We start from the raw sequence: 72089 nt of genomic DNA, 5'->3' as shown, positions 1-72089 counted from the left end.
CTATATTTTCTTCCACTTCTTGTTATGGTTTCACTTTTTTACATTTAACTATTAAGTCCATCACATGCATATTTCAGTTTGGGCTGTGAGGAAGGACAATATCTTGATACTTTTCCAGAGTTAATGAAATAATCTTCCCTCTTTTCTCAGTCATTTGTGGTAGCAGGTTTCCTGTGTAGTCTAGCAATATCCACATATGTATGCGTCGAAAGAGGCTGTTTATATACTATAAATTCAATTTCATTTTTCCGCCTGTTTGTTCCTGTATTAGTACCCTTTATTTAACTAGGGCAACTTTGCTAGATATTTTTATATCTGACATGAGGGCAAATAAAGTCAAATTTATTCTTTTTGCCCTTTCAACATTGTGATTTTTATGATATAAAACCTAAAATTAATTTTGGAAAACAGACATCTGGGTACTACTCCTATCCAGTAACATCTACATTATTTCTCCAGGTCCTCTATGTTTCTTGGTAAAGCTATATTGTGTCTATATTGTTGTACCTAGTTTTTGCTGAAGTTGTGTCAAAGTATCATTTTGTTATTTTTGCTATAAGGAAAGAGATTGTTTTTCCAGTATGCATAATTTTAATTGTTCTCTTAGTTATATCAAGAGGGTTAGTGAGTCATTTGTAACAATTGTAAATTATTATCATGCTTTCCAATATTCATAACATCATATCTGCTCATGGCATATTACATTGGCTGGATTTTTCAGAACAAAATTAATTTATAGTATAGTATTGAGTATGGGCATCCTTGCCATGAGAGAAATGAGTCACAGACATGTTAATGGGGAAAGGGAGGAGGTTAATTGTTAAATTGTATATTAAATAGCTTCTTGGCATATCTAGGAAACAGAAGGAGACTCACAGACATAGAGAACAGACTTTTGGTTGCCAAGGGGGAGAGGGAGTGGGGGAGGGAAGGATTGGGAGTTTGGGGTTAGCAGATGCAAACTAGTATATATAGGATGGATAAACAACAAGGTCAGGTCCTACTGTATAGCACAAGGAACTATATTCAATATCCTGTGATAAATCATAATGGAAAAGAATGTATATATGTATAACTGAATCACTTTGCTGTACAGCAGAAATTAGCACAACATTGTAAACCAACTATACTTCAATACAATTTTTTTAAATGTTTAAATAAAAAAATAGCTTCTTGGAAAGTCACATGCATATTAGCACAAAAAAGCTTCTGAGATCTGCAAATAAGAAATCTGGTTGTAGTTGTTGCTGTTTCCGGCCTGTTATTTAATATGTTTTAAACAGTTTTAATAGTTTTAAACAGTTCCCAAACCTCATTTTTCAAAGCCCTTCCTTTTTTGGTGCTCATTAACATCCCAAATACTGTCTTTCTTATCATGTTCAAATAACGCGGAGCGGCTGGGCCCGTGAGCCATGGCCGCTGAGCCTGCGCGTCTGGAGCCTGTGCTCCGCAACGGGATAGGACACAACAGTGAGAGGCCCGCGTACCGCAAAAAAATAAAAATAAAAATCACTTCAAAAAAAAATAAAAAACAGGGATGGGTATGAATTTGTTCAAATGTCTATTCTCACTTGACTTATTAATTTAATATATTATTAGTGATAAGTGTCTTTAAAAATATATGAACTCATGGAATAAATCGCAGTTACCCATAAGTTATTCTTTAATATTTGATACACTAGACTTTCATTTAATATTTTTTCATTTATATTCACATGTTAAATTAGCCTTCATATCTAATTACTGGGGCTCTGTCAGGTGTTGGTAGCAGAATTTTGCAATGTTTGTTCATGAACTGGGAAACTTTCTTTTATATAATGGAATGGATTACATGCATCAGAATTAACATGTGTGTATATGAATGCATAATGGGAGCACACACAGGAAAGAATCATCTGGGCATAGATCCTCACATAGTTCATCCCTTAAATGTGTTCATAATGTTTTCCCTGGTCTAGTGTGGCACTCTCTCTGTTTAAGCTGGAAGGCATTTTAAGAGACTTTCTCTTTTACGTTTCGACTGACTAGCAGATATTTATCTCCTATTTTTTTAATGATCTACAGAATAAGAATCACCAAGTACTACTGCTCAGCCCTCTTCCTATCATAAGGACATTTATTCCTGAATACATTTTTTAAAAAGCAATGTTATCTTTCTGTGGAAGAGGTATACAAAAAATTGGCAACACCTAAAAGAGACTTTATGCAGCCTGTTCTGCCAGCCCCCAACTTTTTATTACTTTACATACAAGGATTGTCATTTCCAACTTATTCCTGTTCTAACATTTACAGAATGGGACTCATAGATTACCTGGTGTGTCTGACTGACCGGGAATGTGTTTTATATATTTGTCAGTGTTTGGAAGAAGAATTGCTAAGAGGCACATAGCAAGCTAAGCAAACAAAAAATAAAAAACTCCAGGAAAACCAAAATTGTGTACAAGAAAGGAAATATAATCATAGCATACTACAGGATTTTGTTTGTGAACATTAGCTAATATATGTTATCGTAATAATATAAACACGGAACTTATATTGGGAGAATGGAAATGGTGGAGGAGGGGAAGGAAATGTATCTGGTTGGGATGGGGGTATAAGAATGCTGAAATACTCATCTTTAGTGGAAGACAATAGATGATCTCTAAAAATGAAAACATCAAATGTGTTGGTTATATAACAGTGGTAAAAACTATAGAGTTATATGTGGCTGCTCCTGGGAAACATGAATTTGGGGTCTAGATGGGTGAAATAAATACTACAGTTTTTAAACAGAATTATTTGACATTTTGAAAGATGAATGTGTAGCTTTATTTATTTATTTATTTTAAATCAAATTAATCAAGGCAATTTCTAGAGATTGGAAGTTAGATAATAGCTTCCCTGGTTAGACCACCCTGTTACATCAACTTGGCAGATTTTAGAGAAAATCTTTCCATAGAGTGAGATCCTACAGTCAGTATTCTCAGTTTCAGGTGCCATTTCTGCACCTCCTTAGGTGCAATAATGCACATTTGAATAGGGTAATAAGAGAGGGCAAGTCCAAGGCCATTAGTGCATGTCATTCTCAAGGCCTTTCTCCAGAAATCTGCAAGGCCAGCGTGCTCCCTAGCCTCCCCCAGGTCTCGACTCAAATGTCTTCTTATCCAACAGGATTTCCATGACATCACTTTCCAGAAACTATTTCCTGTGCATAGAAGACTTTCCTTCCCTTTTTTATCACTGAATTGACTCCCATAATTCTCCAGATCCTTCCAGAAACTCCTTTGATTTCTTTGACACTCCTGAAGATTAAGGTGTCCCTTCCGTATACCCCTGCGGTACTCTGTGCTCATCCCTCTGATAGTACTTATCCCATCCCTCCTAACTGCCTGCTTACTTGTCGAAATCGCCCATGAAATTGTAAGTGCTTAGAAAGAACAGGTCATTGTTCTATTCTCAGCACTCAACACATAGAAATCTCTCAGAAATACTTGTTAAACAAAGGCGGTAAAATAGGAACATGTGTTTATTCTTAGGCAATGTATGCCCTTGTATTTATGGATCCCCACATTCCCAAGTCATTGGATATAGCCATGTGGTTCCCAAATGTCACCATGCCATTCTTAGCTTGGGATGTAGACTCCGCGAATCGGATGCCATATGAGATATTCTTAGATCTCATCTGATTTTAAAAGAGACAATAAAACAAAACAGCAGTCCTCGTTCCCTTAAGCTCAACCTTCTTACACCCTATACTTTGCCCTTCCTTGTAAACTCAGATATTTTAAAGAAAGCTCCACACAGACTCCCTGAACTTCCCCACAATCCTCCGCTGAGTCCCCCCAGGGCTCTCTGGAAACTTCCTATCTTGAAGCTATTCAGTGGGCATATTACCAAATTCAATGGCCCTTTTTATTAGTCATTCCCCACACCCACTCTTGGTTATTTCATAGGAGATGAAGAAAACTCCTGAGACGCTTACCCAAATCAGGGAGCTGGTGGCTTTAAGACTGCCCCTCTGGTGCTTCTGCAAAAATCACACCCACAACACCCTGTGGGGTGTGCAACTGGCACAGATGTTTTAAAACTAGGCAGACCTTCTACAGTGTTTAGTTTTTGGCAGAATTTATGTTTTTGGCTGGCCGCCACTGTGAAATGTGTTTAGTTTTAACTGACAGGCCTGGTCAACACCACAGGTCATAGGTAGACCTGGCTGATCCAGACTAAGGGAAGCCAAATTAAAAGGTAGTCTCCCTCCCATTCCCAATGTTCTTTTGTTCTCCTTACTGCTTCGGGACAGGTTAACACGGGCAAAACATTTCCGTCCTTCTACCTGATTCTCTTCGCCAAAGACTTCCTGCTTCGTGATGACACTCTTCTTTAGAAACCAGATATCCAGGGATTGGGTGGGCTATTCAGGGAGCAGTAAAAGAAGCGATTAAGTCGAACACTGGGAAATAAGAGTCTGTGACATAGTCTGAGGAAGACGGTTACTGTAAACAAGCCTGGGAGATGTAATATGGCAATTTTCCTCCTTAAACCTGGACCTGGGCAGTGTCCAGGAGCAATTCACAGGATGCTGAAGAGCCAGTGACAAGAGCACTGCCAACTGGGCATGAGACTTTGATGTTTGCACACCAGTGTCACTGGGACACAGGGAGTTTTTGTTTTACTTTTCCCCTAAGAGGGATTTGCAATGATCCATCTTGTGACTGCTTGTTTTATTCAGTTCACTGAAAATGACTGTGCTTTTTCCTACTATCTCAACCAGAATCTGTACATATGCCAGGCTCAGAAAGCATATACTCCCAGCATGAAAAGTGTGATCCAACCTTTATGAGCTCCAAAGAGGCTTTGTGGGTCGTTGGATGGGTCAGTGAATTGTAGGATGGCATAGGTGTAAGGGACAATGCTGTTTGCTGGGTGATAGGAGAATGACACCCAGGAAACTGTCAAAGTCCAAGGTAACCCACAGAGTTTAAATATTGATGGCCTTAAAGCTAAGAGAAGTCATGATGATATGGCCATGATCTAGCAATAATCATTTCAGAATCTTAAGTATTCAGGGTGCCTTTATTTTCAGTATTTTGAAAGAAAATAAGTAGAAGGGTATACTAATGATGAAAAATCTGAAAGTGAAATCAAGAAAACACTCCCATTTACCATTGCAACAAAAAGAATAAAATATCTAGGAATAAACCTACCTAAGGAGACAAAAGACCTGTATGCAGAAAATTATAAGACACTGATGAAACAAATTAAAGATGATACAAATAAATGGAGAGATATACCATGTTCTTGGATTGGAAGAATCAACATTGTGAAAATGACTCTACTACCCAAAGCAATCTATAGATTCAATGCAATCCCTATCAAACTACCACTGGCCTTTTTCACAGATCTAGAACAAAAAATTTCACAATTTGTATGGAAACACAAAAGACCCCGAATAGCCAAAGCAATCTTGAGAACGAAAAATGGAGTGGACGAATCAGGCTCCCTGACTTCAGACTATACTACAAAGCTACAGTAATCAAGACAGTATGGTACTGGCACAAAAACAGAAAGATAGATCAATGGAACAGGATAGAAAGCCCAGAGATAAACCCACGCACATATGGACACCTTATCTTTGATAAAGGTGACAGGAATGTACAGTGGAGAAAGGACAGCCTCTTCAATAAGTGGTGCTGGGAAAACTGGACAGATACATTGAAAAGTATGAGATTAGATCACTCCCTAACACCATACACAAAAATAAGTTCAAAATGGATTAAAGACCTAAATGTAAGGCCAGAAACTATCAAACTCTTAGAGGAAAACATAGGCAGAACACTCTATGACATAAATCACAGCAAGATCCTTTCTGACCCACCTCCTAGAGTAATGGAAATAAAAACAAAAATAAACAAATGGGACCTAATGAAACTTGAAAGCTTTTGCACAGCAAAGGAAACCATAAACAAGACCAAAAGACAACCCTCAGAATGGGAGAAAATATTTGCAAATGAAGCAACTGACAAAGGATTAATCTCCAAAATTTACAAACAGCTCATGCAGCTCAATAACAAAAAAACAAACAACCCAATCCAAAAATGGACAGAAGACCTAAATAGACATTTCTCCAAAGAAGATATACAGACTGCCAACAAACACATGGAAGAATGCTCAACATCATTAATCATTAGAGAAATGCAAATCAAAACTACAATGAGATATCATCTCACACCAGTCAGCATGGCCATCATCAAAAAATCTAGAAACAATAAATGCTGGAGAGGGTGTGGAGAAAAGGGAACACTCTTGCACTGCTGGTGGGAATGTGAATTGGTTCAGCCACTATGGAGAACAGTATGGAGGTTCCTTAAAAAACTAAAAATAGAACTACCATATGACCCAGCAATCCCACTACTGGGCATATACCCTGAGAAAACCATAATTCAAAAAGCGTTATGTACCAAAATGTTCACTGCAGCTCTATTTACAATAGCCCGGAGATGGAAACAACCTATGTGCCCATCATCGGATGAATGGATAAAGAAGATGTGGCACATATATACAATGGAATATTACTCAGCCATAAAAAGAAACGAAATTGAGCTATTTGTAATGAGGTGGATAGACCTAGAGTCTGTCATACAGAGTGAAGTAAGTCAGAAAGAAAAAGACAAATACCGTATGCTAACACATATATATGGAATTTTAGGGAAAAAATGTCATGAAGGACCTAGGGGTAAGACAGGAATAAAGACACAGACCTACTGGAGAACGGACTTGAGGATATGGGGAGGGGGAAGGGTGAGCTGTGACAGGGCGAGAGAGAGTCATGGACATATACACACTAACAAACATAAGGTAGATAGCTAGTGGGAAGCAGCCGCATGGCACAGAGGTATCGGCTCGGTTCTTTGTGACCGCCTGGAGTGGTGGGATAAGGAGGGTGGGAGGGAGGGAGACGCAAGATGGAAGAGATATGGGAACATATGTAAATGTATAACTGATTCACTTTGTTATAAAGCAGAAACTAACACACCATTGTAAAGCAATTATACCCCAATAAAGATGTTAAAAAAAAAAAAGAAAAGAAGTAGAAGATAAATAATATGAAAATAAAGTTCCATGAAGTAAGTTTTGTCTACATATTTTTTATTGTTCACTGCTAAATGGTAGATTTACCCTGACACATAGTAGACACTCAATAAATACACATCGAGAAAAAGAATAAATTAATTAAAGGTATGTTTTTAGAAGGTACTTAAAATGGGAAAAATTAGCATCCATTACATGTCTAATAAAATCTGAATTGAACTCTACCAAATATATTCCCTGCTGATATGAGAAATTTTACCACATGAATAATATTATTCTATTTCTGGGAGTATAATTTAAACATTTGTATTGTGTTACGGTGCAATACAAAGAAACAGACTGGATTTAACTGTATTGATTCAAACTGACATTTTGTATATAAATATATATAGAGAGAGAGAGAGGGAGAGAGAAGCACATACATATGTATATATCACACCTGTATGTTATATGTTTATATATTTTTCCTTTATATATATTAAGTAGAAAGAAATACTATTAAGGGACAATACTAGACACAAAAATCTCTAAAGCTATCAAACACAGAAGAGCAGGTGAAACTGAGCATTGGATGTCATGGGCTTGACTCTGGATTTCAGGGGCAAATGAGGCTGTATTTTGAAAAGGAACCATACCAGCATTAGTTTATTTCGCCTTTCTGCTGGCCTTTGCTTCTGCTAACTTCTGCTAACACTTGCTCAGCCGAGGAAGTTATTGATCATGAGATACATGCCCCCGCTCATGGGGAGTTTGCATCCCATGCTTTAATCATCCTTTGGTTTCTGGAGAGGCAGAGGCAGAATACGGAATTCAGAGGTCCTTTCATAACTGGCCTGTGGTTCAGACATTGCTTGGAAAGGGCCCAGTGCTGGCAGGCACTCCGGGCGAATTTTCCAGCAGCGGTGTGGCTCCATTTGCCTCCTTCAACAGGTCTTCAGTTGGCTCTATTAGTTCATCAGCTTCAGACTTTGAATTGGCACATGTGCATTGTGCAGATGGGGCAGTCACATCGACTGGCCTGGAAGTAATTAAAAACTGGAATATTTGAGATCAGGAGGAGCAAATGTGGCCAGATTTGCAGGGATGGTGCAAATGGGCCGAAAGAGCAAACTGACCCAGCCCTTTGAGAAAAATCTCTGTTGCCTGACCTGAGGTAGCCCCAACTGGGCTTGGGCATGTCCTACTAGGAGATAGCCCCTGCTAACCCAGCAGGTACTGAACCATTTCAATGGGTTAGGAAATATTCTTATTTAAAAAAAGTCTGCTTATGGAACACTGTTTCGTTAGGAAGAACAGGTTTGCCAAGCTTGTTAGCATCAGGGAAAGGCACATCCAAGTGAGTGAAGGCCTGTGAAAAGGATATATAATGAGGGAAGATTACTGCTTGCTTGAGTGTCAGGGGCTGTGTTCAGTGGACTGGACTTTAGACCGGCTGGGGGCACACCCAGGGACCTCCTGCCACAGTGGGAAACCATCCACAAGACTTCCCTCTGACCTTCCTTCCAAGGGCTGTCCTAATTCCGTGTGCTTCCCCTCTTTGTTGCCTCCTGCTGGCTCTACTTGGGATTCCTCCTTGGGATCTAAGAGATCAGCCCTCACCTTTGCACAGGTTGACTGTCTTGTCTTGCTAAGAACCTCATCTTGGCCTGCCTCTAACCGCTGTTTCGCTCCATGTTTGGGGGAACTACTTTGGTCTGTTTCAGCCTTAACAATCTTAGCTCAGAGCTAACTGTTGTGAATTCACACACATTCCTTTGCTGGTTGTTGTTGGTGTTTTGTTTTTGTAATTTTTTTTTAACTACAATGTATTTGACCTGTACTTAGATACCCCACACTAGGGTATATCATAAAAGACATTATTCCATTTAACCCACTCAGTGAAAAAAAGTTAAAAAAATTGATAGTCAGGGTTTTTTAATATTTTAATTTTTTAAATTGCGGTAAAATATACATAACAAAAGTTACCATCTTAACCATTTTTATGTGTAAGTTTCAGCAGCAGTGAATATAATCACATTGTTGTACAACTGTCAACAGCATTCATCTCCAGAACACTTTTCATCTTGCAAAACTGAAACTCTGTACCCATTAAACAACTTCCCATTCTTCCCTCCCACCAGTCTACTTTCTGTGAGCAGAATTTTTTTTTTTTTTTTTGGCCATGCTGCGTGGCATGTGGAATCTTAGTTCCCAGCCTAGGGACCAAACCCATGCCCCCTGCAGTAGAAGCACAGAGTCTTAACCACTGGACCACCAGGGAAGTCCCCAAACATTCTACTTTCTGTCTCTATGAATCTGGCTACTCTGAGTACCTCATATAGGTAAAATCATACAATATTTGTCTTTTTTGTGACTGGCTTACTTCACTTAGCCTAACATCTTCTAAGTTCATCCATGTTGTAACACATGACAAGATTTCCTTCTTTTAAGGCTGGCTAATATTCCATTATATGCATGGACCACATTTTGTTTATCCATTCATCTATTGTTGGGCACTTGGGTTGCTTTTACCTTTTAGATATTGTGAATAATGATGCTATGAACATGGGTGTACAAATATCTCTTTGAGATGTTATTCTGTTTCATAGGTGAGGAATCCAAGCCTCAGCATGGAGAGGTTAAATAACTTGCCTCGGGCGACAGGATGGTTATGTAATGAAACCAGGGTTTAGATTCAAGTTTTCTCACTCCAGAACACACCCTTTCCATCTCCGTCCTCTCCAGCCTGTCCAAAGAACAGATGTCTATCCCACGGTGATGGATTCTATATGGCGGAGCTGAAGCATGATCTGAGAGAGCACCAAGAAGTTTTCCAATAATTAAATTTTCACCATCCTAATAATGAATTTTCCAAGCTGCATCTTTGATAGTAAATTATACTACATCATTCCAAAAATATCAGGATTAGAGAAAAGCAATAATAATGATAATAATAAAAGGAATCAGTTATTTGATGCTTCTTATGTGTAAATCGCTGTGCTAGCCACTTAAATATACTGATTCTGATCAAAAGTAATAAAAAGCTTCAGCTCTGTTATTCCACTGTGGACTAACCCCAGTCACTATGATAATATCCACAAGGCACTAGCACTGTTGGAGGTCTTTTATATATTTTATCCCACAATATACATATTAATGCCCCATTTTACAAGTGAAGCATTCAAAACACAAAATGAAATGTTAGAGTTTAATCTGTCATGTGTCTGGCCCCAATACCCAAGTTCTTTCTGTTACCTCTTATATCCTAGGTATTGCTTGCATTGAGTGATGCAGTTGAACTGCAGTGAATCAGATGCAAACAAAATATTTGTACATAAGCTACTGTGAATTTTAAATGAATGACTTTTGGGAAGATTTAGAATCCCTAGCATGAACATTTGTGAAGGTCTTAGAAGGACAGAGACTTATATAAATTAATTAATGAGTGAGCTATCAAAAAAGACAATCCATATTCAATATCTAGTAAAATTCCATAAATGCCACCACATCCTGTCTCTAACAACTCAGCTTTCATAGAAGGATATGGTCTGGGGAGCTTGTTCAGAGATCCCCTGCTCAGGCCACCTGGCTCCTTTTCAAAATGTTTCCAATGTTTCAGCCTCCAACTCAACTCTTCATCCTGGAAAAGTCTGTGTCTCATTCCAGCTCAGTGCTGTGATTTATTTTTGGCGGGTAAAGGGAAAAATTAGTCATACCTACTCTTCCATTTGAGTTTAATGGGAGCATTGTGGCTGGTGGTAAAGATGGTAGTTTATCAGGCTAGTGACTTGTAGAGTTTACAGTATGGGCCTCCTCACTTCTCTGAATTTCCCTTCCCTTGTGAGTCACTTTACAATAATAATGAAGAGGTGAGGTCCAATGTCTGACAGTGGATCTCCTTGTACTGGGCTTTCGGCATTGCAATAATGTCCATATTGTAAAAGGAAAGATGATGTCACCCCCTTGGCAGTTGAAAACAAAGGGGGGGCAAATAAAAATGATGAGGGCCACCCAAAGAACTGCCAATCAATACTATTGACAATGAAGAGGAAAGCATTCTTTCTCTCGATCATAAAGTATGACTGAGCTAAGCAGTATTGACCTTGGGGTAAAGCATTTCCTAGCATTTAATGAATGGCCAGAAAGCTGATGGACTTTTAGTCAAACTGGTTATTAATTGCCTGAAAGTGCCTGACCCTGGAAGCCATAATTGCTGCTACAAATACAGAGCACACAAGGAAGCCCAAGTCTGGTACAGACAATGTGCCGTTGTAAGCAAGTCCCAATGCTGGACCATTGGACTGACCCTACAGAGCAGCTGGAGTGCCCTCTGCCACACAACAATTCTTAATGGACATTATTCCATAAAGACCCACTGCTAGGTATACGTTCAAAAAATGGATGGCATTTTCCAGTTGTGCAAAACAGAATATTATACACTCTAGATATAACAATGTAGTTAAAGCTGATAGGTTGAACTGATATCACTACAACTACTAAGGCCAGCTCTGTCCATCAGAAATATAATGTGAACCATGGATGTGACTTATAATTTTCCACTAGCCACACTGAAAAAACAGGTGAAATGAATTTTAATAATACATTTTCTTAACCTAATATATCCAAAATATTATCCACATGTACTCAAGAAATTATTAATGAGATATATGGTCATTTTGTATACAAATTTTCACAGTCCAGTGTGATGCACTCAGAGTACATCTCAGTTTGGACCAGCCACATTTCAAGCGTTCAAGAATTCCCATGTGGGGCTTCCCTGCTGGCGCAGTGGTTGAGAGTCCACCTGCCGATGTAAGGGACACGGGTTCGTGCCCCGGTCTGGGAAGATCCCACATGCCGCGGAGCGGCTGGGCCCGTGAGCCGTGGACGCTAAGCCTGCACGTCCGGAGCCTGTGCTCCGCAACGGGAGAGGCCACAACAGTGAGAGGCTCGCGTACCGCAAAAAAAGAGTTCCACGTGGTTAGTGGATGCCATTTTGGATAGTGCAGGTTTTGGAAATTGGTTTGGTTTAAGTAACATATTAGAATGTTTAAATGGGTGAAATGGTCAAAATGATGAGGCGTGTTTTCCCATCATGATCAGAAAAGATCTAACCTAAGGAGAGAGGCTAAATAAGTTTGAATTATATATTTAGGAAGACAGAGAGAAATTCATTATAGTATTTAAGTTTGAAAAGAGTTTTCACAGACAGTGACTCATTTTTGCCATGTTCTCAGGTGCTGTGCTGATTTAGCTTTGCTTACAGGAATGTTTCTAGGTTTTAGGGGCAAGAAGACTCTGGAGTTGAATTGCAAGGGAAGCAATATAGCAAGTAGAGATATTTTTTGGAAATAACTCGGGTTTGGGGAACAGACAGACCTACCTGCCACTTTCCCACTTGGTGATGTAGGGCAGACTATTTTACTTTCGAGGAGTTGGATCTTCTAATCTCTGAAGTGTGGATGATAATGCCCGCCTCCATTTTGTGGTTGTGTGGATTGGATGAGACCCTGACATCCATGACAAGTCTGGATGTTGGTATCACCATCACCATCTGCAGCAGCAGCAGAAAGTAGTAGAAAAGTCATCCACTAATGTGGCTCCCCAACCAGGTTCAGGGAACACTGGGCTTGCAGGTACATTTTAGGGATAAACTGGGAAGACTGTATTAAGTAGTATAATGGTTGAGTTGCCAGATGGCAAGCCAGATTAATTCAGTGGGGTTGGAGCTTCTGGAGGAAAGTGGCTGCAGATTGAGACTGATGAATTGAAGAAAAAGGGAACCTGGTGGAGAAGTGATGGATACAGGATCAAGCAGATTCCTCATCAGGTATAAGCTGGTTTTCAGCAAAGTGTGGGACAGAACATGAAGACTAGGATCACGGGAGAAAAGGGAGTCACTTGAACAGCAAGTCCTGAAGGAAAACCAGAGAGACAAGGGTCTCTAAAATGAAGACTTAGTCCATGATCGGAGATTAAAACTTCAAAAGATAAACTGCATATTCCTGAGGAGGAAGATCAAGTTTTATTTCATTATTTTTTTTCTTTAGCAGTACCTGGTACACAGCAAATATTTGGTAAATATTTATTTGTTTTGTGAATGAATGACTGGCTGTCTGTTTCACAGGTGGAGGAAGTTTGTGTTTAGACACTGAGCAGCTCCAAGCTCTTCTTCAAATCATCCAGGTTATTAAGGTACAGAGCAGCACTGGTGGAGAAACTAGTCCCCATCCTCAGCCCCACAAATCACCTAGCACTTCCTGATTCCTGAAAATTTATCAAATTCATTCCATTCTTTTACTCAGAGTCCTGTTTACATTGTAGCCTTCTGGAATATATGTAATGTGTAAAATGATGTTTCTGTCTAAGAGTACATAAGCTTGAATAATGCGCAGACACCCTTTAAAAGAAAGACAGGACTTCCCTGGTGGCACAGTGGTTAAGAATCTGCCTGCCAATGCAGGGGACATGGGTTCGATCCCTGGTCAAGGAAGATCCCACATGCTGTGGAGCAGCTAAGCCGGTAAGCCACAACTAATAAGCCTGTGCTCTAGAGCCCGTGAACCACAACTGCTGAAGCCCGCATGCCTAGAGCCTGTGCTCTGCAACAAAAGAAGCCCCCACTTGCCCAACTAGAGAAAGCCCACATGCAGAAACAAAGACCCAATGCACCCAAAAATAAATAAATAACTTTTAAAAGACAAGCATTGGAGGTTCCTTAAAAAACTACAAATAGAACTACCATATGACCCAGCAATCCCACTACTGGGCATATACCCTGAGAAAACCATAATTCAAAAAGAGTTATGTACCAAAATGTTCATTGCAGCTCTATTTACAATAACCCAGAGATGGAAACAACTTAAGTGTCCATCATCGAATGAATGGATAAAGAAGATGTGGCACATATATACAATGGAATATTACTCAGCCGTAAAAAGAAACGAAATTGAGCTATTTGTAATGAGGTGGATGGACCTAGAGTCTGTCATACAGAGTGAAGTAAGGCAGAAAGAGAAAGACAAATACCATATGCTAACACATATATATGGAATTTAAGAAAAAAAATGTCATGAAGAACCTATGGGTAAGATGAATAAAGACACAGACCTACTAGAGAATGGACTTGAGGATATGGGGAGGGGGAAGGGTAAGCTGGGACAAAGTGAGAGAGTGGCATGGACATATATACACTACCAAACGTAAAATAGATAGCTAGTGGGAAGCAGCCGCATAGCACAGGGAGATAGCTCGGTGCTTTGTGACCACCTAGAGGGGTGGGATAGGGAGGGTGGGAGGGAGGGAGATGCAAGAGGGAAGAGATATGGAAACATATGTATATGTATAACTGATTCACTTTGTTTAAAGCAGAAACTAACACACCATTGTAAAGCAACTATACTCCAATAAAGATGTAAAAAAATAAATATATAAATAATAAAATAAAAGACAAGCATTGATATGTATTCTCAGGATTGATGTAAATTATTTTTAGGATAATATATTGTAATAAGTAAAACAAAACAACAAAAACTGGAGAGATTTACAATTAATACACAAAAATATTTCAGAAACCAAGAATAATGCCTGAATCTTAAAGATGATGATTTGCTAAAACTAACTTGCTGATATTGAGTTAACAGTAGAAAAATGCAACCACAAATCTAGTTCAATTTTTTTTGTTCACCGATTCATTTAGTCAACACATATTCATGATTGGTCATCTACTATGCATCAGTCACTGTTCCGACTACTGGGGACTTAACTTCAAACAAGATAGGCAGAGCCTTCACTTTCACAGACTTTACATCTTTGTACAAGACATATAATACACAAGCAAAACTGAATAAACAATAAGGTCATATCAGATAGTGAAGCTCCTACAAAGAAATTCACACTGGGCAATGAAAGAGTTCAGGTCATGGGATGGGAATGTGGCTGGTTGTGTCATGGAGGTGACATGATTTTAAAGTGCCTGGTTAGGAAATGCTTCCTGTGCTGATGAAAAGGATATGATGGGTCCACCTTGAGCAGATCTGGAGATGTGCATTCCAAGCAGATGCAACAGCATGTACACCAATATTTTGATTTTAGTAACTCAGAGAGTTCATGCTCTGATAAGATTGCTATACAAAATATAAATAACTTCAAGACTTCATTTCCTACTTTGGGATGATCCCATCTCATATTTAACCATAATTCTGCTAGCAAGCAATTCTTTTTTTTTTCTTCTCTATTCTAATGGCTGATAAAATCATTTTTTAAAATATTTATTTATTTTCCTTATATTTTTTGGCCGCGTCGGGTCTTAGTGGCGGCACACAGGATCTTTGTTGAGGCATGCGGGATCTTTTTCTTAGGGCACATGGTGGGTTCCGGTTTCACTCTAGCTGTGGCGCGAGGGCTCCAGAGTGCGTGGGCTCTGTAGTTTGCAGCTCTTGGGCCCTCTCTTTGAGGCGCGCGAGCTTAATAGTTGTGGCGCGTAGGCTTACTTGCCCCGCGGCATGTGGAATCTTAGTTCCCCGACCAGGGATGGAAACCCCCTCCCCTGCATTGGAAGGCGGATTCTTTACCACTGCACTACCAGGGAAGTCCCTAGCAAGGAATTTTTAAATGCCAGTTTTTAAAACTGTGCTGAGATTTCTGTAATGTAGTCATATACCCATGAAATCAGGTTAACAACCCTCCTCAGAAGAAAACATCTTTAGGGTTTAGCAAGACTCATGCTAATCACACCAGTGGCTTTCTCTCCTGGGCAGTCTCTAGATAAACCCTAACTTCTGGCTCCCTGACCTCCCTTTTCCCATGTTTCAAGCTGACCATCCTTTTTTAATCTCATAGTCTCTCCAAACAGAATCAAAGGCCATTGATTAGGTTCCTGCTCTCCCTCCTATCAGAGTCTAGTCCTGTCTTCCTGATATCACAAGCAAGATACATTAATAAGAGTTTGAGAAGTTCCCAGCTCTTCCTCCCCAGTTTTTTTTTTTTTTAAATATTTATTTATTTATTTATTTGTCTGTGCCGGGTCTTAGTTGCAGCATACGGGATCTTTTAGTTGCAGCATGCAGTATCTAGTTCCCTGACCATGGATCGAACCTGGGCCCCCTGAATTGGGAGCGTGGGGTCTTAACCACTGGACAACCAAGGAAGACCCCTTCCTTCCCACTTTGGTATAAAAGTTTACTCACATATATGGTCTATACGCTCCAGTGAATTTCATAGTTTAGATCTCACAGCACAGCTTCATTTTCTTATTGTTTCTGCTTTCACATCACCCCTATGCACCACCAACTTGAGTAAAATGTTGTACTGTGTGGTATTGACTGCACTTTGGGTGGGATTGAAGAGCACAAAATAGGGCCATTAACAATTTCCTCATTGTTTCCTCGTTGGAAGCTTACATACGTTTTACATTGTTGCAGATACAGCAACAAAACCTATTTCTATTTCTGACTTTGAGAGATTCAATAAAATGCTATTCACATTTGAAGTTCTCATCCAAGGCAGGTCAGCTCTCCATTACCCTTTCCCAATTAAGTCAGAAGTCGAAAGGTTTTGCTTCGAGATTTCTTCTAAGAACCATTTCTTCTGGCCAGATTCGTTAAACAAGATGCGTTCAGTCTTGTTTCCATGTGCATTTCTCCACTCACTTAGTTCATTAGCACTCTGGGTCAAAGAGCATGAGTTTAAAGCTAGTAGAACAGACTGATTCCCAAGTTCTCCCGTTACCAGGAGATCCTGTCCATACACATGTTGTTAAACTCCTAGATAACATCTAAGGATACAGATGAAAAACACAAATTATGGACAGCACTAAATAATGATGACAGTTACCATGTATCAGAAATGTTTCTTGGGCTTCCCTGGTGGCGCAGTGGTTGAGATTCCGCCTGCCGATGCAGGGGACACGGGTTCGTGCCCCGGCCCGGGAAGACTCCACATGCCGCGGAACGGCTAGGCCCGTGAGCCATGGCCGCTGAGCCTGCGCGTCCGAAGCCTGTGCTCCGCAACGGAAGAGGCCACAACAGTGAGAGGCCCGTGTACCACAAAAAAAAAAAAAAAAAATTTCTTATGTGTCAGACACTATGTTAAACCCTTTCCATCTATTACCTCATTTAAATTTCACAATAATTTTATAAGAGAGATAGTATTAGCCCCATTTCACAGGAGGGGACAGATGGTTCAAATAAGTTAAGGGACATTTCAAATTCATACAGTTTATAAGTGGTGGAGTCAGGATTCAAATCCAGGATGGACGAACTCCGGGGTCTATGTTCATACCAACATACAAGAGCCAGGCGATAGACCAGCATTGGCAGCCTAAATAGTTTCTGGAAGAATGCAGAGTAAGATATAGGTAAATAAAAATGAATCTACACCAGCAGAAATAATAGAAAAGTTACAGAATGTTCTTTGTTCCTTTCCTGTTTAACGAAAAATATTGAAAATAAGGATAGAATATTGTGAGGAGCAGTGAGAAACAAAGAGGGAAAGTTGGGGTAGAAAATGGTATGGCGGACGTTGAGACCATCCAGAGAAGAAAAAAAAAAATGACTCATGGTTCTTATTCTAAATAAGCATGAGGGGACAAGTCTTGCACTTTATCAAATGGTTCCAGCATGCCACAGCTTATGTTACTATCAAAATGATTTAAAAGCAACCTATGCTTAGAAGTCCTCTTGGTGGTAACTTCATAATCTGCTTAGTGTCCAACACACTCTCTCCAGTTCCCAAATAAACAATTTCAAGCTGTAGCTCATAGGGAATTTATTTTAACCTGCTTTTATTTCACGGGTACTTTCCAAGTTTTGCACGTGAACTACAAAGGGACAAATGTTTCCCATCAGACCAGGAGGAGAAGAGATGGGGCATAAACATAATCCAGACTAAAAATATAAAAACCATCTCTGGAGAGAAAATATTTATAATTCATGTATTTGAGAAAAACCACACTCCTTTGCCTGGGGAATCATTTCTGATTATTAAGTATGTAAAAAATAAGAAGTCCCTCTTGGGCTTCCTGTGTCATATTTTGCCCACCTTTTTACAGAAGCCATTCATGTAGCAACAGCTCTGTGCAGGTATAAACTCTGGGCAGTTTGGCCCACTGTTACTTGGCCACCACTGCATGAAGTGGGTGCAGAGACCCATCCAGCCATTCTGACCTATGAACATGCCTGGAAGTATGAGGTGTCAATGGACCACTAGGGAATCCTTGACCAGGGAAGGAAAAGGACTGGTGGTTGAATATTTCCCTCTTCTGTCCAACTGGAGAGCAATTTTGTAAATATGTTTATTCTATTTGTCTCATCAAAATGTCCCTGCTGGGATCCAGCCCCTGCTGTCCTTAGTCACAATCAGCTGATAGCACCCTCTTGGGGAGGCTTTTCTGTTCCCAATTCCCACCTCCTCCTCTTTGAGTTCACTTACCCAAACAAACCACCTGCACCCAAGTGCTTGCCTCAAGCTTTGCTTAGGAGAACCTAAGCTAAGAACAGGTTATTACCACATTTTTTCATTGAAGCAAACAATTTGTTTATGTTCTCTTCAAAGTGTTGGATGGTGCATATTTTAAGCAATGTCTAAAAATTTATTTGTATTGGAAATCTATTCAAAATACTTGCTACCCCTTACATAAGTTAATTTTCCTTGGGGTATGATAAAATTAGATTTGGCAATCACTAGTCTAACAAGAAAGTCATAAAATTTTAGTCTGCACATTGTTTTATATTTCATATGTTCCTATTTTGTGGATGGTAAAATTCCTTAGAAGTGTGTGAAACATATTTACCCCTGCCTAAGGCTTAGTTTACTTCTGGAAGATACCTAGAATATGACATTTTAAAAATTAACCAAATTCATCTAAAATTCTTGATTTGACAGATGGCATCTCTTGAAACAGAGTAAATGAAAATCTTTCAGAATCTCTTGATACACACATCATGTCATTTCTCTGCAAAACATTCCCAGGAAGATCAAAGATGGTAGACATTTTGATCTCAAGCTTTATTTTTTTATAAGAATCTCATTGAGAATTGACTGGAATTTCAGATTCTCCATCCACATCAAGATGAGTCCAGGAATGTGCCTCTTTAGCCAACTTCTCAGGAAATTCTGACACAGGTGATCCTTGGATCACCCTTTAAAAAATAAATGTCATTTATGAAACCTTTGAATTTCAAAGATGGAAGTTCATCTTACAGCTAAACCATTTGTTTCGCAGATTAGAAAAATGATCCCAACAGCACTCTTTTCTTTCTTTGATGTTGACCATGCGTGGACCACAACATGCATCCATGTTGACCATTTAGAGCATGACTAAGAAAATAAAAACGACCCTAAGTATTCAAAGCAGAGGGAATTTAATATAGAGCATTGGTTTCAGAGACAATGAAGGAGCTCACAAGCCAAATAGGGAGCAATTAGGCAACTGGGGAATTAGCAACATCAAGTCTCTACCATCCTGAGGCAGGAGGGTTGAAGAGAGAATGTGGTGTTCCTGTATCCCTGGCACTGATGTCATCCTAAAGAAACGGGTACCACAGTCTTGTACAGCAGGAGAGGGAGCAATGGAGGGAACATCACTGCTACTGGAGATGCCACCTAAGACAGTTAAAAAGGGAGAAAAATGTCCTGGCATCTCCCACCCTCCTCTTGTCAGTGCCTTCCATTGGCTGAACCCATCTGGAAGCCAGATGACAGGGGGATCTGGGAGACAAAGCCTGCAGATTCACGTCCCTCCAAACACCCATGGTTCAAGGCAAAGCAGGGAAAAGACAAGGCATGTGTGAATCAGGCAGTCCCAGTAGCATCACAGGTACCTATACATTAATCCATATTAATGGATTAATCCATATTAATCCTATACATTAATCCATGCACACTCATGCTAATATTGTAGGTGTCCACCTCTTTTTTTTTTTTTTCACATTACACTGGGTGCCCTTGGAAACTGTATCTTTACAAAACCCATGCAGACTTACCAGACAGTGTTGCTTACTTGACTTAACCCAAATGGACCACACTGCACTTGCTTTATTTGGGTTGTTATGTCATTGTCTGTGATGGTTTCTTTGTTTTATGAACAATGGGTACCATATAGATATTTTGCAGGATATAAAACAACTGAACGCTGTAACAAAAGATTGAGCAGAAACTTCCCTTAGAGAAGGTCCCCCAGAGTCTTTCTAATTCCAATATACTGATTCTAAGAAAAACACTAACTCTAAGAATAAAAGAGTGTGAGGGTAAATGAAATTTGAGAACATTAGGTTAAAAAAATTAAGCAGCCTTCTTTATTACAATTAATATCCTAACATGGGTCATGAATCACCAAAAGGAAGACCCAGTGTGCAGTGTTTTCAAACTTATGTAACTTTACATGCATACATTCACTCAACAAAGATTTATTTATCAACTATTCTTTGCCTGAAACTCTTTGGGGTGCTAGAAATACGACAGTATACAAGTTGACAAAATCTTCATTCTCATGAAGAATAGATTCCAGTGGAAGAAGATAGTGACAAATCAAAACAACAAATAAGTAAATAGTATTTACTTTTTTTTCACAGTGATTTTCTTCAAATTAACATTCAACAATTATACTTTGAGTTACACTATAATGCTTTCAATTCTATTGTTAAGCTCCTGCCAGATCTATCAGATTCCAGTATCTTCTCCTTCCACCCCAAATTATCTTTTTTTCTTTGTAATGTAGAAATTATGATAGTGGTTAAATGTAATGGCTCTGGGGTCAGGTCACCCCTTTTCTAATTCTGGCTCTGCTTTTTCCTAAGTATAACCTATGTGCCTCATTCATTCATTCATTCAACATATGTTCATCTTGCCAGTCCCAGTGCTAGAACCTCAGGATCCATCTGTAAAGAGATGAATAACCTGTCCTCGAGGAACTTCTGTTTCAAAGTCTGTTCCTTCACTGGAAAATAGGATATTAATAGCATCTGCCTCATCAGCCTGTCATGAGGTTTAAATGACTTAATCCATATGAAGCATTTAGAATATTGCCTGTCACATCCTTACTAAATGTTAGCCTTTATTAATCATGTTATCCTCCTATTTAAAATCCTTCAGTGAGTCACTGCTGCCTTTGGGGTAAATTCCAAACTGCTTAGCACAACGGATAAAGCCTTTCAGGATCTGCCTCTTGATTTTGCATCCTGCTTCATACCCTACACACTCCTTCCCTTCCAGCCATATAGAACTATTCATGGATTTCACCTTGTGTTGTATTTTCCTACCTCATGCCTTGATACATCCTGTCCTCTCGGTCTTGAATCACCTCCCTTGTGACCTAGCACCTTCTTTCTTTTCAAAAGTTAGCCTCAACTTATCCCCTTTGTTAAGACTATTGGGTTGGCTCCACTGTGAATATCCATGGCTCCAGCTGGTCACATTAACCCACTTTCCCAGAAAGCTTTCATACATGATTCTCTCGACACTTCTCATGGGTATTTCAACTAACTCATTGATATCTCATACTGTGCCACAATGGCAGGATAGCCTTGTGAAACCAATGTCTTGGACCCCTGGGACAGAAAGACACACTGAAGGAGATGGAGCTGAAGGAGGAGAGAAACTTCCAATAGATGGTGGCAGAATTGAGCTCATGTATTCATTTCCCTATCTTCCCAAATTCCAATATAAATAATAGTAAAGGTACTTTAAAATATATAATTAAAATATGTGCTAAAATTTAAATGGGTACCATTAGTGGATCAGAAATTCTGAGCTGTGTCTTCATGGTAGAAAGTATAAGAGGTTGAGTGAAAATCCAACCAAGGTAGAGAAATCAGCAGCTTGCATACCCACAGGCAAAAGCTGCTGCAGAAAGAAGAGATACTCTTCCCAACAGGGGTCTGAGGGACACTAAGCTGGACTTAACAAACACAGAGCAGATGTGGGCAGGAGGCAATCATTCAAGTTCAAGGTTAAAAGCCTGTTTCAAGAACAGCTGAGTAAGACAACTCCTTTCCATCACTGACATATATAGAGCTGCTGGCTGCAGTATTTGCTCACTAGGTAGAATGCTATGAACTCTTTTCTAAACAGCTAGAAATATCATGTTAGAGAGGACTCTTAGTATAAGTGCTGAGGTCTGAAAGACAAACAGAGAGGAACTTGAGATAACTCAAGACCTTAAAAGGGGATCCAGATGAAGTTAAAATAAGATCTGGACACCCAGGAGAGATATACATTAAATGTTCCCACCAGAGAGTTGATTCTCTTAGGCAATTTTTTGCTCCTGAGTTACCTGTTTACTCCCTGCCCATGCAAAACATAGGGAAGCTTCCCTTTTTAACAGGTACAGTTGAACTCTGTAAAGCTCACTGTTATTTCTCCTGTTCAGGAGAGAGTCCCATTTTGGAGACAGATCCATATGATTGGGGGAGGGGAGGAGCACTCCTTCTAGTGCACCAATCAAACTAGTTCTTAATATACTCAGATAGCCAAAACTTACAGAGCATTTGAGGAAAACCAAGGGTTTGCAAGAAAAGGTTTTAGGTGAATAAAAAGAATAACAGCCCTAAGAAGAAAAATGGAAAAGAACTAAACATTACATATAATCTAAATATAAACTAAACAAGAATACAATCAGTATTCAGAGAAAAGTTTGAGTCTTTCATAAAACAGGAACAGAGTGTCATGAAAGGCAGAATTAAAAAAATAAGGAAACGCTATTAAGAGAACATGAAAAAATACAATTAAAAACATTAAAAAATAGCAAAAGAATAGAATAGAAATTTCTGAAAACCAAATCAGTGATCCAAAACATAAAGTCCAGGAAATCTATCAAACCAGATTAAAAATTTAAAAACAAACATCAAGCATTAGCATGAAAAAAGGTAAAAGATATGGAAGATGGATATAGGAAGTATATCTGTCTAATAAAATTTCAGAAACACCAGAAATGTGAGAAAAAGGAAATAATCACAGAAAAAATAGAAGATAATTTCCCAGCGTGGGAGAAAGGATTGAGTTCACAGATGAAAAGAATATATTAGAAGTCAAGCAGGACTTCCCTGGTGGTGCAGTGGTTAAGAATCTGCCTGCCAATGCAGGGGACGTGGGTTCAAGCTCTGATCCAGGAAGATTCCACATGTCACGGAGCAACTAAGCCCGCACACCAGAGCTACTAAGCCTGCACTCTAGAGCCTGTGAGCCACAACTACTGAGCCTGCGCACTTAGAGCCCATGCTCTGCAACAAGAGAAGCCACCACAATGAGAAGCCACCACAATGAGAAGCCCATGCACTGCAACAAAGAGTAGCCCCCGCGTGCTGCAACTAGGGAAAAGCCCACGCGCAACAACAAAGACCCAATGCAGCCAAAAATAAATAAATATATAAATTTATTAAAAAAAAAAAGATGTCAAGCAGACATGAATAGTGAGCAGAATAGGGAAGAATTTGGGCATTCTTTAGATGAATGGTGACAGAGTGTGTTTATAAAGAGGTGATATTCAAGTTAACACATAAAAGACGTAATGTGTCAGGGTAAGAATATTTCAAGCATGGGTAGGAGCTTCTGCAAAAGCTCAAGGTTAGGAAAGCATTGGGTTAGCCAGAGGAATTCAAAGAGCAGAGTGGGTCAAAGAAAAAAGGCTGAAGATAAATTATTCATGGCCTTATAGACCATAGTAAAGAATTTAGATGTTATTCCATAAGAATAGGAATCCACTAGAGTATTTAAGGAGTAGAGTAAGATGATTCCATTCACTTCAATGAAGATCACTTCTGTTTCATGGACAATGTGTTAGAAATGGGCAGAGTGGAAGCAGAGAGTCCAGTTGTAGAATTCCAGATGGGAGCTGATGAGGCCAGATCATCCTGGTGACATGGGAGACGAAAATGAGTAAACAGATGTGCTGTATATTCTGGTGGTAGAATCAATAAGATGTACCTGATAGAGAAAGAGTAAGAGGGAGAGAAAGGGAGGGATTAAGAGTAACTATTGCGTTTCCAGTTTGGGTAACAGGGTAAGTGGTGGAGTCATTTGCCAAGACAGGCAAGACAGGATGTTAAAATATTTTTTTCTGTTAAATGGGAAATAAAGAGTTCTGCTAAGTCTGGTTATGTTTGAGATATTTGAGAAATATTTCAAGGTGGATATGTGCAAGACAGATAAGTGTCTACAGTTCAGAGATGATTCTGAATTTGCAGACATAACTTCAGATTTTTTTAAAAACCGCTAACTATAGTATTTAAATCCATGGGAATAGAGGAGATCACTTAGGAAAAAGTATAGCAATGGAAGAGGCCAAGAACCAAATCCTCAGGAATCAGTATTTGAGCTCATGTAGAGATGCAGACACCAGCAGTGGAAACCAACAAGGGAGGGAAAAGAGGAGAGTGCTATCAGGAAGGCCAAGCATGGAGGGGAGAGAGTGTTTCAAGAAGAAGAGAGCAGGTGATTATGTTGTCTGCTCCCAGAGGTAAAGTAAGATGAAAACAGAAAAGGGTTTGATGGTTTGGCATCAAAGAGAAAGTTGGTAACCATAGCACAAGTGATTTGTGTTGATTTAAATCATGTGTTTCCATTTAGTGGTGAGACTAAAAGCCAGACTGTAGCAGATGGAGGTTTGACTGGGGGTGAGGACACAGAGACTATTTCTAGATGGCTGGCTCTGAAGACAAGAGAAACAATCAAGTGACTGGAGAGTGATAAGTGATCAAGGGAGGGTATTTATTTTTTTCCCAAATGGATATTTGTATGCTTATGGGCATGATGCAGTAGAGAAGAGGATAAAATTGTAGCCAAGAGGTAGTAGTCCAAGGTGCAACTCCAATCTATCTTTTAATTGCTCTAATAACAGTTTTCTAAGATTTTATCTTTATCACAACCCTCAGTGTCAGCCAGTGCTAGCAGACCAAGCACAAATATTAAGGGGTTGGAGCTGGTGAATAACTACTATGATGGAGTCCACATTCATTCCTCATTCTCTGGTTATCAGGCTCAAATCAAGAATATGTTCAAGAAAACTGTTAGATGTCATAAGCTGTGAGCTTTTTAAACCATGCTCTTAAATGAGCCTTTGAGGAATATTGAGTGAGCTCCAGTGATTATTAGATTGTATCCCTGACAGATGTGTGTGTGGCTAGTGCAAATAGCCTTAGAACGCAGTGAGAGATGTCTGGCTAACATTGTTCTGGGGAGGCTGAGCCACTTTATAAGAACATTCCCTCAAGGATGAGTTGTGTAATCAGTGGGGTCAAGATTCTGCAAGGAAAGATTTTAACAGGCATTAGCAAGTTCATTCACTATTGGACTCGTATTGAAATTGTTGAATTGTTGGCTTCATGGTGGAACCATAAATTTTTTAAAGGCAGGAACTGTGGGCTGTTCTTGGTGGCTCCATCATCTAACTCAAGACCTGACAATAGATGGCTCTCAGTAAATATTGATTGAATGATGGAATATATAAATGGATTCAATGACTAAAATCACTAAAATTATAGATGTTATAAACACACACTCATCGTTCATTAGGTGAGTATTGTTCATATTACTGCAACAACCATACACCCTGAAAATTCTGAGGCATTCCCAATTTCAAATCTGACCCATTATCACATCATGTGCCCCATTATATAGTTATAGATAGATAGATAACAATAATAATGATGATGATGATGGTGATGATGACAACAATGAAGAAGAAGAAGGGAGGGAGGGAGGGAGGGAGGGAGGGGAGAGAGAAAGAAAGAAAAATAGAGTTAACCTATGATAGGGAGCTCTTTCCATTTAGCATCTCACAGAATAATTATAATTATTATAATCTCAATTTTCTCTCCCTGGGTGAGAAAATGAGGCTCATAGAATTGTTATAGTTGCTGCAAGATCACAGAGCTAGTAAATGATTGACTGGGGGATTGGGAGCCAGATCGAAAATAAGGTCTTAGGCAAAAGAATGTAAATTACACTATATTGTTAGAAATCTACATCCCTAACACTGCAGTGAACATCCTACTGGCCCCACAGCAGCCCATGTTTGGGGAGCTGGGGTTAGGGTGGAGAGGAGGAGAGGGACCAGGCCAGCAGTTAAACACAGCAAAGCACAGACTCTGGAAGCTAGAGAGGAACGTCAGAGGCTTGACAGAAAACAGTATGCTCCAGAAACAAGCTTAACCTATTTCAAAATGGGTCTGTGGCCAGCCCTTTGTCCTTGACTTGCAATGCATGACTAGTGCCCTTACTGGAAAGATAATTTATGATGCTAGAGGGACATGAGCCCTTGCAGAGCTTGCAAGATGGGAACAATGACCTGTACTTTCCTGAATAGTGCTGAGTGTGTTTCCAAAGCTCCAGCTAGTTTCAAACAGCTTTGGGGTTTCTTTACTCTGAACGCTGACTTCACTTCAGAGAAGAATTTCTGTTTTACTAATTTACTATAGGAAATAAGGATGTTAGAGAAATGGTAGTATTCAGTAGGAGAAAAAAAAAATGGAAATCTGTATAAGATAAGCTAGTCTGGAAGTTTTCAAAAATGTTTTTCAGTTATTAAGAAATTTACTTATTTATAATGTATTCCCTTGACCTTCCCTGTCAGGTATTTCTTCCCCTACCTCCCTCCAACTTAGAGAATTAGCATATGATTTATTTTCCCTCTTAGAGCTCCTCCCCAGTAAATCGCTATGATTGGCAGCAGACTTTGCTCTGAAAACCTGGTAGAAATATTTGAAAAGGCATCAGGGACCAAATCTACTTAACACCATGTGTGCCACTTCATTTATTTTCACCACACCTTCACTAGATTGGAGAGAAGGAAATTATGCTAAAGTTGCAACTGCGCAGCTCCTCAAAAAACATGCTTCAACCTGCCCCAGTTGGCGTTTACCTGTTTAAATGTCCCTTCCCTTTTAACTATAAAATCTACTGGAAATGGGGGAAAGGTTTATGCAATCAAATACAGTCCAGGGTGAGAGACTTTTTGAAAAGCAATATTTCTTGCGTAGATACCAGTGACTTCTCTTCCAATTGCCTGTGGAGGCAGTTGGCGTGCACATAATTGCCTCTTGCATCATCCGCCTGAGAAGCCCGGTTCTTATTGTGAGAGACAAAGGAGTCCTGTGCCTTTCCATGAAACATAATGGAGATGGGATAAACTTGGAGGCTCCCTTGAGGTCTGGTGGGAAGTTGATCTGAAAATTGTGATCAAATTTTTTTCTCCATCATTTTAGAATGGGTTAATAGAGAAGGCTGTGTGTAGAATATCCTTGGCTTGTTGTGTAGACCTTCTCATGGGTATTAATATCCATTACATACACATGAATGAGGACATTGATATTGTGTTAGTAATACTGGTAAAAATCTTTTCAGACGTGAAATTTTAAAATTAATTTTCTTTTGTTCTTTGGTTAATTCTTTTTTTTTTTTCAGCCAATAACATAGTTTGTAGACAGAGAGATTTATCTCTGGAATCCCAATCACCAAGTTTCCTCTTTTGGCCACTCCCTCCAACATTCTCCTTTGAAGCAATGCTATTCTCTAGTCCTCTACCACCTTTCTTATCACCCACTTATCCAACAAATATTTGTAATAGACTAGGATGTGCCAGGTATTATGTTAGAATCTGGACAAAAAGATGGCAGAGCTTGCTCCTATACTTGGGGCACTGCTAACTCTCTTAAGGAAATGTTTGAAAAACCAAACCATACAAACGATAAACAAGCCTGGGCGTGTTTCATCACTAGGATTATCTATAAATTAGGGAAAGATAAACTCTATCGATTATTTCATCTAAAAAAAATCCCACATCCACCCAACTGGATGTGGAGAAAACTCATAGCCAAGAAACTAATGTAAAAACTGGTTTAAAAAGAATGAATAATTTAAAAGACTCAACCTTAACAGAATCCAAGAACACATTAAAGGATCATACACCATGATCAAGTGGGATTTATCCCAGGGATGCAAGGATTCTTCAGTATACGCAAAGCAATCAATGTGATACACCATATTAACAAATTAAAGAATAAAAACAATATGATCATCTCAATAGATGCAGAAAAAGCTTCTGACAAAATTTAACACCCATTTATGATAAAAACTCTCCAGAAAGTGGGCACAGAGGGAAGCTACCTCAACACAATAAAGGCCATATACGACGAACCCACAGCAAACCTCATTCTCAACGGTGAAAAACTGAAAGCATTTCCTCTAACATCAGGAAGAAGACAAGGATGAAAACTCTCACCACTATTATTCAACATAGATTTGGAAGTCCTAGGCATGGCAATCAGAGAAGAACAAGAAATAAAAGGAACACAAATTGGAAAAGAAGAAGTAAAACTGACACTGTTTGCAGATGACATGATACTATACATAGATAATCCTAAAGATGCTACCAGAAACCTACTAGAGCTAATCAATGAGTTTGGTAAAGTGTCAAGATACAATATTAATGCACAGAAATCTCTTGCATTCCTATACACTAACAATGAAAGATCAGAAAGAGAAATTAAGGAAACAATCCCCTTCACCCATTGCAACAATCCCATTTGTCCCATTGCAACAAAAAGAATAAAATACCTAGGAATAAAACTACCTAAGGAGGTAGAAGACCTGTATTCAGAAAAATATAAGACACTAATGAAAGAAATCAAAGATGACACAAACAGATGGAGAGATATACATTGTTCTTGGGTTGAAAGAATCAATATTGTGAAAATGACTATACTACCCAAAGCAATCTACAGATTCAATGCAGTCCCTATCAAATTACCAATGGCATTTCTTACAGAACTAGAACAAAAAATCTTAAAATTTGTATGGAGACACAAAAGACCCTGAATAGCCAAAGCAGTCTTGAGGGAAAGAAAACAGACCTGGAGGAATCAGACTCCCCAACTTCAGGCTATACTGCAAAGCTTCAGTAATCAAGACAGTATGGTACTGGCACAAAAACAGAAATATACATAAATGGAACAGGATAGAAAGCCCAGAGATAAACCCACGCACATATGGTCAACTAATCTATGACAAAGGAGGCAAGGATATACAATGGAGAAAAGACAGTCTCTTCAATAAGTGGTCCTGGGAAAACTGGACAGCTACATGTAAAAGAATGAAATTAGAACACTTTCTAACACCATACACAAAAATAAACTCAAAATGGATTAAAGACCTAAGTGTAAGACCAGACACTGTAAAACTCTTAGAGGAAAACATAGGAAGAACACTCTTTGACATAAATCACAGCAAGATCTTTTTTGACCCATCTCCTAGAGTAATGGAAATAAAAATAAACAAATGAGACCTAATGAAACTTAAAAGCTTTTGCACAGCAAAGGAAACCATAAACAAGATGAAAAGACAACCCTCAGAATGGGAGAAAATATTTGCAAACGAATCAGTGGACAAAGGATTAATCTCTAAAATATATAAACAACTCATGCAGCTCAATATTAAAAAAAAAACAAACAACCCAATCCAAAAATGGGCAGAAGACCTAAATAGACATTTCTCCAAAGAAGACACACAGATGGCCAAGAGGCACATGAAAAGCTGCTCAGCATCACTAATTATTAGAGAAATACAAATCAAAACTACAATGAGGTATCACCTCACACCGGTCAGAATGGCCATCATCAGAAAATCTACAAACAACAAATGCTGGAGAGGGTGTTTAGAAAAGGGAACCCTCTTGCACTGTTGGTGGGAATGTAAATTGATACAGCCACTGTGGAGAACAGTATGGAGGTTCCTTAAAAAACTAAAAATAGAATTACCATATGATGCAGCAATCCCACTCCTGGGCATATACCCAGAGAAAACCGTAATACAAAAAGACACATGCACCCCAATGTTCATTGCAGCACTAGTTACAGTAGCCAGGTCATGGAAGCAACATAAATGCCCATCAACAGATGAATGGATGAAGACAATGTGGCACATATATACAATGGTTCCTTTTCACCATAAAAGGGAATTAAATTGGGTCATTTGTAGAGACATGGATGGACCTCGAGACTGTCATACAGAGTGAAGTAAGTCAGAAAGAGAAAAACAAATATCGTATATTAACGCATATATGTGGAATCTAGGAAACTGGTACAGATGAACCAGTTTGCAAGGCAGAAATAGAAACACAGATGTAGAGAACAAACGTATGGACAGAAAGGGGGGAAAGTGGTGGGGGCGGGGTTGGTGGTGGGATGAACTGGGAGATTGGGATTGACATGTATACACTAATATTTTTTAGATAGATAACTAATAAGAACCTGCTGTATAAAAAATAAATAAATAAAATAAAACTCAAAAAAAATTTTTTAAAGACCCTATTAAATAAATAGATACGAACATTACAGTGTTACAGATATTTTTCATATTAATTATTTATATTCTGCAAAGATACAGAAAATATTTGGGGTAACTTAAACATTTTAATATAAATAAAACACAAAATAATTCCTAAAAAAAAAAAGAAAAACCAAAAAGAAAAATTAAAAAAATAAAAAGACGCAACCTTGAAAATAACCCCACCCCACCCCCAAAACAACTCTGCTTATTAAAAAGAAAGACAAATATTGGATTATCTGAGACGTCAACAGAGGAAGCAGTAAGCAAAACCCAGAAGCAAACTGTATTGTGAGAGAAAGTCGACTGGTCCAAACACAGGGCAGTTCACTTCCTGTGGCAACATGAAAGTCACTTAGAAATAAGTATGTTAAATATATTCAGAGAGATAGAAATGAATCATATAAATGACACCTGAGAACACATAAATGGAATAGGAGAATAAAATAAAATGCAGATTTGAAAGTGTATCAAATAGACTCTCGGTTAAATATACTAAATATAGCTAAATCTCTATTCTACCCACAATGCCAACTAAACTGACTTTTTAAAAATATATTAACCCTCAAGTACAAAAAGAATAATGACAAGATGACTATGGATAAAGAACCTAAGTGCTAAACAAGAACAACCAGAGGAAGCAACTAATTCACGTCTCAGAGTTCTGGAAGCTCAGGCATTAGAAATGCCATGTACCTCTGAAAGCAGAGGGAAGAATGGATCTGAAAACAGGATCGATTGTGATACACTGTAAGAGCATCTAGATCCTAGATCCCCCTCATTCTTCCTCACATTCCCTCAATCATAACAAAATATAAAGATGATTCTCTGGAAAAGATAAACATTTCTAGGCTCTGGACCCCCAGATGCCAGGTACAGGTGAGAGCAGGGGTGTAGTGCCCTTGAAATCACCAAAACGCAAGTCAAATAAACAAATCTAGAGATGGTCTGTGACTTATCATTGTTGGATTTAGTTTTACGACAGTGCAAAAGCAATACACATTCATTACAAACCACACTTAAAATTTTGAATTCCAATCTTTTCCCAGGCTAGCAATATGTTCTGGGATACTCTCTCCTGATGCTGTGCAGGAGCAGCAAGCGTGGCTCCCAGTCAGCCACGCGATCACGAGGGTAAACAAACAACACCCTTAACAACCATCCTGTATCCATATAATCATGCTGTTTTTCACTTTCGGCACAGTATTCAGTACATTACATGAGATATTCAGCACTTTATTATAAAAAAAGGCTTTGCATTAGATGATTTTGCCCAACTGTAGACTAACATAAATGTTCTGAGCACATTCAAGGTGGACTAGGCTAAGCTAGGATGTTCTGCAGATTAGGTTATTGAATGCATTTTTTTTCAGCTTATGATGGATTTATTGGGATGTAAGGAAGACCTGTAAATTGAAAAGTAAGACCCCTTTTCCTCCTCTCCCTCTTTGTTCCTAGAGTACCAGACTGTAGCCTCAAAACCCTAAGGGAAGGTGCTTAAGGATTCTAATTTGGCTACATAAAATCATCCAACAGAAAATCCATACAGATATTAATATTCAGGCATCCCAAAAAGAAACTTCTAGATTCGTGTTCAATTTCCCTCTAATGAAGTTTGCCAGTTGACAAATCCTTCCATGCACACAGCTTAAACTCAACATTTCAATATCTCCTTATTTAGGAATGAAGCGTAGATCACTTGTTATTTGTGGAAATCCCTGCAATAAATTAAATGGCCAAAAGAAACAGAAGATGAAAGATTGCAGCTGAAAGAAAGAAATGCGTAGTATGGGGGAAAAGAATACACACACACACACACACACACACACACACACACATGCCAAGACACTTCATCTTAAAATTTTAGTACTTCAGAGAAAAACAAAATAATCCTAAAAGCTGCCAGAGAGGAAAAAATCAGATTTCATACAACACGTGAAGAATCAGAAGGGTATGCAATTTCTCAAGAGCAATTCTTAAAGCTGGATGTCAGTGAAAAGGTGTAACCCTCCACCTAAATATAGCAATTCTGAATGCTACACTACAAAATAAAGTGTCAAACTGTATAAAGCAAAGAATTATTTATGTGACAAAATCAATACATACACAATCATAGAGACTTAACACTCCTCTCAGAAAATGGTAAATAAGACAGGCAAAAATAGGGCAAGAGGGCTTCCCTGGTGGCACAGTGGTTGAGAGTCCGCCTGCCGATGCAGGGGACACGGGTTCGTGCCCCGGTCCGGGAAGATCCCACATGCCACGGAGCGGCTGGGCCCGTGAGCCATGGCCGCTGAGCCTGCGCGTCCGGAGCCTGTGCTCCGCAACGGGAGAGGCCACAGCAGTGAGAGACCCGCGTAGCACACACAAAAAATAATAATAATAGGGCAAGAAAGCCAAATATTAAGGTCAACACAATTAACAAGCGTTAGCTAAAACAGATAAAAATATTTGTGACTTTGGAGAGCATTACTGCATGGTGGCTGAGAACAGAAGATTAGGAGTAAGACATCTCACTAGATTCAAATTCTTGCTCACTGATTTACCAGCTATCTTACCACAGGTGTATGTTTATTTCCTCTGCTTCAAAATAGCTATAGCAATAGTGCCTACTCCATAAATTTGTTGTGAAGATAAAATTAAATAGTGCATGCCAGGATGCTTAGACAAGTGCCCAGCATTGAGTACCAATATGTGTGTGTGTATGTGCATAATTCTGCACTAAAACAAACTCTAAATGTTTTAAGAAAGTGTGGAATATTTAAAAAGTTAACCATAAAATAAATATATATACATATGTATAATAAAATTTTGGAGGCATACCAATTTGAGTCAGATACAACGTCAGAATCACTCTACTATTCAAAATTGCATTAGATGCCCAAACCGACAAAATAAGTGAAGAAAAAAAGTGTAGTTATAAGGGCCAGAAAGAGACAAAACTGACACTATTCCTAGACAAATTATTGTCCAAAGAGAAGGTATGAGTATCTGTAGTCAAACTGATAGAATTAGTTAGGGAGTTCAGCTAGCATGCTGAATAAAAAGACAACTGTAGGAAAATATAGTAGTATTTCCATACTTAAAAAAATAATCAGTTGAAAAAGTATTAGGTAAAACAAATATCTCATTCAAATAAGCAATTGTAGCTACTATTAAGAGTAAACCTAAAAAGAAGATATAAGACCTATATAGAAGAATGTAAAAACAAAAGATGTAAATGAAAAAATGAGAAGAAATAGCATGCCTATGAGTGGAAAAAAAACAAAAAAAACTAATATTTTAGAGTGCCAAATAATCTCACATAACCGTATAAAATTAATAAAATTTCAATAGGTATTTTTGGTGAATTTAGACTAATTATAAAATTTATATGGGAGTATATAATTCCAATAATAGTGAAATCCATTCTGAAAAAGAACAAGGTAGGGGTAGGGTAGATTGGAGTGGGGTAGGGTAAATTGTTCTACCAGATATTATCTCATTATAAATTTATAATAAAAACAATGTAGCATCGGCACAGAAAAAGAAAGAGATCAATAGATCATGGTAGAAAGCTCAAAACAGACCCTGAGATGTACATGTGATCTTAATATGTGATAAAATTATTGTTATTGCTTGATAATAACATCCAAGCACCAGGAGAATGATGAATTATTGTATACATATTATTGGCTATTTTACAATATTAAAATAATCTGTAGTTAATACCAAAAAATTAAAAGACATGCTACATATATTAAGACTTAAACAGAAAAATAAAACTTCAAAACAATTAGAGTAAAACATAAGAGAACATAGACTAGAGAAAGTTTTTTTTTAATAAGACTCAAAAACACAAATCATAAAGAAAATTACTGAAAATTTACTGTTATGGTACCTAAAGCTTTGTCCTCAGCTCCTGATAACACAGTCGTCCTCACACTGCATCACAGTTATCTTTTGGTCTATCTCCCCCACAAGGGTCTAAGTTCCCAGAAGGCCAAAGCCCTAATAAATCTCTGTGTTCTCAGAATTAAGCATTGGTGCCTGGTCCATAGTAGGTCCTCAGTATACCCTTTATGAATGACTGAATTAATGAATCAATCAATGGAAAATGTTAAAGAAGCAAAGGTTAAGCAGGAATGAATAAGGGTTATTTGGTACTTAGCATGTTATCTAAGGGTAATAATTCATTTCAGAACTCTTTCTTTTGATAATTATTGATACATCAAATGGAATGGAAACATCAATTGAAATAGAAATAGACCTCCTATATTATTGACAGGAAGTAGACTAATTTATTTGGTTCAATCTTTCTCTTGTGCTTAAAGATTATTTTTTAAATCTAGTGACCTAAAAAAATGTTTCATGTTAAAGTAACTCTCATACATACTGAAATATTTATAAGTGGAATATGTCTTAGATTTGCTTCAAATAATATGTGTGTGAAGGGGAAAGTGAGTAGAGGGAGAGATGAAGCTAAATTGGTCATAAGTTGATAACTGTTGAGCTGTGTGATGATTATATGCACATTTATTTACTACCTGTATCTTCTCTTGTATATGTTTGAAATTTTCCATTTAAAAAAAATGTTAAAAAAAATAAAGCAATTCTTTACATGAAACTATTACTTTACATAGACCCAAGAAATCATTTGTTGCAGAAGATGAGAATCCATATATTTGTTTTATGATTAACAAATATCATGACTCATAAACTTAATTAAGAAACAGCCTCATTTCTTCTCTTTAGAAAAGGTTAGCAAAAAAATGGACATGTGCTTTCCCTTTTTTCCAATATAAGGCACTTGAGCAAAATTGCATCATCTGCAATTTGAGGAATATAAGTGACACGATTTGAAGACAGAGGATTGTGAAGAAACATGTGAAAAGGCACAGCCAAACTTTTGTTTAAGGCTCTGAGTGTGAGTGTCTCGGTGACTTCAGAACTAGGAATTTGGCCTCCCACACCAACCAGACCAAAAGTAGCACCATTCTTTCTAGACTGTGTCTTGGAGAAATGAGTCTCCCAGAACTTCCAACCATCACCGTCAAAACAGAAGAATCACATGAGACATTAGAATCTGCCTTTATCATGTCCTACAGCTTCAGCAAGACCTTAGTTCTTGTGAAAATGCTGTTAAATCTTGGTTATTAGCTTTGCCTTGTGCTGTTTTGTTTTGATTTATCATTTTAGTGGTTTGTTTGTTCAACAGTTGCGGTCATTTCTCAAGAGATTGCAATGAAGTTTCTCGTGATTATTTCAACATAACATGTCTGCTTTTACTCTGAGTTTACTTATATAAAGAGGCTATCAATATTATAATTTGCTAAGAGTGATTTGCACAGTCTCCAAGGAGTTTCAAAGAGGTCAGGGCTCAGAAACAGATAACTACAGTCATTTTTGCCTTTGCTTTCCTTGCTGTTCTTAAGTGACAGATAAAGCCTCACATTCTGGACCCTGGCTTCTATCTGAACTGAAATCAACAATGTAAACATGCATTCCCCACTTATGTTCCTTCACACAGTTCCCAGAAGAGAGAGGGACAATCACTTTCAGCAAGTATCATTGATAATTCCAGGTAATATTTGCAGCTATTGTTTTGTTTAAGGTAAACCTGAATATCTGTCTTGACTTCCATTCAACAACTATCAAGCAGTTACTCATGTCAAATTCTGTACTGGGCATAGGGAATAAAACAATAAGACAGATTTTGTTTTTGAGGAACTCATAATTTAAAGAAGGGGATAAACAAGTAAAAACATACTTAGCCTATAATGGGCTCCGTGATATACAAAGACATGCACAAGACACTATGGAAGCAATGATGAGATCGAGAAGCATTTCCACTGACTCTCAAAGGATAAGAAAGTCCTTATCAGGTAGAGAAAGGGGAAAAAGACATGTGATCAAGAACAGCATAGGCAAATGCACAGAAGTAAAACAGTGCATGACACAGTCCAGGTAGGTTGGATAGAAGGTAGGACAAATATGGACAAACATTGGAAATGAGGTTAGACAGGTGGGCAAGGGTCATAGAGAAGTGGCTGTTAGAAAGAGTCCTTCTACACAGTACTCAAAGTACATATTCCTCAAATATCTCTGTATCAAGAACCCTAGATATGACTAGGTGACTTACACATCTAAGCATATCTGACAGCAGTCTGTTGGGTGGATCTGTCAGGAGCACATCCATTCAAGGACTGGGATAAAGAAACATCAAGGGAAATATTTCAAAGTACAGAAGGAACCAGGCATGAAGGGATTGGCTCTGGAGCTGAGTCTTGGTTGCTGGAGGGTATCAGTGATTCTGAACACAAGGTGGTTTCTGACAGTCTCATGTGACTTCAGCCTGGCCTCAAGGATCTGTGTTGGGACTTGGAGTAGGAGGGAATGGTGGTAAAGGGATGGGGCAGTTCAAAAAGTACAAGCTGGTAACGCTGCTCCATCAATTCCTTTACAATATGAGACATGAACTGTCCTGCTTAGAATGCTCTTTAAACACAAGGAGAAGCATTCTCTTGTTGCTCTTCCACTTGGCCATGGAGCACGGGGCATACTGGCATCCTGACTCCTGCATTAATGGTGCTGCCCACGAGGACTGCATCAGAAAGGGTCCCAGAGTCTATCAAAGCAGCGGCAGTGTGGGCAGGAGAACACCACGCCCTTGAAGCCTGGCTGCAGGTCAGTTGATAAGCCCAGGTGAACCACCTTTTGAGGTAACCAAGAACTCCTCTGTTCTTGGGGTTGCATTGCAATCACCACTGTACTATTTGAGCTGATCCTAGCACCAGGCACTTAGCAGGTGCTCAATAAACATTTATTATATCCAGTTCAATTTACCTTTATATCCACTGCAAAGAAACATCAATTAAATATAAATCGGCAAAGCCTCAGCTGTCTATACTTCAGACAAAATAGCAATCTGTAAGTTGCTCTCCTTCCAACAAACTGTCACATAACTTCTCCCTTCAAGGACATTCTATGCAATGCTGGGCTTATCTTCTGGGATTCTATTTGAATTCAGAACTTAGGGGCATTATTTTAATTTTTTATCCCAGCTATGTCACTGACACTCTGCGCTACTCCCCAAAAAGCAGAAGTATCCTCCAGACCTCTGCCGGAGAGCAGTCACCATGCCCCATTCCTCACTCTGGTTCACTGATATACTCTATGAATTTCAGTCCCAACTTTCCAATAAGTTGTCTAGCTCACTCCAAAGCCCAGCATAGAACAATGAACACTTTTACAACATATTCCTAGGTTTGACCTAATGAAGGTAGAACCCCCTTGATTCAAACCTGTCCCAAAGTGGTGAGGGAGACGGAAGGAAGGAGCAGCCAGGCCCAGTAATGGTCTTAGACTAAGCTCTCCATATGTGATATATATATATTTTTTTGCTCACTTCAGGCTGTCACCAACATTTCAACATTTAATGTTTGATTTCCTGTTTTCTTCTTTCCTGCCATAGAAGTTGAGCTAAAGTCCCCTCTTTGTAGAAAGTATCGTACATATGTTTTTTTCTTTGTGCTCTGATCTGTGAGCATCTTAAGTCGGGTTTCTTTTGCAGGTTGCATGTTAATGTCATGGAGGGGAATCTGACATGTGAGTGCTGTCACACATCAATCATTTCCTAGTATTCCATGCTGTGAGGCGTGCATTGATTATTCATTGCTGTATCTTCTTTCCCTAAACTTCCCTGGTAAAGAGAAAGAGCATTCTTTAAATATGGAGAGTTTAAAGAGGAGCACTTGGCAAAGGGAATCACAAAATCTCACTTCACAATCACCGGTGATTTCATGCACCATCCTGAGGCTGTTGGGTGTCCCCGGCACAAATTCTGCACCATTCTCCGGTGATGTCTTTATCCACTTCAATGATGTCAAACCTCTTCGGGGATTTTCTTCCCAAAGTTTCCGTCTATCAACAGCACTTCAGGGAGAAGAAGGAGGAAATCATTTGCATATCTTGAGAGCTGAATTATGCCAGAATGGAATTGACAGAGCAGGAGTAATTGAGGGGAAAATGCTTTTTAAGAGAAGTATCCAATTTGGCGTTCATGTTTCCAGGCTCTGAAGTTGCAGGGGGTCATTGCATAGAACAGGTAAGCTAAGGAAGGTTACACTGGCCAGGCTGGCTTCTAGTCCCTATTTCTAGAATAACTGCTGCATCGTTTGTCTCTTGTTATCAGAGCTAGAGCTTTACACCAATAAACCTGTCCCCGTGGCATAAACTGTAGATCTTAAACAGCTGGTCAGTTCTAGGAGAGCATATCTTTGCAGACAGTAAACTATAAGATACTAGTTATAGCTTAAAAGTGGCGATAGCAGCTACCATATATTAAGGACCTTCTATAGGACAAATATGATGCTAGAACCGTCCACACACATTTGTGTTGATCCTCCTTAACAAGCTGAGAGTGATCATCTTTTGCAGTTTAGAAATGCATGATCGGACAGGTTCAGTGACTTGACCAAAGCCCCAGATTGGAGGGCAGATTCAACCTCGTGCCCACTTGTCTCCTTGGGAACCTCTGGGACCTTTTCCTACCATCGTGATAGAGAGAGACAGGAATACATCTTAATGTCAGTGAGTGAATTACATTATTTTCCTATAAAACAACACATAAAATGCATGTTATCAAGTTTAATGCTTTTCTAGACCTATAAAGGTAAGGTGTTGATGGGATATCGGTATGGAAAACCTTGGCCTGTGAACCAGGGCTGTGAACCAGGGCTTTGCAATATAGTGGAAAAAGTCATCAGAAAGGTTTGGTTATCTATTGCTGGAGAACAAATCACCCCAAACTTAGAGATCTAAACATAGAAAAACAGCATTTATTTGCTGACAATTCAGGGATTTGGTTAGGGCTCCAGCCTTTGCTCCTTGTAGTATCCAATGGGACAGTGTGGCTCTGGCCAGCAGATCTACTTTCAATCATACTTGCTCATGCCCATGGCTGGCAAGTTGGTGCTGGCTGTCCCCTGGGAGAATGGCCTGGAATTCAGCTTGGGCTTGGAATTTCCTCCATATGGTCTCTCCACATGGCTAGTTGGACTTCCCTCAGAATGACATCTGGGTTCTGAGAGGGAGTGTCCCAAGAACTAGCAATTCAAAAGGACAGGACCCACTGCACAAACACATACCAAGCCTCAGCTTACTTTATACTGGCATTACACCAAAGCGAGATTCACAGCCAAGCTCAGTCAATGTGGGAGGAAACTACACAAGAGAGTGAATACCAGAAGGTCTGGTTCATTGGGGACCACCCAAGTAGCATTTTTTCATCAGAAACATACTGACTTTGATCTGAATAGGGGCTCTGACCAGTCCTTCCTTTGTAAATTTGAGAAAGTTTTTTAGCATCTCTTTTCTTTTCTTTCCCCATCTGTAAGGTTAGGAAAAAAATTTACCTCCCACTTTTGATTAATTACTATAATTTCCATCCTCACATGGGATTAGAGTGTTCATCTCTTTCAGAATCTGGTAATTCTGAATTAATACTAATAAAAGAAATCAGGGCTTAATGACCATGTAACATGAAAACAGGAGTTGGGTAAGGGTGGCCAACTTCAAACTGTTTCTCAGGGATCCCTGTTGCATTTTCTTACGAAGAAAAACTAAGAGATTTAAAAACACTTTATGGAGTGTTGACATGAAAGACTATGTGAGATAAGTGCAATTGATTGCAAATATTACAGTCTTGGGAGCAAACAAAGACTGAAAATAAATCTCACTCATGCTGCTCAGTGAATGTGTTTCCCTGGCAACGCAAATGTTGATAGCCTCAATTTCTATATTTTAGAAGTGAGATGTTGGAAAACTAAAAAAGATGTTAACTATAAAGTGTCTTTCACACAGCCTTATACCATTGTATATACTCAATAAGTGGTACTGGTCTTGCACTTGTTATCACTGTTAAATGGCTAGTGACCAAAAAATAAAAAAAAAAAATCAAAACCCTAAAAGACACCAAATTGCCCAAATTTTCATTTTCTTCAGTCTTTCAGTCAGGATTTCAATACATCTGTTCTAGACTCTGCTTTGCAATCAGTCTCAAGTTCCATCTGGTTTGTGTGGTATTCTACGCACTTCTTTCTCTGAACTTAGCTTTCTCTCATAAAATGTGTAAGAAGATGTTTCAGTGATACAGGGAGTCATTTTACATGCTATTTGGTGTTTTATAATTGAATGAGAATTTTTAATACTGTAATTATTACCCAAATAGTATATAGTTCAACTATTGTATCAAAGATTGGAAAATAACAGTGCCTAAATAATTATTTATTCTTTTAGCACCGTACTAGTTTAGGACATACTAGTCAACAGTCCTAGACCCACATGATGGACCCACAGTAGTGAGGATCCCACCTTCCTTTCCTGTTCTTCTGCCAACCTCAGCAAGAAGCTTCCATCTCATTGTCTAAGTTGGTGCCTTCAAATTCCATCGTTGTATCTGCATCCCTGTCAGTGGTAAGTGGAGAGAGAAAAGGGAAGTCAGGGTCCAGGAACTGCCCACATTCCCTCTGCACAAATATCATGGGCCAGAACATAAGGATATGTCCCAAGCTTCAAAAGAGGCTAGAAAAACACAGTTTCAGCAGGATGGCTACCTATCCAGCTAAAACTAAAAGTTCCAATTACTAAAGAGAAAAAATGAAATATAAATATTGGGGACAACCAACAGACTGTTCCCCATGACCTATAATTGGATCTCTAGTTGTCTCAATGTTATTTTTTAAATTTTCTTGTGAAGCATCTTCATGTGTCAGAATCCTCCTAAAATATATGCTTTGCGCGGCTTCCCTGGTGGCAGCAGTGGTTGAGAGTCTGCCTGCCGATGCAGGGGACGCGGGTTCGTGCCCCGGTCCAGGAGGATCCCACATGCCGCGGAGCGGCTGGGCCCATGCGCCATGGCCGCTGAGCCATGGCCGCTGATCCTGCGCGTCCGGAGCCTGTGCTCCGCAATGGGAGAGGCCACAACAGTGAGAGGCCCGCGTACAGCAAAAAAAAAAAAAAAAAAAAAAAAAAAAAGTGCTTTGCATTAGATACTATGGTTAAAAGGAAGCATAATTCTGCCTTTGGATAAGGTAGCATGTATTTTTTATATTTCTCAGTGAGAAAGTTCCATATTTTAATAACTTGATATAGATTTGTGGGGTGTGGATAAGGGTTGGGGCAGGGAGGTTGCAGGGACAATAGTTTACTTACAGGGGTGGACAAAAAATTTAAGGGCCAAAAAAGTAAATATTTTAGGCTTTGAGGGACATTCTGTCTCTGACGCAACTACTCAGTTCTGCCTTTGTAGTATAAAGCAGCCATAGACAATACATAAATGAATAGGTATTATTTTGTTCCAATAAAGCTTTACTTACAAAAATGCATGGACCACATTTGGTTCGTGGGCTGCAGTGTGCCAACTCCTGATTTACTAGCCGCAGAGCTTAAAGTTTAACAGCAAAAATGTTCTCTCTCACCTTTATTGAAATCCCCTGAGAGTTACTATGTCATTAGAAAAGTTTATCTTTGACCCCATTGACTAATTAGTTTTAGCAGAGAGAAAATCTGGTACACAGTGACAATTGTCACTTGGTCATTGACTCCAAATGGATTATAATATGGTAATTCTTGGTCCCTGAGAATAACTGGTTGGATATTTGGAATAAATCACGTTATATAATCACAGAATGTATAGGTAGAAAAGCCAATGTTTCAAATATTCTCAATTTTGCAACTTGATTACTCAATTATTTACCGATTAAATTGGACATATTCAATTATCAATAAAGTCTCTCCTAGTTCTAGACTTCTAGGATTCATTGTAAAATTTAGTACTGTCAATTCCTCAAGAAGAGTTCATTCATTTACTCAGTAAATATGTATTAGACAATTATGATCACTCAGGCACTGTTCTTGTCTATGAATATAATAGTCATTGAATAAAACTGAATCAATTTTTGGTCTCAAGTATCTTACATTTTAACAGGGGGGAGGAAGGAAAGAAGGAAGGAAGGAAGGAAGGAGAGGAGGAAGGAAGGGCATCATAGGCAAGGGGATCAACTAATACAAAGACAGGAGCTGGACATGTTCATAAAACAGAAAATGGTCCTAAGTAAATGTGGCATAGGGGATAGGACAAGAGGGGTGCCAGAGGAGGCTGAAAACATAGATGACAGCTACATGACACAGAGTTTTGTAATTCATCATAGAGTCTATTTTAAATCCAATAGGAATCTCCTGGAGAGTTTGAAGCAGAGAAAGTACTGGGTGGAAGGAAGAAAAAATTATTGAGATGATAGAAAAAAAGCCCAATATTTTCAAAATGTTTTACATTTCATTACTGTGCTTGCTACAGTACAGAAATTATTCCAGGAGGGAGAGTCACCATAAGAAAAAAAAAAAGGTAAGTGGTATTGGCATAATGGGCAGGCACTGAGGAACCTGATAGCAGAGAGAAGAAAGATGGAGATTCACACTCTGCATCGTGAAACATTTGGTAAAAAGGCCTTCTGACCTGTAGCTCTGGGACAATTGGTTGGCAAAATTTAGAGCATTAGTATGCATTGGTTACTATTGACTGCCTTTAGTGAAGTATTAAAAGGAGAGATGAGCTCAGGTGAGAATTGGCTGTTCGCAAACAGAGACCAACATGTAAATAGAAAATTAAGAGATTGCGGATTTTCCAGAGTTGGATGAGCCACGTGACTGGAACAGTGGTTGATAGGTCCCCCCCCCCGCCACCAGATCTGACCAAGAGGTTTGCACAACAGCTAGAGATCCTGGATTTTGAACTGTGCTTTGTGTAAGAGGACAAGGAGGAAATGGGTATTTTCTGGCCAAAAGTGTGAAATATGCCACAAACTAAGCAATTTTCTCTTCATCCCTAGACTCTTTTGCAGTTCCATTGAAAATTTAGCCAGAAAATGTAGTTAAAATTGACCCATGTCACCTCTAGCACTGTCCATAGACATCTTCCGTGCATGGTCCTCATGCTTTTTTTTCTTCCGTCTCCTTAATAAGGATGGGCATGGTGATCTCAGAAACGAAATGTTCAAGATGGTAGAACCATGAGATTTGGAACTCAGAAACCTGAACCACCACCTAGAAATGAGCCACTGCTGATCAGGAACACCTGATTTTAACTCTAAATGAATGAGAAACACACTTCTATTGTGTTTGAGCCATCATTGGGTTTTTATAGCATTACCTTAACTAAAATGAGAAGCAGTTTGGGGAAAGAAGGAAGCAAAATTGGGAGAGTTTTATTATTTTTCTTTTTGTTTTGTCATGTTAGGTTTGAGATGCCTATTAGACAAGAAGAAAGCCTTGTTAGCACTTGGAATGTATAATTCTGGGATTCCAGGGAGAGGTCAGGGGTGGAAATATGGAAGTCATTGAAACCTAGATGATATTTAAAGCCATGGGGCCCAGTTTATAGTTGAGGATGAAGGCTGATTCAGAAGTCAGCATTCATAGTCAGAAGAAAAGAAGGAGTCAAAGTGAAGGCCAGGAAGCACCATCCAGTGAGGAAGAAGGAAAACCAGGAAAGAGTGGTGTCTCTCAAGGTAAGTCCCGCCTAAATACAAGTTCACGTCTGAGGTTTCTAAAATACACATCACCCCAGGGGTCTCTTTGGGAGGCAAAACTTTGCAACCCCTGGGGTAGAATGTCAAAGTTTATTTCTACAGGGATGAACTGTAAAGGAAACCACCAGCTCAGTAGACCGCACACCTGTGTTTTCTGAAGTCTTTCTCTCAAGGGAATAGTGAGTCAGAACATTTGAATTTAACACTCATGTTGCAATCCCTTGAGTACTAATAAGGCTACATAAACAACCATTTCCTGTAACCTCAGACCATACATCCACTTCTCACCTCACTCTTGTCACCCACACACGCTGACAGGTTTGCTTCCACTACAAGGTTTGACCCATCCAAAAAAAAATCAGGTGAGCAGGAGAAAATAGCAAAAATGCCCACCATGAGAATTTCACAGGCAAAGCATTCAATCACATATCTGCAGAGAGGAGACATCAGGAGTGAAATAATCACTCTTATAGTCTTTTCACATTCAGAGGATGCTGCTGAGAAAAGACTACTTCTACAAGGCCAGGCCAGAGCATGGGAATACAGAGGAGATTTGTGTATTATTCCAACATGGGTTTTGGGTCTTTTTCCATCAAGTATCTGGTCAATGAAGAAAAAAATGTTTCTGTGAAGGGTAATGAGACTTTAACTTGTTATTTTACTATTTGAAGGGTCAGTCTAAAGAGCTGTAACAAAGAAACTTCAAATTTCCATGGGTTAAATAAACCAGAAGGTAGTTTTCTCTCTCTTGCTCACAAAACAGTCCAGAGGTGAGAGTTCTAGAGCTGAGAGGGTGGTTCTTTTATCCTCAACATGTGGCTTCCATACCAGAATCCAAGGTGACTCTCTCCATTCCTTCCCCAAAGGAAGAAAGAAAGGAAAAAAGAAAGGAAGTGGAGAACTAGCAAACATTCCTTAAAGGAAATGACATCATGTTACACACATCACTTCTCCTCATGTTCCTTTGGCTAGAACTTAAGCAAACACCTATCTGCAAGGGAGCGGTGCAATGTTGTATCTGTAGCCAAAAAGCCAAGTGCTTTGATAAAAGTGGCAGGTAGTTTATAGGGTAAGTCTTCCATTCTAAAAGCAAGATCAAGAGAATGGATTCTAGAGGATAATTAGCAACATGTGCCATAATGTTCAAAACAAGATCTGAGGTTCACAGTCACAAATTGGACTGCCCTTTTGGACTTCCAGTCACCCAGCCTCAAACTCTAGGCCACCATCTTCCAACATCTTTTCTCCTTTCAGGCTACCTGTGGTATTCTTTTAAAATTGACCTCAATGGTGTAAACCAATTTATGGCATCTCATTATTAATATTAACCCTGAACTTCCCTGCATCTCAGGCTTGTGGTAGAAATAAAAATAGAGTTTGCTGTATGTGAGAAATTCTATTCAAGGAGTGAGAATTTTGAGGGAATTGATCTGAATAGCAGAACAAGGCCAAACTTTCAGAAAAGAAACAAATAAACCTTATGATTCATTTTCTTAGTTCCCCCTTCTAAAGCTCTGGTAGAAACCATAACAATGTGGTCACATGGTCATATAATTGTTTGAGTATGTCAACATGAGAAAATTTAATTTTAGTTGTTTACAATTATCACATATCCTTTGTTGGCCAGCTTCCAAGGTGGTTCCCAAATGTCTTAGTCACCTCCAGCTGCTATAACAAAATTCAAAAGACCAAGTGGCTTAAACAACATTTATTTCTCATAGTTCTCAGGGCTGGAAAGCCTAGGATCAAGGTGCCAACCAGATTCAGTACCTAGGGAGATCTGGCTTGCAGATAGCCACCTTCTCACATGGTGGAAAGAGAGAGAGCTCTGGTCTCTCTTCCTCTTCTTGTAAGGACACTAATCCCATCATGGCCCCATTCTTATGACTTCATCCAAACCGAGTCACCTCCCAAAGGCCCAATCTCCTAATACTGTACCATCCCACGGAGGTTAAAACTTCAACATAGCAATTTGGGAAAACACAAACATTGACTGCATAACATCAATGATCCTTATCTCTTGGTATTTATTCCCATGTGGTCTTTTTTATAATGAATAAGAGTCTACATTTGCATTCATAAATGGATGGGTGTGACTTCTGAGAGCAAGTCATAAAAGACATTGTTGCTTCTACCTTGTACTCTTGGATTGCTCAGAGGGAAACCAGCCACAATATAATGACACTCAGGCAGCCCTGTTTAGAGACCCATGTGTAGAGAAACCAATTTGTTGGCACCAAATTGCCCCCCATGTGAATGAGCCAACATGGAAGTTGATTCTCCAGCCCAATTCTTAAATCTTTCAGCTGAAACCTTGACATCATGGAGCAGAGATAAGCCATCACTTCTGTGCTTTGTTTGAATTCTTGACCCACAGAAACCATGACATAATAAATGATAATGTTTGTTTCAAGCCACTAAGTTTTGGGGGTGATATGTTTTGCAGCAACAGATAACATCTTTTTATTCTTATTTCTTATCCATTACATTTCATCTAGTGTTGGTGGCATTGGAGTAGCCATGGGCATGTGGAGGATCTGGCTAAGGCATATTTGAGTTGAGAATACTTGTAATTTTGGATCATTGGAAAATATTTATGTGCTTTGCAACCAATATTATATATAGATTAGTTACTTATAGCTATCTCAGCCTAAGAACAGCTCCCAAGTTTTTTATATTACCCACTATAACAGCTCATATAGTGTCAAGACATAAAGACAGCAGCTATGTTACAATAATAACATATACTCTGGGACCTGGCAGCATATGGACCATGCAGGAGAAACAAGGTATAAACCACACAAAACCAGAATAGCCAGAATAGTCTGTGGAAAATGCTCTCATTCAAACATGTAAAATTTTAAGTGGAAGATTTTTTTCTCACTAATATCCAGTCAAAATTGGGTGGTTCTCTATTATCAGAAGTACATATAATAATAAAGTGTATAAAATACACTTTATAAAGTATAATATATAAGTATAAAGTATAAAATATAATTATAAACGTTCACTATACTTCTCTCTTTTATGGGAGTTACACAAAATATGATTTAACAAAATTCCCCTATTCTGAGTATAATATCTTGTGGTACTAATACAAACAAAGACTATATCTGTGTGGGAAATCACATGTTTTTTACATCCCAATTCTAAGAAATATAAAGAAAAAGTATCAACCATGTAGAAAAAAAATTCTTTCAAATACTTTTATTAAAGTAATATAATAAAACCATTGTAATATGAAGAAGCAGTGAAAGAATATGCAGCAAAAAAATAAGGCAAAATATTATAAAGAGGTTTGTTAGGGTTTTTTTTTCTCTAAATGGACATATTTAGCATGATGACACAGAAACTTTCATATACAAAGAAACTTTCATATACAAACTTTCATATACAAAGCACAGCCCTTTCACACCCTAAAATACATACATGCACACATTGTACATACATTTATATTACCAATATAAAATATTTAATTAACATTTCTAAGGATGACAAATACAAAACCAATAAATATCTCAATTCTAAGAAATCTACTTACATTAAGTTCTGGTGAATAAGATGACAATAAGAAAGAGGCAAATACAGACAAGAAAAACAATTATTTAGCTTTAGGTTACAGACAAGTTTGTTTGTGGGGCTGTATCCTTCAGACAAACAGAAATGGAAATACAACATACCAAAATTTATGGGATGCAGCAAAAGCAGTTCTAAGAGGGAAGTTCATAGTAATAAATACCAAACTCTGAAAACAAACAAATTTAAAAAATCATATAAACAACCTAACTTTATGCCTCAAGGACCTAGAAACAGAAGAACAAATGAAGCCCTAAGTTAGATGTAATGAAATAACAAAGATGAGAGCAGAAATAAATGAAATAGGAACTAAAAAGAAAATAGAAAAGATCAATGAAAATAAGAGCTATTTTTTGAAAAATAAAACTGAAAAGCCTTTAACTAGACTCACCAAGAAAAAAAGAAAGAGGACTCAAATAAAATAAGAAATGAAAGAGGAAACATTAGAACTGATACCACAGAAATACAAAGTATCATAAGAGACTACTATGAACAACTAACTATATGCCAACAAATTTGACAACCTAGAAGAAATGGATAAATTCCTAGAAACATACAACCTATCAAAACTGAACCATGAAGAAATAGAAAATCTTGAGAATTCCCTGGCCATCCAGTGGTTAGGACTCCACATTTCCACTGCAGGGGGCACAGGTTCCATGCCCTGTGGAGGAACTAAGATCCCGCAAGCTGTGGGGCACGGCCTAAAAAAAAGAAATAGAAAATATTAACAGGCCAGTTACAAGTAAGTAGACTGAATCAGTAATCAAAAACCTCCCAAAATATACTTGTCCAGGACCAGATGTCTTCACTAGTGAATTCTACCAAACATTCAAACAAGAATTAGTATCAACCCTTCTCAAACTCTTCCAAAAAACAGAAGAAGAGGGAATGCTTCTAAACTCATTTTACAAGCCCAGCATTACCCTGATACCCAAAACAGACAAGGATGCCACAAGAAAAGAAAATTACAAGACAATATTCCTGATGAACTTAGATGTAAAAATCCTCAACAAAATATTAGCAACCCAAATTCAATAATACATTAAAATGATCATACACCATGATCAAGTGGAATTTATTCCAAGAATGCAAGGATGGTTCAAATATGCAAATCAATCAGTGTGATATACCTCATTAACAAAATGAAGGATAAAAATCCTATGGTCATCTCAATAAATACAGAAAAAGCATCTGACTTATTGTGGTGATCAATTCTCAATGTATACATATATCGAATCATCATGATATACACCTGAAATTGATATAATGTTATATGTCAGTTATACCTCATTTTTTAAACGTAATATAGTAAAGTCATTGTCATATGAAGTAGTGATGAAAGACATGTAGCCAAAAACAAAGGGAAAATGTATTAGAGAAGTTCAGTTGTTAGTTGGCTAATTAATACTATATTATAATTCCAGATTTTGTGATGCTGATGGTGCTTTCCAATTTTTTCTAACATTTTCTCTTCCTAAATAATATTTACTTTTTGGCTTAATTTTGCATTCATGATGTTATATTCTTCTTAAGAAGGGTCCCCAAGATTGTATAAGTTTCAGACCCCACAAAATCTGAATCCTCTCCTGCCTAATAATTTTTGCTCTTAGAATTCCCTCAACATGAATGTCTCTCCATTCATGTGTTTATTCATTCATTCATTGATAAATATTCAGCCCCATTCATGCCCTTAGTGTGAGGAGCTTTTCAAATTCCATCACCGAGATGAAGCAGTCCTTGCTTTGGACCACAGTAGTCAGCATCTTTTGCCTTTTATATGTTGTTGACATGCTTGTCCCTCCCTCCCATTGGCAAGCTCCCTGAAGGCAGGCAGGGACTTTCCTATTTGTTTTTAAATTACACACAGATTCAACAGTGTCTGGTACTGAGTAGATGCTTGTTCTCAAACAATCAACAGCACAGCTCCCACACTGGGATCTGAGATTTCACAGAGCATGCCAAACACTTATTCTGTTTTAATCCACTTCAAGACCTATTCTTCAGTCTTTGCTGAATTTCACTAAGGATTGATATTTTTCCCCAACTGGTTGACTTGAAACCTCAATGCCTACTAATAGGGATGGTAGGAAGAATATTGGCCCCTGAAAGCTGTCCACATGGCTGGATCCTGTGAACATGTTCCCTTACATGACAAAGGGGATTTAATGTTGCAAATGGATATAAGATTCCTAATTAGCTGACCTTAATATAGAGAGATTATCCTGGATTATCCAGGTAAATCCAATATAATCACAAGGGTCCTTAAAAGTGGAAGAAAGAATCAGAAGTAAGAACCAGAGAGATGGCAGTAGGAAAAAGGACTCCGCCCAACATTGCTGGCTTTGAAGATGGAGGAATGAGGCCAGGAGCCAAGGAATGCAGAAAGTTTCTTAAAGCCAGATAAGGCAAGGGAAGGAATTCTCCTCTAGAGTCTCAAAAAGCAACACAACCCTGCTGACACCTTAATTTTAGCCCAGTGAAACCCATTTGGAACTTCTGACCTCCAGAACTGTAAGATAATAAATTCCTACCTTTTTTTTCCATTGGGTCTTCATTGTTGCGTGCGGGCTTTGTCTAGTTGCAGCGAGCAGGGGTTACTCTTCGTTGTGGTGCATGGGCTTCTCATTGCCGTGGCTTCTCTTGTTGCAGAGCATGGGCTCTAGGCGTGGGGGCTTCAGTAGTTGTGGCTCGCAGGCTCTAGAGCGCAGGCTCAGTAGTTGTGGCATACGGGCTTAGTTGCTCCGCTACATGTGAGATCTTCCCAGACCAGGGCTCGAACTCGTGTCCCCTGCAGTAGCAGGATTCTTCACCACTGCGCCACCAGGGAAGCCCCTACTTGTTTTTTTAAGCCACTAAAATTGTGGTAATTTGTTACATCAGCAATAGAAAACTCATACAATATAGTAAGTCTATGTAGTATAAGCCTTTGTTTAACTATAAATCGTACCTAGATAGTACCTCAAAGTATGGCATTTATTGAAATCAATTTTGAAAATGTGTTTAGAAATTCGTATGAGGTAAATAAATCTTAGCTTACCAGCAAGCATTCCCTTTGGGAAAAGTCTGGCCCTGCTAAAATTAATCCAGCGGGCTTGGAATCCAGCCAGATATCCCCAGGATTTTAGCTGAGATCAATTAAAGGGAAAAGCTCCAATGGGTTTTAATACTCAGCTAAATAACATAAATAACCCAGTGCACGTGTGACATCTTACACTTTGAAAGCTTTCACTTGCTCTTTGAAAGCTTTGAAAGCTTTCAGTATTCATTTATTAATACTCCCTCGGGTTTGGTTATTGAATATTTACATTCCAAAGAAGGCAAAACACCAAGAAAATAAATAAATTCTTCTAAGTTTGACATATTGGCTATTAATGAATGAAATTAGTTGGTGGAAGGCATGCACACTCACAAAACCTTTTCCAAAAGTCAAAAGTCTTATTTAGGAAAGAGTCATTATATCAATATATTCTTGAAAGTTTTCTACTCTTGAGACAAACATTTTTATCTGTCTGTGTCATTCAATCTACTATTGAATTATCTACCATTTGTAGATAAATTAACACAGCTTTTTTTTTCTTTTAAGGAATTTTTAGCTATTGAAAGGTGAATTCAGGAAGATTTTGCTTACACTTGAGTGAGTTGCCTTTGCTCTTTCTTCCACCTCCTCTAAGGATGTTGACAAAAATAACAAGAAAATGACCTAATATGACTTTCATTTAAAGGATATCACTTGGAAGTGAGAGGATGTATCAGAAGGGGTGAGACTAAAGGCAAGAAGCTAAAAGATTATTGTAAAAACAGCTCTGATGTCGATCAAGACGGGATATCCATGCACTGGCATACTTTGCCACCTCAGAGAAAGCAGAACTACTCGTGGTCACATGGACACCACATATACTGAGGATTTCGTTTTTCATCTTATTAGACTGAAAGCTCTTTAAATATAATAAGCCACATTTGCCTACGTTTCTATCTTATATGCCAAAATCATTGCTAATGTGAGCAATAATAATAATAATCTTGGTTTTCTTCTTGGTTAATGTTTCAGATTTGTATCAACTAACATATTTATGGGGATGGTCATTGCAATGCTTTGATTGCTAATCTGGGTATCCAAATTAAAGTGGCAGCCAGAAAAGGAAAGAACAGGGGTGGGGGAAAAATATTTTTAAGGTTTTATTCCATTCTTCAGTCTTCCCAAGCCCTTTGGCTTTCCCACCTCTCACTTGGACAGTTAATAGTATTTGACATTTATAGAGCTGCTTTAAAATAAAGACCCAGAAGGCTTAATGCACCACGGTAAGAGGCAGAAGGGAAATCAGCTCACACGCCAAGTGCATGATGCCACCTTTGATGTGGAATTTAACAGCTGGGCCACAGCTGGTGGGTAATGAGCACCGGACAATGGCTCAGAACAGGAAGTAAAAAGGAATCCTGGGTCCAGTTGAAACTTCAAGGGCAGCAGGAGGCAGCAGCATGAGCTGACAAAGCTGGAATGTTGCTGGGATATTTTTCTTACAAAACTTTCAGACTCCCTTGTCAAGGGCAGAGGGAGACATTTTCTGGCTTGGCATGGGGCATCCTCGGTGGTCAGGAACTGGGTCCTCTGAATCAGCCTTGACCAGTCAGAAAAATGGCTTGAAGACATGAAAGCACCAAGCCCAGAAATGGCACACACAGGCGACAGAGATGCCTCTGCCGTGGGGCTTCTGCTGTGTGGGTGGAAACAGAAAAGAGGGACTTTCTGCCCACTGTACTTCAGTGGGCAGTTTTCTATCCAAGGATGAAGACAAGCACCATTGCTATAAGGGTTTAAAACAACATGGTCGGGCTTCCCTTGTGGCACGGTGGTTGAGAGTCTGCCTGCCGATGCAGGGGACACGGGTTCGTGTCCCAGTCCGGGAGGATCCCACATGCCGCGGAGTGGCTGGGCCTGTGAGCCATGGCCACTGAGCCTGCGCGCCTGGAGCCTGTGCTCTGCAACGGGAGAGGCCACAACAGTGAGAGGCCCGTGTACCGCAAAAAAAAAAAAAAGAACCATCCCTATGAGGGTTTAAAATAACATGGTCAATTCCAAATATTTTAAAGATCACTTTCCTGGAGAGTTTGTCTCATGCCTGGAGGACTGAAACACTCGTTCCAATCTGTTCATTTTTAGTGCATCTCCTCAAATTATATCCAGGCAGTAAAATAAATGGGGATGAAGGCTCCAGGGCTTCCCAGGGATTTGTTTCTGATTGGTTTTTTGTTTTGTTTTTTTGTTTTTTGCCCCCTGTTGCTGTTCTTAGACAAAGTTTTGAAGAAGATAAAGGGGGAAACTATACCTCTGGCTCACTTGGACCTGCTGAGTTGTTTTGGCTGATTTGAAGTTAACAATGATGTAATAAAATCACTATAGACATGACAAAGGTGAAGCCAACAAAAGCCCAGAGTCAGGGCTCTAAGATGGGAATCTCAGGGCAAGGTGTGTGTTGGATCGAATTAAGCCTGAGTTCAGCTCAGGGATCTCTTCTTGGAGAAAGAGCAAATGGGTTTCAGCGTGCTTGCAAATACTAATTAATCAGTGCTCTGTCATGCAGCGCCGTGTTAAGAAGGATTCTGCGGGCATAGTCAATAGACTCAGCCAGAAACCATGATCTGGGGTGAGAGCCACACATACACCATGCCCTTGCAACCTTGTTAAGAATATGAGTGGATGACAGGCACAGTGGAGGGTCATTTTCCTGAAAGATATTGTAAGCAGTTTTCTGATTTTTTAAAAAATTTTATATTGGAGTATAGTTGATTAACAATGTTGTGTTAGTTTCAGGTGTCCAGCAAAGTGATTCAGTTATACATACATACATACATATATATTCTTTTTCAAATTCTTTTCCCATTTAGGTTATTACAGAATGTTAAGCAGAGTTCCCTGTGCTATACAGTAGGTCCTTGCTGGGTATCTATTTTAAATATAGCAGTGCGTACATGTCAATCCCAAACTCCCAATCTATCCTCCCCCATGAGAAAAGCCTTCGTATTGATTACAGCATGTGCAAAATTTTCCTGGCACCTCCACAGTCAGTGTGGTAGGTGAAAATTTTGCATGCCTTCCCTGTACCCCACCACGTTCTCTCTAGCAGTCAGTCTAGTTATATTGGGCATCTGAGGTTGTAGGAGGCAACAGGCCTTGAGTTTGTCAGCAATGCAGGCTCCTGAACTAACTTTCTGAAGCATTTCCTATGTGCCAGGAAATGATCTGGGAATTTTCTAAACATCAGCATTTGTACTCTCTCCACATCATGCCCTAAGAGGTAGACAATTTTCCATTTATTTTATCGACGAGGAATCTGAGACTTCTGAGGTTAACTTCAAGCACACGGCAGAGGGAGAGCTTTAATCCAAGTCTGCCTGGCTTCGAATATAGCAGCTAATATTTACCTGTGTTGTCATGTAATGCTTGGAACTGTCCTATCATTATCTGCATTTTATGGGTGACAAAAATGAGACCCCATAAGGCTAAGTAATTTATCTAAGTTGCTATGGCTACTGCATAGTAAAGCTAGGGTTCTCACCCAGGCAGGCTCACTTCACAGCTCTGTTGTTAGCAGCCATCATATGCTTTAAAAGCCCAAGAACTTCCACTCTCCCATGCCCCCTCTCACTTAAGGAACAAAGATCACTTGATGCATGGGAAGGTCTTTTCAATAAACTGACAGAGAATTCTTTAGATGTATTGCAATATATACAGAAAGAGGGCCGTTGCAGTCATCTTAGCAAATGGGGGGCAGGATGCTAGAAAATGACCTTGGGACGGTGCCAGGGAGCAGATCATGTAGATCATGGGAAGCACAATTGTGGACAGAAATCCCCTTTCCTGGGAAACAGATATGAGGGTTTCAGCTGTCTGGGAGAGAATTCCATTTATCCAAAGACAAAAAGAAGGGGAGGTTTCCTTTATGTGCTCCCATGTCCTGGGGCTTTCCCTGTCTACTTAGCTGCATCCAGTGGGCTGGACTATACATGCAGTTTGGAGAAGGGATGTGAGAGGGGGATCAAGGAGATTGGATCTAGTACAGAACTGAGAAGTTCATGAAAAGGGGTTAGACCCTAGAATTCTAGACTCTAGAATTAACAGATCTATAATTTGATTATCCACCCACAAAAACATCCTCACCAACAAGAATAAGAAAAGTTGAAAAGGAAAAAAGTGGGAACTTATAATATGTCAATGGAAATTTGACTAGATAAGCAGACAAATAGGCCAAGTACTTAGGAGAAATGCCATTCCCTTTTTCTTTAAAGGAAGTAACACAATTTTTTCAAAATGCAGTCCTCAAATCACTTGCATCAGAATCACCTGGAGTGGGGAAAGGCTTTTAAAGATATGGTACATATATACAATGGAATATTATGCAGCCATAAAAAAGAATGAAATCATGCCATTTACATCAATATGGACGGACCTAGAGATTGTCATACTGAGTGAAGTCAAAGACAAATATCATATGATACTGGTTATAAGTGGAATCTAATAAAAATGGTACAAATGAACCTATTTACAAAACAGAAATAGAGTCACAGATGTAGAAAACAAACTTATGGTTACCAATGGGGAAAGTGGGGAGGGACAAATTAGGAGACTGGGATTGACATATACACACTACTATATACAAAATAGATAACTAATAAGAACCTACTGTAACTCAATATTCTGTAATGACCTATATGGGAATAAAATCTAAAAGAAGAGTATATATATATATATATATATATATATATATATATATATATATAAAACTGATTCACTTTACTGTATAGCAGAAACTAACACAACATTGTAAATCAACTATATACTCCAATAAAAATTAATTTTAAAAAATAAAATGTAGATTTCTGGGCCTTTGCTCAGTCCCACTGAATCAAAATAACAGAGGCTGGAGCCCCTCAGCATCCCACAGGATTCCTGTGGAACAGCTGTACGCTTGGAACAGCTTTTGTTGAAGGTAGGGGTAATATTTTCAAGCTCTGAGATCAGGATGAACTGAGTTCCAGTCTGTGGTTTCACTACTTACCAAACAACATTGACTATTCTAGTCATCACCAGTAGTCATCACCCTCAGAGTTTCTCCACTTTTCCATGCACATGGTTTGTCATTTTCTTTTCTATCTGTTGGTGATCTTCCAGATAGATGCTGTTATGTCAGCTGGGGCCCAGGAATGAAAACAACATGGACTAAAACTTCAGCCAAGCAATAATGAGTGAGAAATAATACGTAAGATAAATTTCAGGGTCATTTGTTATTGCAGCACAACCTAGCCTATCCTGCCTAACGTAGTGTCCAAGAACAATGTCTTTCAAGCAGAAGCCACACATTGCCTTGAGGAAGAATGAAAAGACATTGAAGTGGGAGAAGCAACAGAAGTCAGTCTCCCAAGGTGGTGGTTATGGCACATCTAAGATCCTCAACCCTGATTATACATTCAAATCCCTGGGGAAATATAGAAAAACATTAATCCTAGATAGGCATATTTTTTGAAACTCCCCAAGTCCTTCTCTAGCACATCCAAGGTTGAGAAGAAGTGCTGGTGTAGTCAAATCCCATTATATTTATAATGAGGGAACTAAGTTGCAAAAAGAATGAACACCAGTGCTGGACAGTGGCAAGATCTTAGCCCATGTCCTCTGGGATCCAAACTTAGTGTTTTTGCCAGAACAAACACTAATTACAATTAGAATAATTCTATCTTGGCTTTAGAATACTGACATAACCTGGGTTCAAATCTGGGCTAGAAACATATCTGGCAAATCATTTAACTTTTGTGGCCTTGTATTTTTTTACCCATATAATGATGATGCAGCTGCCTCGTTGCATTGTTGTGAGTATTTAATGAGATAATATATATTTGGAGGGATGGTGGAGTAGAGGTCAGGCATAAGGGTTCTGAAGCCAAGCCTCAGGTTTCAACGCCCGCACTGAAACTTACTCTATAATGGATTTATCTTTTAATATCGACGTGGCTTATTTCCTTCAACTGTAAAGTGGGTTAAATATAACCACTTCTCTTTTAAGGTTGTTGTGAAGGTTACACGTAGGGCTAATGTGTTGCAAAACCCAAAAGTCACCATCTATTGTCCTCTATGTACATGGCTCCCCCTGCAGTTGTACATGCAGAAGCCTGTACATTGTTTCATCTACAGAATTTAGAAGTGTGCCTGGCACACGGTAGGTACTTATTAAGTATATGTTATTATTACAGTGTCTAGCACACTGACTGAGACTTGGAAAGTACTCAATATGTATTTGTTGCATGAAAGAGAGAATAAATAGAGTACATTAGCAATGCAATTAGTAAACCATTTTTTATCAAGGAAAAGGTACATAGGAAATAAGGAAGGTAGAAATTAGACTACCATGGATCTTGGATGCAAATTAAATATCTTGGATTTTATTATCTAGGTAATAGGGAGCCACTGAATATCTCTCAACAAGGGAGTAACACATTCAAGGCAATTTTAAGGTTGATGAAGGCAGTGATGGATAGAATGAGGTAAAAAAGGAGAACGATCATAACACCATGTAAATAATCTAGCCATGAGCTAGACGGCACATGAAGGGCTGGCAGGGAAGGGATTAGCATGAAGGCAGGACAAGGTGTGAGACGGCAGCATCTCTGAGGAAACCAGGATAAGTCACATTCTGCATGTACACCAAGAACTTGGAGCTTGGCCCCAGCTCTGCCCTGGATTCATTCTGTGTCCTCAGAATATAAGGGAAACAAGATCCCTCTCATGGACTTTACTCTTTTTTTTTTTTTTTTTTGCGGTACGCGGGCCTCTCACTGTGACCTCTCCCGTTGCGGAGCACAGGCTCCGGACGCGCAGGCTCAGCGGCCATGGCTCACGGGCCCAGCCGCTCCGCGGCATGTGGGATCTTCCCGGACCGGGGCACGAACCCATGTCCCCTGCATCGGCAGGCGGACTCTCAACCACTGCGCCACCAGGGAAGCCCCATGGACTTTACTCTTTAACAGCTAAGATGACGTCATTGGTCCTGCTGCTCCCTAAAATGACTCCAGCTCCTGAATCCCATTCATGAAATTCAGAACAAGCTGGGGCGGTCAAGAATTCATCAGGAACCTGGCTGTGGGCTATTCCATGTGCCTGACTAGCTGTGGAGTCCAGTGTAGTAAGCTTACTGGGAAGATTATGTCATTATCTTATTTTCTAGGGAACTGTGTCTGTCCGCCTTCCCTTATTTATTTAAGGGCAGTTGGGTGTGTGAGGGAGATGGGAAGGCATCTCCTTCAAGGTCAATTGTTTGAGCTCCACGCTTTCTTGTCCGTCAGTGCAGGGCAAGGTCAAGCACTCTGACTGTTCCGGTGCTCTCTCTTCCCTGCATGCCTCCCATTAATGCAGCTGGAGGGACTCCAGCAAACACACAGACACATGCTGACACACGCACTCACATCCACGTTCATTCAAAAACTCACTCAAAAACACACTCATACAGACTCACACACATATTCACACTCATGCAATTCACAGGCACACATACACAAACACATATGTACGTGCAAGCTCACACACTCATAGATACTGATGACTTAAAAAGAATCCACAACCTGAGAGTTGCGAGTTAAGTTTTATTTGGGGCAAAATGAAGACTGCAGCCCGGGAGACAGTGTTTCAGATAGCTCTGAGAAACTGCTACTCTGAGGAGGTGAGGGGGGAGCCAGGATATATAGGAGTTTTGCAACAAAGGACAGGTAATTGGGAGCATCAAAAGATTATTGTTAATTAAAGAAAATCAAGTATCTCAAGTTAAGGAATTTAATGCTTTTCTATGTATGGGAAGATGCAAGAGCCTGGGCTCAATGAAATCATTCCTTTGATATGCACCTCAGCTATCTGGGGCCAGTATCCTGTGTTTTCACATGCTGAGTTTCCTCAGGGCTCACCGCAGGGAGTGGCTGCAGTCTGATGGCTGCTAGATGGCAGGTATTCTTTTCCGCCCTGAGTTTCCTCAGGGCTCATCAGCTCACGCTGGGGGGCTGCAATCATTGGTGACTGTGATATCCTTTGTTTATTGATATGGAAGGAAATATTCCATTTATAAATATTCCATTCCATTTATAAATATTCCATTTATCAACACAATCACAGACTCACTCTCTCACACACACACACACACACACACATTGACAGATCCACCACACACACATTTCCTCATCATGCACACACATATGAACATGCACCCACCTTCATGCACTCACACACACCATCACACACACACATGCTCACTCACACACATGTGCAAACACACTCTCAAACACACACACACAGGATTCTTTCCTAGGAGGTGGGTGTGAGGAGTATGGAATTTTCCAGCAGAAGACTGTTGGGCACTCCTGTTGTTCTGGCCCAGGGTGGCCACAGACCAAAGAATTGGCTCTGCTGAAGCTCCCTGGCTCCAGCAGACTTGAAGCAACATCATATTTACGGAAGGAAGATTAAGAGATCTGAAAATAGCTAAGTAAGCCTTGAATCTGGGATTTAACATGGTAGCCAGTACAAGTGGGAGAGACACCCAGACCCTAAGCTCCTTTTCTAATTCCCCGCTCCAGTATTCATTTGCACAAGCGCCTGCCCCCCAAGAGGACATCTGGCAGGAAGGTGATTAAAGCCAGCTTTTCTCTAATTGAAGAATAACTGCTCTACCTTTTTTTTCCAAATGTTTGTTAATTTCTTGTAATTAAATTTTCCCCCTCAGGGAAAGACTGCTGGGTTGTTCTTGAGAGGGAAAATCAATGGCATGTAGCCAGCAACTGCCAGACCATCCTGCTCTGATAAGGCTTGAGCTCCCTGCTGTCCAGGCAAGTGAAGGCACAGCCGTGCTACCATGGTGTCCCCCGGCCTCTGTCACCCCATCCCTTAGGAACCAAAATGTGCCTAGTTCCTGGGTCATCTTCTGTAAGGCCAACTGGCCTGAGGCAGGGGAACACAATCAGATTCACAGGTTGAATCAGGCCGAAACTCTCTGGACCACCCAGTTCCAGGAACTGACCTGGGTACTTTGCACCTGGCCCAGCCTTCCCGCCTTTCGAGGGGCGGGACTAACGGTCCCCCAGGATACCCGAAAAGACCACCAAATAAGGAATACCCTGCGCCCTCCCAGATTCACCACACCCCTTTCCCTTCTTCACCTATAAAATCTTGCCCAACCCTCGCCCGGGTGCGACTTCTCTGGCCCCTTTCTCTCGGACCAGTGAACCTCACCCGGGAGCGCTCCCTAATAAAGCTCACTTGAAGCTTTCCTCTGTTTCGCGGTGCCGTTTGTTAAGATCCAACCTTACATCTTCTAGCAGAATCACACCAGAACTGCCAGAATGAGCAGTATGGTGATGTGGAAAATGTGCTGCTTTTGGAATCAGGAGATCTGCCCAGTCCAGGCTCTGCCACTTACATGGTTCTGTTTCTTTGTTTTTTATTATAGTCAAGCATTTATTCACAGCTGACCTCCAGTTCTCAAGGACTCTGAGGTATCTCTATATAAACAGGTTACACAGAGAAAACAGAGCAACTAAAAGAAAGGAGAAAGAAACAATGCTAAGCATGTGGGCTAATTACAATAACTGCCCACTAATTGTTGCTCTGGTCTTCCTGGCAGCCTGGGGGAAAAGGGAAGCATGATGAGCTGCATGACCACTTAATCAGACACAGGGACTCTGACTCCCAAGGAAGGAAAGATGCTTTTTCGTGGATTTTTTCCTGAGCATAAATTCTTAAAAGATCTGACATGAAATATTTTCTAGGGGGTATTGATAAACATACTAGACAAAGCCCTCAGCACTGATTGTAATGCCATCCATTACTGTGCTAGCCCAAATGCTTTTTTTTTTTTCTCTTTTGTCACATGAGACTTACATGCATCAGACCCAGGTTAACTATAAATATTAAATGAGATAGTGATACCAAGCAGGACCCCATGGGGCTCCTGGGTACAAAAGCCTTTCTGTGTCCCCCATTTCTTTATTACAGGAAACAGGCTTCATTCAGCCTCCGAGACCTTCCCAGAGTTCCAAGGGGCAGGTTCAAACAGTTGCTAATTAGGGAAGGGAGGGAATGGAGAGACAAGAGAGGAATAGTCAAGAAACAATAGTGCAGCCTTAGGGCAGGGTCCTGGTTCCCCCTCAAGGGATACACATAACAATATCTTTGAGCTGTTTTGCAGAGCCTGAATCCCCCGCCAGGTGGGAGAAGTTAACTGTATGCTGCCTGCAAGCAGGTAGACCCCAGACTTGTTGGAACCAAAAGGTTGATAATGCTCACTCCCACTTACCTCACCACGAACCAATCAGAAGAGTGTCCACAAGCTGATCACGCCCTCTTTGAACCATTACTATAAAACTCCTCACTGCATCCTCCAGGTTGGGACACACAGTTTTGAGGGCATTATCCCAGTGTGGCCCCCTTTGCCTGGCAAAGCAATAAAGCTATTCTTTTCTACTTTACCCAAAACTCTGTCTCCAAGATTTAACTCCGTGTTGGGGTTGATAAATGGAATACTGCCTGCCATATCAGTCAACAAAGGATGTCACAGTCACCAATGATTGCAGCCACAGCCCTTGGTGAGCTGGTGAGCCCTGAGGGAACTCAGGAAGGAAAAGAACACCTGCCATCTAGCAGCCATCAGACTGCAGCCACTCCCTGCGGTGAGCCCTGAGGAAACTCAGGATGTGAAAACACGGGATACTGGCCCCAGGTAGCTGAGATGCATATCAAAGGAATGATTTCAGTGAGCCCAGTCTCTTGCCTCTTCCCATACATAGAAAAGCACTAAATTCCTTAACTTGAGATATCTGGATTTCTTTAACTGACAATAATCTTTTGATGTTCAGACTACCTGTCCTTTGTTGCAAAACTCCTATATATCCTGGCTCCCCCCTCACCTCCTCAGAGCAGCTCTCTCAGAGTTACTTGTGGTGCTGCCTCCCAAGCTTGAAGTCCTAAAATTTCCCACGGAATAAAACATAACTATCAATTTTTAGATTGTGAATATATTTTTTTAGTCGACAGGGCACAGAGGCCATATTCGGCTTCAATAGTACTTGAGATAGCATTTCATCTCCGGTAACTACACAATTACAAGCATGAAGTGTGAGCGTTAATTCCTATTTTAGGAGTGACTTAAATCTAGGGGAGGATCCAGAGCTCAATTGAGATGCAGATTCCATTCCTCCATCCCCCAGGGAAAGAAAGCTGACCCCCCCCCCCCCGTGTAAATTTGACCTGTAAGATGGTCCCCTAACCTAAACAAGAAGCTTTTGCACTATTCTGCAAGCCAGTCAGCCTGTGCCTATCCTAGTTTTATGGAATGAACAGCATTATATTTCTAGGGACTGAAAAAAGAGCTAGAGTGACCCCCGAGCACAGCATCTAGGGGCTGACAGCCTTGCTGGTACAAACTCCATCCCCTTCTGTCTTCCCCAACCTGATCCTCAGTCCAGTCAACCACTGTAAGACTTTTACTCACAGCAAACTGCTGGGCTTTCACACCACACCCTTCAGGGAAGGCTCCAGCCAGGATCTAAATCAAGTTCAGCTGGTAATTTCACTACAAATTGCTGCAAGTGTTGAACCTCCTGGGGACTGACTGAATAGCTCCACCAGCCCTGCCCCTCCCCTCGGAGAGTCAGAATCCACTTGATAGGCAGGTAGCTGGGAGGCTGAGAAGGAGCTAGGCTTTGCGGTGGGTGTTAAAATAAAAAGTAGTTCATGCTTGTTATTTGGAAATCCGTGATTCACGCTCATAAATGGGTGTGTGTGTGAGGGAGAGACCAAGGCGATGAATGGCTCTGATTTTACTTGCAGGGCTGGAGGATCCACCACACCCCAAAGAGACTCATGGTGGCCGCCATTTTGAATGGAGTCCAGTGACTCAGTGTCTTTTCCATTGACAAAGCCCTTTCCTAGACACTGTCTAAAGCTTTGCCTGAGGAGCAAAACTTAACCCTGGGACTTCATCTTGGCCTTGAACTTTAAGTAGGAAAACAGATCCATGTAAATGCCAGCTCAGCAAAGCAGCCTCTGGCTCTGAAATAGCAGATCTGTGAGTCTCATAGGCTCTCTGGCCAGGACCCCTGTGTGGGGATCCATGTGAACTGATGAACTGCCATTTACAAAGCTCAGGGATTGCTTCCCAGAAGGAAACAAGTACTCTCTCCGATTTAGGGAACAGCATATTATTGCAATACTTCCCATGAAGAAGCAGTAGCTACAGCATGGCTTTGGTGTCAGAGTTGTGCATGGAGGCCCTGACCCTGCCGGGCTCTGCTACTTTGCTGTGTGGCTTTTGGCCACTTAGCACCCCTCCTGTGAGCCTTAGTTTCCTTCTCTGTAATGTAGGAATTATAATAACCTCTTCAAAAGGGTCATGAAAGTGTTATGTCACTTTCTGTCGTTGCTTTACAAAGAGTCTGGGTCACATACGCACTCAAAAAGTGGCAGCTACTTATTAAGCATCCATGATGTTTATGTATTTTCCAGACAGCATCTCAAACACCCTCATTTATTTTTTTCCAGCAGTTGCTGTCAACTCTGTTCTTCCACATTCTTTTAAAGCCACAAAGCCATATGGGTCACATCCATTTACCTCCAGTTACTGGCACAGTGTCATCACAGTATGTAAAATTTCGTCTTGTCCTGTTTGAAGCTGCAGGCTCTCACTCTCCTTGCCTGTCTGGTTTGCCTCTCCTTTGGTGAGGAGGAAATATAGTCTGCGATTTCCCTCTGCTTCCCCTCCTCCTTCAGGGTCTAGAAGCTCTGGGAGGGCAGAGACATTTTCCTGAGAACTTCCTCCAAACCTGCTAGCATCAAGGTGGGCCTGCAATTTTCTGTAGCTCAACAAGCACCGGCCAGGGGACGCTTAGTTCCCTGTTCTTTCAAACACCTCCAATCTAACTCCTCACTGGACTTGGGGTGGAGAGACCCCACTGCTCCCCATGAAAAGTACACTAGACTCCCCAGTACACAAAGAATTCGGACTCCAGAGGTTTCCTGCCCATGGTCTGCTTATATAGACTGTTGTGGGAGAAGGTGGTAGCTGGGGGTTGCAAGCCCAATGGGCCCTCATCCAGGACTCTGTGGTCCACTGTTCAGGGTTCTCAGAGGCTACCTCCAGAGCCCTAAAGCAGAGGCTCCCAAACCACAGCCTGCATCCTCAGGGAGGTCTTGTTAAAACACAGATCAGTGAGCCCCACCCCCCACCCCCCCAGCCAGTCTGGGGTGGAGTCTGAGAATTTGCCTTTCTAACAGGTTCTCAGAGGAGGCTGGTGCCGAGGCTACCAGAACCCACTCTGAAGACCACTGTGGCATAGAACAGGAATTTCTTGCTGGGATGATGCAAGAATTGAATTTCAGAGTGGTTCAATTATTTGTCCAAAGTCAAACAACTAATAAGAGGGAAAACGAGGTCTATACCCAGATTTGCCTGACTCAGACCCCTTGGCCTTTCTACTCTCGTGTGTGTTTTCATGGATGAAGAGGTATTCCAGCCAAAAGCAAAACAGAACTCACATGTTCAGGCTTCAGAGATCTCAACAAGGTGAATCAGAATCTTTCCCCAGACCCCCTTCCCTTCCCACAATTGACCTAACAGGGGTGGCACCTGTCCTGAGCTAGGAAACTATTTCTTCCTTGGGAATTTTGTAGATGACGATAGAAAGAGAAATCTCTTTTGTGCCTGGACTGGAACATGGAAAATTCAGGACACCCTTTTCTGTTCTGTGGCTCTATGTGTAGAGGCCTCATCTATAACTAGAGAAGCATAACCTGTTACCAAGCAGGCTCCCCCAGGCTCCAGTCCAGGCTCCAGTCCACAGCCCTGGCAACCTCTCTGCTTTTGGTTTCTGTGAAATGGCCTCATAACTTTCCAATAAGCTCTTTCCCCTACTGGCACCCCCATTATGCCTTTGCTCTTTCTCCTAAGCTGCCTCGAAGTCGGTCTCATGTTACTTGCAGCCAAGAGATTCTATATAATAGGTATGGTGCACATATTCTACAAACCTTTATAGCTTGACATTCCCTTTCAAGGATCCCTAAGCTCATAGCAAAATTATAAGGACCACGTTATTGGGCATTGTGGCAGGGAAAATCATGGTAGCCATGACATTGTGTGCTAACACCTCCATTTTTGTTTATTTTTGGTATCCCCTCCTTGGAAGAAGTGATGAGCATGTGTAAGTGTGTGTGTCAGGGAGGAGGGGCAGAGCTGGCCGGGACTGTGCACACAGACACAGACCACCCTTAGATCTGTGCCCTTGGCAGTGCCTGGCCCTGTTTGCTGCCAGGCCCCCCGAATCCCCATCCGCCAGATGGTGCTCCCCTAGGTGCATCCTAGATGACTGGGCACATGATGGCCTGCCCTCCAGAACCATCCCTGGGATTGCAAGCACTGAGCACCATGGGGCAAGTCTGCTTCCGTGTCCTCCCAAAGTGAGTTTCTCCCTCAAGAAAGGCCAAAATAACACCATCCATCAACCAGGCTTGCTGTTCTTTTATTTAAAAGCTCATGTCCACAGAGCAGGGATCAGCCCTGGGTGACTGCCCATGCAGAACCACCCACGGAGTGCTCATTAGGCCCCCTGGCTGTTCAGGCAGTCATGACTCAGCTGGGGAAGCCAGCTGAGCGGTGAGGTCTTTTCAGGGTAATTTAGCTACATGTAGAACGCTGATTTATTCTTTTTCCTCCCCCAAATAATGGACACTGTGCCTGAGTGTTCCTGGACCGGTGACAGGGCTGTAGGCATCCTGAGATTTCTCCAACCTCCCTCCCAGGCTGTGTCCCAGAACACCTTTGCACATAGCCTCTGAACACAGCTGTCAGATGCCCCCATGACCTTGATTCCCCTTCAGGTCCTGCTCGCACAGCCCATAGGAGCTAGGAATAGCAGAGCCCAAACAGAAGCAGGTCAAGTCTAGATTGGAGGAAGGGAGTGGGCTGGCATAGCTGCCTGGCACAGAGCAGTAGATATGATGTAATGCTCCAGGAGTTGCTTGGTGTTTGTTTGGGGGTGGGGAGGGGTTAAAGTCAAGTGAATGGAGCTGTAGCAGGGCCACCATATGCACATATGGCTATGCAGGCTCTTTCCTGCACAACTCCAGGGAGCACACTTCACATAGCCTAGGACATGAATGGCACCCCCCCACACACACACCAAGTCATACAATGTGCCACTTCTGATCTATCTACTTCAACCAAATGTATTCCTATGGCCCTGAGTTTCCATTTTATGATAAGCCAACAAGGAAGTAAGGCATAGACGGGCCAGCATTACTCAAAGAGTCAATGTTGTGCTGGAACCCAATGATACCAGCTTGCAAGAGCCAATTCTTGTTATCTCTAACCATCTATGTGTTCAGCAATTTCATGCTGGTAGCTTGAAATCAGCCACTTGGATTATTTACAGAAATTAGCAAGCACTATAAGTCAGATCCTCCCCACTACCCACTTAGAAAGCAAGTTGTTTAGTGTTTAACAACACACCACTGGGCATTAGCCACATCCTGCCCTACGTTCTCAATTTCTATCAGGGACTAGGGTAACTTAAAAATGAATTTATTTTCATATTTGCTCTCCTAAAAGGAATCTTTGCTTAGTACACGCCATACAAGTTGCCCTTGCTATACTCCAGCCTCACCTGAGACCCAGCCCTATAGCACCTTTGATCCTTACCTGATAAGTGTCCAAGTCATCCTCTTAAATTTCTGTGCCTACATTAAACACATTATCACCGAGTGACATTTGACAGACAGACTTTATTCTAGAAATGATTTCAGGGGAGTGGTTCTCTCATAATCCTTTAAGCTTTTATAATTGGCTGAAACTTTGTAAACCTGAAAAAGTTTATCCATAAAGGTTTCAACTTCGCTTGTCTAAAATTTGCCAAGTCTATAAAGATGAAAGTACGTCATTTGTGTTGTGGAATAACTGAAGCGTCACTGATTCTGGTAATACCTGATTCACATTAGCTCTAAGAGTGTACCTTGATTTTTTTTTAATCTTAAACTAAGATTTCTTTCTACTTAGTATGTAGTAATTCCCCCAGAGGCATCCATAGAATAAGGCTCTTATCCTTGCTACTGGATTTAGAAGTTACGTTTCAATGTTTAATGTCAATGTAGTAAGCCATAATTACATTGGAAATAAGCATTTTCAAAGTAATGAGTTAATTTACACTACCTGCCTTAAGATACTTTAAAAAAGGAAGGAAACAGTTTAAAACTTTTCCTAATACAATACCAAGAACGGGGAGAAAAATGGCATTTCCAATGACCTGTACCAAGTTCACTCATCAGTTGGTCATTAAAGTGCATAGTTCCCAGAATAAAGAAGAAAATGTTCAGAGCAATATATTTCATCAAATTTTTCCCCCTCTTACAAATATTTTTAAGTTAGATTATAAAATATTATTTTAAATGGTTAACATGATTCAGACAATGTAGTCAATAGGATGTTTCTCAATGCCAAAATAATCATTTAATTTGTATTTGCCAGGCACTGCTCTACAAATTCACATACATGCATTCATATCATTCCTACAGGGATGTTGAGAGGGCAGCAATGGCCAAGTTCACAGATGCACAGGTTGAGTCTTAGGGAGGTCAGTTACCACCCAAACATCGCACAGTTGGTATGCACAACTGGAAGTGGCTGTCTTCGGCATTTGTGCTATTTCCATAATACATGTTTATGCCATTTATATAAAACATATCATACAACTTTTGATACAACATATCAAACAACATGCAACTGGAAAATTATACATGGTACTAGATCAGTATAATCCCTAGGTAGAAGAGGAACAGTAGAAAAATATTCTTCTTGATCTCCAAGCCAAATGAAGTTTGGTCTACAGGGAGTATTGAATATTTCACTTAAGAAACTAAAAACAAAAATAAAAACAAAAAAAGTTATTTCTTAGTATGGAAACATCTATTGGCTGTCTTTTCTAGCAGTTTTCTTTAAGAATGAGCAAGAAAAAAAGAAGTTGAGCACACAACATCATTCCAACTCTATAGGAGCTCCTTGGTCTATGAGGGCTTACTGAAGGAAAAAGAAACTCTTTATGGAACAGTCATCGTTGGGGCTCTTAAAGTATATGGAAATAGAACAAATACTGCAATCAATGAAAATGTGTTTGGATTCAACTGTCAAACTTGCTGAAGATGAAAAAAAATTGTATGTCTTCAACAATAACAATATCTGAATCCTACAATGCACATCTGTCAGACATTCTTTCCCAAATGACCCAGCTAATCCAAGAGCATGTCTGCTTACAAGTACAAAGCACAGCCACAGGCAAGTCAAAAGCATATTAGGAGAAGAGAACAATTTCACAGTCACAAAATTCATACTGCTGCAAAGCTCTTAGATTCAAGGAACAGAGTAACGAAAGTGAGATTCCACTTCTACTGCTTTTGAAGGGATTATGAAACATGCAGGAACCCCCAGGATTTGATGCTGCAAAAGTTACTTTCAAATGTTAGTGGGTGTTAGAATTCCTGAGGGGTCTCTCTATGACTGTAGCTGACCCACAGTGGCAGGTTTAGCATAAAATTGTTTCAGATTCCTTTTCTGGTTTACTTCAGACACCTCAGACTTTCGTTTCATGGAAAAATTTTATCTGTGTTTGTAAAGGTACAGATTTCAGAAATAACAAGCATGGGGAAGAGTAGAAACATATAACACGTTAAAGCACGTGACTTTTTCAGCCAGTCTAGTGTTAGCTCCTCCATCCAAACCTAAGGAGATTGACAGTAAGGTCCAAAGATGGTCCCAGGTCACAGAACTCACTGGTAGTAATAACTAGATTCTAGGTGTAGCCCCCATAGAAATCAGCCCCTGTGCCTTGTCTCTAACAAATCAAACCCTGCGTATCAGAAACTGGCAACAATTATAAAAGTGTGTCAAAAAAGAACTTTTGATAGTGTTAACTACAGAATCCAGCTGATTAAGCAAAGTTGGCAAAGTTGAGGATTTTTTTCTTTTTTTTTTTTATAAATTTATTTATTTTTGGATGCGTTGGGTCTTCTTTGCTGTGCGAGGGCTTTCTCTAGTTGCGGTGAGCAAGGACTACTCTTTGTTGTGGTGCACAGGTTTCTCACTGCAGTGGCTTTTCTTGTGGAGCACGGGCTCTAGGCACGTGGGCTTCAGTAGTTGTGGCATGTGGGCTCAGTAGTGTGGCTCATGGGCTCTAGAGCGCAGGCTCAGTAGTTGTGGCGCATGGGCTTAGTTTCTCCGTGGCATATGAGATCTTCCTGGACCAGGGCTGGAATCCGTGTCCCCTGCATTGGCAGGCGGATTCTTAACCACTGCGCCACCAGGGAAGTCCCAATTTTTTTCTTCTTTTTAAACTTTCTCCCATTACCCATAGGATGTGTTTTGCCCATTAACAATAAAGAGAAAGAGGTTAAAATTCAGGGCAATTTACTGATATTTAAGCTATGACACCTAAGAATATATTCTACAATTCAGTTTTGATTCTCAGAATATGACTAAAAGTCTAGTTGTAACAAACATGAAATCTAATAAAAAGTAAATTCAACCAGAAAATCTATACTATATTAAACATCTTTCAAAGTTATTATACTTCTAAATTTAGTATACCAAATATGATAATTGAAGCAAATTTCACAACTTTTATGTCCTAACTCGCAAACATAATATTTTTGAATATTTTCATCCTGTTTTCATACTTTCCAAGACTGATAATACAGATTTTCTTTGTCCCAGTGACTTGAACATTTCTGTATGTTTCACGTCCTTAGTGGAAAGTGTTGAGGAGTGTCTTTATAGTGGAAAACAGAGCAGCATGGGTGGTGCACACCTCTATAGCTAATTTGTCCTGCTACAAATTTAAAGTGAGAGGTTCTATAAAAATGGTCACAAAAGGGGCTCCTGGGTGAAAAAGACTATATATATATATATATATATATACATATATAATATATAGGGAAGCCAAGGTAGTTATGTAGCTAAAAGAGAATGTCTCCATCCCATGAGCTCAAAAGTAATAACTATGACAGGGCATTTTTCTCTCCTGTGTCTTTTACCAAATGTTCATTGAAGTTTAAGGCTGAATGAGATGGCCATAAAACTGTTCTGTTCTTGCTCTACAATTAATAATGTATCTTTTTATTTTCAACAAGCTTCCTCATAAAAGTCTAATACAGAGAGATGGAATTATCTTGAGGGCAAATTCCAACAATTCTACATTCTTATCTTCTGTTGCATTAACACAGGTCTTTGAAACAATGAAGTAAGTGTGTTTTTCCTTAAGGTAAGAATCTGGAGCTTGCAACCCAGAGAAAACACCTGAACTCCACATGCCTCAAAGATGCTGTGTTCCTTCCATATATTCTGAATTTTATTGCTGTCGCATTAACCCTTAGGTGTAAAGTTTGTAACGAGAGGCTAGGCATGAATCATTCGGCTCACACGGACAATAGGTCTGTGTCCACATTAGGGGATAATAGTTGGGTTGTGCCCCACCTGACACCCCAGTTCTGGCGCAAGATGCTGATTACAAGGCGGTGAGCAATCTTACCAGATGTTGGAGCGCCCCTTAAAAGCTTGGAGGTTGGAAGTGAGCCCAACCTTGCGCACCTCTGGCAACTTTTGCCCGTGAGATTTGAGGAAATGTAGAACAAACACTCCAAGACCTGCTTTTTAAAATGACACCAACTTTGCCAATAGAGGGAAGACTGCAAACATTGCCAGATACCCTCAAAACCTTGTTAGAAATGTTCCCTGATGCTCCAGAGTGCAGAACAAGGCATTGCCAAATTGCTTACATTTGGATAGCACTTTGGAGTGTGCAGAGCTTTTTAAAATTAGTGGGTTGGTTTGATGCTCCCTATGAGGACCCACACGGGGGAACCCCTCTGAGGTGCTACTTCCCACCCCTGCCCCCCACCCTTCGGACCTTAGCCTTAGCTGATCCTCGGCGCTGAGCCACTCCACTTCAGTTTAGCTTGACCCTCTTCCCTGATCTGATTCTCAGTGTCCAACTCAGCATCCTGCCCAAACATGATGATTGTTTTGGAATATCTTGAGTTTTTACCCTTCGCTCCTGCCTCAAGTGTGGCTCTCCAGTTGGGCAGTGGGAGCTGTCTTAGTATGTTGAAGATCTGCTCTCTCTGCCAGCTCCCCTCGGGGCATCTCCAAACAAAGAATGCCTACGAGAGGGTCCACCATGGGACAAAAGTGGCCAGTCCCTCACACCACCTCTTGCTCACTCATTGGCTGAGGGCCACCCAAGAAGGGTCTGCCCTTGGCTACACCTCTGCCTTGCTGGGTTACTGGCCAGGTCACTGGTAGGGGACCCCCCTTGAGAATAGCAAGATGTCAGCTGTCAGATAACCATTCTCCTCGCAACTCGACAGCTTGATCAAGATCTGGAGAGCACATCTGCCAGTCTGCTTCAGCTCCCGGGTTCTTGATACGGGCTCTTCTTTCTGGAGTGTCACTTTTCATCCAGATTGGACAGAACCTTGCAGATAAACAGGAATACTGTGGTAGGCAGTCAGGATTTAGGTAATTGCATCTTTCCAATAAAAAAATTAAAGATCAACAAAGTGAAGTGACATGGCCTCAAACCCTGTAACTAGTAAGGGACAGAGGCAGGATAAAATAGACAAAGCAGCAGAATGACTACCCACTTTCTTTTAAGAAAACGATATTTGCTGACTTTGATTAAGGCTGTTGACAATGTACTTGACTCCAGGCTACTACTAGCACTATCTACAGCCTGTCATTCAGTCCTCACAATCACAGCCAGATAATGTTGTATTCTCCATTTTACAGATGAGATACTTGAGTGTTAGAGAAGTTAAGAGATTTGTCCCAAAGCACAGAGCCAGTAGTGGCAGAAGTAGGATTTGAACCCAAGTGGGACTTCAGTACCTGCACTCTCTACTGTCATGCTGTCCCTCCTCACCATGGCCATAGTAGCACTAGAATCATGCATTTCAAATGTAAGCACCCAGTTCCTCTGATATTATTGCAAAGAGTGTTCTTTCAGCTTCTCTCATATGTAATGTTTTGAGGGACATCAATTCAGGAAACTGTTTATACACTATGAACACTAAATGAAGGAAAATGGCCATTTTCCGTTGTAAGAAAAATAGCTCAAGTTAAACATATCTCAAGATTCCTGTGAAGGAACACTTTCACATTTATTTTAAGAAACCAAAGGAAAATGATGAAAATAAGAAGAATATAAGTTAGAGATTTTTAAAGCACAGAACACTGCTTGTTATGTAGTTATACCAGTTTCCTAAAATATGTTATACTGAAAAAAATTTTTTAATTGTTATTCTAAATAAATTGGACTTTCCTCAACTTTTGCAACAAAGATTGACTTCTTAAGCTGAAAGCTTGGCATTTCTGAGACCTTAATCAACACATATTGATTGAACATTAACAATTCTTCAACAGTGTTATTTTAAATGCCAACCAGATGATTCAACAATCATCAAATCTATTAATATCTTTGAATAATAATCTACATAGGGCATTAAGATGAGAGGATTAA

At 40.0% G+C, this 72089-nt stretch overlaps 1 long non-coding RNA gene across 1 annotated transcript; it reads right to left on the bottom strand.

The window, feature by feature from the left end:
* Positions 1 to 40651: 40651 nt before the first annotated feature.
* On the bottom strand, positions 40652 to 62081 carry LOC132532245 (uncharacterized). Its single transcript, XR_009544355.1, has 3 exons — positions 62027 to 62081; positions 55565 to 55696; positions 40652 to 40809 (listed from the first exon to the last, which is right to left on the bottom strand). It is a non-coding gene; the product is annotated as an uncharacterized LOC132532245 (long non-coding RNA).
* Between the last annotated feature and the right edge of the window lie 10008 nt (positions 62082 to 72089).

The sequence above is a fragment of the Lagenorhynchus albirostris genome, chromosome 1, assembly GCF_949774975.1.
Source record: "Lagenorhynchus albirostris chromosome 1, mLagAlb1.1, whole genome shotgun sequence".
In the NCBI taxonomy this organism is placed as follows: Eukaryota; Metazoa; Chordata; class Mammalia; order Artiodactyla; family Delphinidae; genus Lagenorhynchus; species Lagenorhynchus albirostris.
Note: the sequence above shows the minus strand (reverse complement) of the source record. Positions and strands in the feature narration are given on the sequence as shown.